The sequence below is a fragment of the Rhinopithecus roxellana genome, chromosome 17 (genome assembly GCF_007565055.1).
Source record: "Rhinopithecus roxellana isolate Shanxi Qingling chromosome 17, ASM756505v1, whole genome shotgun sequence".
NCBI classification, from domain to species: Eukaryota; Metazoa; Chordata; class Mammalia; order Primates; family Cercopithecidae; genus Rhinopithecus; species Rhinopithecus roxellana.
The window spans coordinates 61,886,502-61,948,573 of NC_044565.1; the positions used below are offsets into that span (position 1 = coordinate 61,886,502).

A 62,072-nucleotide genomic window follows, 5' to 3' on the forward strand; every position below is an offset into this window, starting at 1 on the left:
TTTATGTTTCATGCACTTTAATGTGTGTAGATATATTCTACAATAAAATCTTAAAAGAAAAAAGAGATGGTCTGCTGTGCTGTTTTGTGGTATCATTCACCCCACTTTCTGGCTCCCAGATTTCAACACTTAGCCTTGCATTGGTGTCCTTTAGGGAATAAAGGACCTCAGGAGTGTCTGGTGGAGGGCGACACAGTACAGCAAGCAAGAAGAGAATAAGCAGAAGCACAGCAATGAAGAGAGAAGGGACCTGAATAAAACTCACTGTCCTCTAGACCCCCTGAAGACATGGGAAGGGAAAACATCTTAGAATCTTCACCTCATGTGTGATACGGACCCAGGCCAATTCATGCAAATATTTCAGAAAAGTGTAATCCATAACATCGCGGAATTTAAAGCCACCCTAACAACTCAGATGTGGGTTATGCCCAGAGCAAGCCGGATGCTGGGTGTGGGCGCGTTTATAAGTGCCCAGGTGGCTTGAAGGGTTAAGAACTGCTACTCTTTGCTAGGATTGCTTTTCCCATCCCCTCTGCATGGTGAGTTTAGAATTCTAACAGTGGTAGGGCCTCTGGGGGGAGGGGAGGTAAACTGCAAACAACACAATTCACCCCAGCTAGTTTTCACAGAAAAGCAAGTTATTAAAAGCCATTTTGAAGCTCATGGAATCTGCAGGAGGCCAAAGAGTCAGACTTGGATGCCACAGAGCTAAGAATAATACCTAAGGTGCACAGCAGAGGCTACCCCCACCCCAGAAAGCCCTGCTCCAGTGTGACCCCAAGACTCTGTCACCATTGCCCTGAAGGGCCAGAGGCCTCCACCACCCCTCTCTATAGAGGACCCCCTACAAGTCTCACACAGGGACATTTGAACAGCAGAGCCTGGTCGTAATGACTGCCCCCTGAGGAGGCTGGGGAGTGAGTTCTGGCTTCTACCTTGACTGGGATAGACTCAAAATGCGGAAAATTCTCCAGTTTGGGAATTACGTGCAAAAGATGCAGGGAGGCCAGATATTCGCTATGGGAAGGATCAAGTGGAAGCAACTGGGTAGAGTTCATTCTCAAGCCTGAGGCAGCTGCCAGAAAAGCAGAACTGAAGGGTGCCAGGCTGCGCAAGGACCCCAGGGCCCGGCTGGGTTAGGGTGCAGTGGATGGGGCTGGGCCCCTGCTCACCCCTCATTAAATCATCAATTCCTCATCACCAGGAACCAGGACCAGGTGAGCCTTGGATCTGCATAGCCCGTTTCACCTGCTGTACTTTTCCTCACTACCTGAGTCCCTAGGGCCCAGAAAATTTCACCCAAGTCCTAACCAAGGGACCACAGGTGGAGGACAGTGACATCTGGAGCAGCTGATGGAGGCTCTGGGGAAGTTCAGAAGAAAGACCTTTTCTCTTTGTTTTCATTTTGTTTTGTTTTATTTTGAGACAGGGTCACTTGATCTTGGCTCACTGCAACCTCCACCTCCCAGGTTCAAGTGATTCTCACGCTTCAGCCCCCCAGGTAGGTGGGACTACAGGTGCAGGCCACCACGACTGGCTAAGTTTTGTATTTTTTGGTACAGACAGGGTTTCACCACGTTGGCCAGGTTGGTTTCGAACGCCTGACCTCAAGTGTTTCTTCCACCTCAGCCTCCCCAAGTGCTGGGATTACAGACGTGAGCCACTGTGCCTGGCCTGAGAAAGGCTTTTTCTATGCCACAGAGAAGTTGGGCTCCCAGTCATGGGAGCAGCTGCGGCCGGTTCCAGCAGAGGGCAGCTCTCAATGACAGCTGAAGGGCATTGCAGAGCCAGATGTACACACGGCTTTTAGGAGCCGGGCTCTGCCTACCCTGAAGTCTGCCTGAACCTGGGGCATCACCATCTCACCGGGCTGGGGCTTTGATGCATCAGGCCCAGAGAAAGAAGCTTGGTAGAGGGGAGGAAGAAGGAGATGTAACCTTCCAGGAAGCAGAAATGTTCAAGGACTCTCAAAGGAATCTCCAGAAAACAAGGAGAGGCAGGAATTGCCTTATGGTCGCTTCTAGCTCTAAGTCTCACCTGTGAAATGAAGCATCTTCTCGGTCCCAGTGCAGAGACAGGTCCTGGGCGGAAGCAGGAGAGGAGAGAATCAGCTCCTGTTCTCCTGTCTCCCTCAACTTCCCCAGGCCTCCCCAGCCCACCTGGGCCAGGACAGAGGTGCTGGCAGCCTCTTCCCATTAACTACACCCTGCAGGCTGAGGCGGGCAGGCTGGGGGCTGAGGAGACACTCCTTCCCTGCATTCCATGGACATGGTGCCTTGGGCCAGGCTGCAGAGGCCGCAGGGCCTGGCATGTGCCCCGTGAAACTGGCCCTGCAGCAAGGCGGGGGTTGTAGGGATGGATGAACTCATTCTTTCCTCGTCTCAGGCTGCTCTGATCGTAAAACTGTGGACGCTGAGCAAATGGCCCCAGGTGTGTGCTCTCCCAGTTTCGCTAGGATAATAGTCAGTAACAGCAAGAGGCTGACCTGGTTTCGATGGAGCAGCTCCTGCTCTGGGCACAACGTGGCTCTGCTGCCTCTGCTCTCCCATCCCCTCCCCACCCCCTTTTGGAGGGCCAGGCCTTCACCGCAACCTGAAGGAGCCTCAGCAAGAGTACAAAGGGGGTGCTCTCAGAGGTGCAACAGGAAAAGCTCCTTCTCCAGAGAGAGGCTCTGCGGAGAGGCCCAGGGTGCCTAGAGAGGAGACAGCACCCTGCACCCACCTCGAGGGCCTCCTGCTCACAGCCCCCTTGAGTCACTGTTTACTCCACAAAGATCTAGACTCAGATCAGGCAGGACCCTTCGAGTTTGTCTCATCGCTAAAACCGCTTCATTTTACAGATGGGGAAACTGAGACCCAAAATGAAGGGAGCAGTCGCTGAGTCAGCCAGTGACAGAGCTGGGACTTCACTCCCACTTCTGGATTCTCAGCTCCCATCCTCATCCCTCTGCCTTTTATACAGCAGCATGGAAGGAATCAAAAACAGGCAGAGAACGTCAGGGGCTACTCTGGGCCGCTTGAGTGAAGACTAGGGTTCATGGGTGCAGTGCCTCCGGCTGCGGCTCTCCAGGCCCCCCCCAGACCTGCTCCTGACACTCCCAGGGCTGCGCTGCCTGGGGGTCTTCCCTTCCTGACACTCCCAGGTCTGCGCTGCCTGGGCATCTTCCCTCCCTAGCCCTCCCCCAAGTGAGTGCCTCAGTTCCTCCAGCTGCCCCTCTCCCAGTGGGAGCTCGCACTAGACACGCGAGGGCAGTCGAGGAGAGCGCTTTCCTCGCTCAAGGATATGGGAGAGCTTTCCGCCCTCCTCCTTAGGCCCTGGAGGCAGCGAGTGTCTGTCAGGGTTACCTGGGTGCTCTGGGAAGGGCTCCACCTCCCTCGCAGGGCTTCACTGGACTGCCCAACTGGGCTGCTCTCGTTGCCTTTGACCTTCAGAACTCCCAAGATACTCCCACCTCCTGCAGGAAGAAGGCGGGGGAAGCGGGGGCTTTGGAGACCAATAAGCCAGGGCCTGACTCCTAACTGGCCACCTAATAACTTTGTGACATTGAGCAAGTGTCCTGGTCTTCCTGAAGGTGTGTTTTCAAGCTTCTTCCTTGAGTGGTTTTAGTGAGGGCTGGAAATGGGGACACGTAGTAGGCTCTTATGACACATGGCAGCTCTTTTTTTTATTATTATTATTATTATTTTTTTTTTTTTGAGACAGAGTCTCGCTCTGTCGCCCAGGCTGGAGTGCAGTGGCCGGATCTCAGCTCACTGCAAGCTCCACCTCCTGGGTTTACGCCATTCTCCTGCCTCAGCCTCCCGAGTAGCTGGGACTACAGGCGCCCGCCACCTCACCCGGCTAGTTTTTTGTATTTTTTAGTAGAAACGGGGTTTCACCATATTAGCCAGGATGGTCTCGATCTCCTGACCTCGTGATCTGCCCGCCTCGGCCTCCCAAAGTGCTGGGATTACAGGCTTGAGCCACCGTGCCCGGCTGGCAGCTCTTATCATTAAAGCTGGCCAGGATGTCCCTTCTGACCCCCAACCCTCCAGTTCCCATAGTGCTGGGCCTTGTAGGTATCACTGTTCTGTGTATGGGGTCAGGCTCTGGCCTCCCTCCCTCCCAACCCCTTCTGGGCAGGGTGAGAGTAAACAGGTCCCCTAGGTGTGGGACAGACACCTGCCGCCCTCCTCCTGTCTTATTATTCTCTCCAAAAACATGAATCACTGGTGGATGGACAAACTGTAGGGCATTCGTATGATGGAATGACCCCAGTAATAAAGAAGAATGAAATAGTAATACAATGAACGACATGGATGACCCACAAAGCACTGCGCTGAAGTTCAGCAGCCAAATGAAAACTGACTAACTCAAAAGGCTGCAGACCCCACCGCTCCATGCATCTGAACTCCAGGGAGGGCCGCACTGCAGCCAGAAAGCAGGTCAGGGCTTGCCTGAGGTGGGATGTGGGAGCAGGGATTGATTGCAATGGGGAATGAGGGAATTTTATGGGGGGATAAAAAAATCAATGTCTCATTTGATGGTAGGTAGGTGGCTATTTCCATTTGGCAGAGCTTATCAAACTGTATGCTTAAAATAAGCAAATTCTACAGTATGCAAACTACACCATAATGAAGCTGGCAGGGTAAAGACCTTCCAGTTTGGAAACTATGATCTGGGAAGTGACCCACATTGCCTGGCCATATACATGAGGGAAGAGTCATCTCCCTAGGAAACTCTAAAGAAATGCTCAGTCCTTCAAAGAAATAAGAAACTGAGTGACCAGAGAAAATGAGGGAGGATTTGAAGAAATACAGTACCAGGGCATCATAGAAGAGCTGGCTTTAAATAGACTACAGAGAGTGCACTCAAGTCTTGGTGCATTTGTATGCTGCCTGAATTACCTGGCCTTGGTCCCTTATCTGATATCCTCATTCGCCCTGGCTCTACCTGAAAAACCCTCACACTCATCTTTCATACATAATAAAAAGCTATCCTTTCATGAGATGATATTTTCTCTCTCCTGGCCCAGGACGGGGAAGGTGCCCTACCCCTCTTGAGTCACCAGGCTCTTATGCAGTAGAGTTTCTCTCTTCTGCTTGCTTCCAGAGCCTTCTGTAGGCTACCAAGACAAAGCTTTCTCGCATTCCTCTGGGCCTGGTCCTTCTGCTCTCTGCTGCTGCCCTCTCTGTCCCCCTCCCTCCTCTGCCTCCGGAATGACAGCATCTCCCAGTGGCTTTCATGTTGGAATGCTGGTTCCTTAACTTAAGGTCAGCTTCTGAGGGCAGAAGGCTTGTCCCATTTTCTCCCCTTCCCTCTGCCCTCTCCCTTGGAAGCCCAGTGTGGGATCCTCTCCCAGTGTTTTGAAATAAATGCACACATTTGCCAATGCAGCCATTCACTCTGTGGCTCACTCACACTGTTCAGGAGAGAGGCCCAGCTCAATCTAGCTTGAGCCCAAAGGGAATTTACTGGGCCACATTCCTGAGAAGTCTAGGACGTGTCAGCTAGGTTGAGACACAGCTGGATTCAGGATTGACAATCTCTTTTCCTGTCTCATTCTCTGCCTCTGTCTCAGTGTCTTCTTCCCTTCCTCTCCTCCCTTCCCCTTCTCCCTAATGTCTTTCTGTCTCTAAGTAAGTATCCCCTGAGTACACTTGCTCACTCCTCCTTAAGCCCAAAAACAAAAGAACAAGACATAATAAATCCCTCATGCAAATGGTCATCCCTGACCTGAGGAAGTCCAAGACATCAAAAGCACAGCCTATTATTTTATCTATTCTTTCTAGTTGTGTATGTAGCTGACTTTTCTGCTAGACTTGCCTTGTGTCCTCAAGGTGCCTGGCACAGGCCCAGGTACATGGCAGCCCCCAGCCCCACCCCAGGTAGGATGTGACACTTGGTTGGGGTGAGGTCAGAGTGGTGAAGGGAAGAATCAGGGTCGGGGATGGGTCAAGGCTGGGGAGGGGCTGAGGGGAGGATCCTTTTGAGCTGTTCATTCCCTCCTGGTATTTTTGCCCATGAGGCCTTGCAGAGTAGGAACAAACTCCACACACGCCTGTCTTCCTCCCAGAGCCCTCCACCCCCAATAAGCATCAGCCTGGGGGGCTGGGGCTGCGGGCTGAGGCCTGGGACAGAGTCCTGGTCAGCATCAGCCTAGCTGAGGCTAATTAAGACCCAGGAATCCCCTGCCCCTAACCCTGGGCTCAGATCAAAAGACCTTGGCCCTCAGATGAGGGTCTCCTGACCATAAATCTGAGGGAGCGCGGCCCTCCAGCTAATGAGCTGTCCTGGCTCAGACTAGAGCAGGGATGCCAGATCCTGTTTCATTCCAAGGAGCAGCCAGCCCAGAGTGAAGGGCTGAGAGAGGCCCTAGACCCCAGAGTGCCCGTCCCCCTGCAGCACCCAGCTTTGCAGGGACAGGCCCTGCTCTGCTCATAACCCCTGGGGCAATGTCCTGGAGGGTACATGAGAATGCACACTGTTCCTGGGCTCCTGCCCTGCTGGGCCCCAAAACGGCTCCCCGTGTCCACCGTTTAGCCCCACAGGAATTTTAACCGCTAACATCTGGGTTCAGGAGACTCCGGAAGAGCAAACGTCTTCACCTCCTTTGATTCCCTTTACACAGGGGGCTTTTTCAGTTTTAATTTGAGGTGACCTCTGACCTGAGTTCCCATTCCCATAGATTCCAGATATTTCCTGTGCCCTCAAATAACCTCCAAGCCCGCCCCTACCTGATCAGAGCCCCTGCGGAGCCCATGGCCTTCCCCCAACCACGGTCCAGGCTAGGCTGGGAGTCCCCCTGGACTCTGGCCCCCTCCCCATATCCCACTCTGTTCCCCCAAATATGGCTGCACACCCACCCACCCACCAGTATCTCTCCAGGGCTCTGGGCCCAGCTGAGCCTGCTCTCAGGACGCCAGGGATGGCAGGCACCCAGGTGCCAACCTCTCTGACTGCCATGTTTTTTAATGACAATGATAATAGAAACATCGGTGGAGCCTCTTCTCTGTGTCAGGTAACCCGGTAGCTCGAGAATAATTGCTCCTAATTTACAGATGAGGAAGCCGGCCCTGGAGAACAAGAGGGACTTCATGCACACACAGCTAGTCGTGGCCGAGCCAGACCATAACCGAGGTGTGTCAGCCCGGAGCCCGGTGCCCTCCAGGAAGAGGGGTCAGCAAAGGGTTGCTGGCATTGGTGCATCTCCCCTGTATCATGAATCTCAGTTTGGGCCGCCCATCTCAGAGTGGTGACCACCAGCACAAGACACCAAGGGTCTTGGCAAAAGGCAGAGAGGACAGAGAAGTGAGAAGCAGGCATGGGGGTGGGAAGGGCCAGTCAGACCTCAGCTCCACCCCTGTCTCTTTCCAAAGCAGCTTTTGGATTGAGGTGGATAGTTCCCTCAGTCCCCATGAGGAGTCCAGCACGGTGCTGAGCTGGGCTGTGCAGGGGGCTACAAGAGCAGGCAAGTCCCAGTCCCTGTCTTTGAGGGGCTGAGAGACAAGCACAGGTACAGGGACATGAGCAAGGCAGCCCCAGGACCAAAGTCAGGCCGAGGGGGTCAGGCTGGGTAGGCTGCTTGCAGGTAGGGAATTTGCTGCAGGGCTGGCTTACACAGAGGCCTAAGTCCCATGCCCACATGGTGCTAGGTCAGGGCCCTGGGAGCCATCCCTCTAGCGTGGCCACTCCCAACAAGGGCCTATGGCTCTCCAGAGCCCAGAGCCTGAACAGATCCAGGCCAGAGCCACGGGATGATGCACTGGCCCCTGCCCCGTGAGTCAGAGGCTGAATGGCACATTGGGCAACCTCTCGGGCTCCAAACCCCAGCTGCCTGCCAGCCTCAGCCTCCGAGTCGATGGTTTGACCACAGGACTCCCCACTAAAGCCTTTCCCTGGCTCTCCATCCTGCCCCTCATCATGCCCAGTGACTCACACTGCTTTTCTAGGCCCAGCTCACCACAGCTGACATCACCTTCGCCTCCACCCCTTTCCCAGCAAACCCTGATGAGCCCTCTCTTTCCTCTCACCCATCATCCTCCTCAGAATCAAGAATGCTAGAGCCGAAAGCTGTCTCAGGGATCATCTGGAGCAGCCTCACTTACAGCTGAGGAAACCGAGACCTGAGAGGTGCCCCACCGGAGTTTGTTCTAATTCCGAGGCTGTGATTCATTTAGAACTTTAATGCAAGGATTTAGGGCTCAGTTAGGATCTTAGGGCAAATCATCACTGCTCTGCCAGTAACTAAGCTCTTATAACCCTCACACCTGCCCAGCAGGGTCCTGGAAATCAATCTCGAGATTCCCTGGGGTCCAGGGCTGCCCCGTGGGTGCTGAGACACTGGAGATAACAGGAGGTCCAGGATGGCCCCCAGCCCCTCCCTCTACCCAAATCGGGGCATGGCTAATTCTTTCTCTAAGAAATCCATTGCTTTAAAGTCCAGAGTAGAAGGGAAGAAACAGGTGTCAATTCCTGCCAGGAAAATGAGATGGAGCTGCAACCTCAGAGAAGCCTGGAGGGGCACTGATAATGGGAACCCCCTGAGGCCCTGGGACTGACAAGAAAATCCAGGAGGAACAAGCGGTCATGGTTCTCATGGAAGCCTTGGGCTTCAGAAATAAGGCATCCCTGGAACACGGTTTCTAAAGCATCACCTGAGAACTTGGGAGAAATACAAAATGCAAATCCTCAGGCCCCACCTGAGACCTACCAAATCACATGCTTTGTGTTGGGATCCCTCAAGCCCTCCAGACGATTCTGATGCACGATCAAGTTTGAGCACTTCTGCCATAAAGGACAGCCAAAGCAGTAAACAGGTCTTGTAGCTGGTCGGCCCCGCTGGTCCTGGCCTGTGGTGGGCTGGCTGAGGCTGCACAGCCTGCTCTGCTTACCCATGTTATGGACCCCTTCTGGCCAGAACAGGGAGCATTTCTGCAGGCAGCTTATTCCAGAGGGGCTTAGAATGAGCCTGGTGGCCCGAGAATGTGCTCTGGGAACATGGAGAGCCTCAAAGTCACCCACCCCCTCCATTTGCATCTGCCCATACAAAAGGAATTCAGCCTCAGTTTCCCTGCTTTGCATTCCAACCCACCATTGGCCATAGAACTCTGCCCTGGCCTCAGCCTGCTTCCCTGGGCACTGTTACCATGCCATGCATGGTGCTGGCCTCCTCATCGAGGTCTCATCCTGCTCCTGTACCCCAGCTGCTGGCTGAGGTGATTTGCAGACTGACAACACATTTATTATTGTGCTGTGGCTGCCCTGGGCCCCCAGGTACATGCGTGTGGATTGTCTACTGAACAAGGGCAGATGGCCAAGGAAGCAAGTGCAGGAATGAAATCCAGCTCACTTTCCACTCACCACATCCCCTAGGGTGAGGTGGCACTAATTCACACGTACGTATGCATTAGAGGGGCTAGTGCTTGAATGTCACACTCCCTTTCCCGAAGCTCCTGTTTCTGAGGGGACCCTCCCCCTGCCTTCCCATTTCTACACCAGCCAGACCTCCCTATTGACTAATTATTTAGTCAATAATTGCTTGAGCTCCCATAGGCTCATATTAACAGGAAGTCACTCCTCTTTACCCCTTCTTACTCCTTATTCCTCACCCACTCCCCCTCACCCACTCCCTCTCTCTTCATGTCTACACCAACCGGACACCCACCCTTCCAAATGGGCCATGCCCTCCTCAATTTCTCTCTTAGGGGTCTCTTGGCTGACTCAGTTGTGCCCCCATTTCTCTCCTTATTCCTCATCCTCACAGGCTTTCCCGTCACACTGATGATGACATAATAACCAGCAGACAAAACATCTTTGTTGATAGAAGTTTGAGGTCATTTCATTACATCTTCTCCTAAGACATTCCATTCAGGGACATGCCTGCCAGGCTGCCGGAAATGCCTGCTTTTTATGGCCTGCTTGGTTTGGTCACTTGTAACTTCTGCACATGATAGGCCCCCCGGCTCCCTCTACCCTAGGGCAACCCCATAGAGACTTGAAAATCCTGTTCACAACTTGCCCCACCTGAATCTTGTCTTCCCAGCTCCTTGAATGAGTCCATGTGTGGCTTGGTCTCTCCCATCACTGCAGGTTAAACTGCCATGTAATTGATTTTTTTTCCAGACAATTGAACACACATCAGTAGGCACTTAACTTTTCTGTTTTAACCACTTGGATTAAGAAAAATCTTTCCCAAACATAATATACTTTTCTCTACCTCTTGGAATAAATGACAGCAGACATAATGTGCCTTTTCTTGGGGCCTCTACATAATAAGTTTTTTGAGCTACTGTAAAGTGTTTTTAATAACTCAAATCACTCCATAATCACTGTGGGGAGAAAACAGAAAATACAGATATACAGAAAGGAAAAAGGAGGGCATCCCTTGATATCTTACCAGCTGGAGGTGATGACTAATAACTTTTCGTTGTATAATTTTCTGGGCTTTTTCCTAAGCAAACACATTTCCCCAGTTTGGAGTGCAAATGTAATCCCTCTTATTTAGTCAATAATTGCTTGAGCTCTCATAGGCCCATATTAACAGGAAGTCACTCCTCTTTACCCCTTCTTACTCCTAATTCCTCACCCACTCCCCCAAGGAAATTGGGGGCAAACTCGGTCCTACAGGTAATTCTGATTGCAAATGGCAATCAGAGAGGAACTGGAGAACTAGGTGGTCCTGATTTCCATTGTTCCTTGCACAGCACCATGTATCTCTAAAGAAAATGGTCTTGGCCGGGCGCGGTGGCTCAAGCCTGTAATCCCAGCACTTTGGGAGGCCGAGACGGGCGGATCACAAGGTCAGGAGATGGAGACCAACCTGGCTAACGCGGTGAAACCCCGTCTCTACTAAAAAATACAAAAAACTAGCCGGGCGAGGTGGCGGCCGCCTATAGTCCCAGCTACTCGGAGGCTGAGGCAGGAGAATGGCATGAACCTGGGAGGCGGAGCTTGCAGTGAGCCGAGATCCGGCCACTGCACTCCAACCTGGGTGACAGAGCGAGACTCCGTCTCAAAAAAAAAAAAAGAAAGAAAATGATCTTGCAAAGTCTGATGAGATCCTGCCTCACTGGTCCTGACTCTTATGTGGTCTACAGAGGTGTGCCAACCTTGGACACACTTCCAAGCTCACACTTCCAAGGTTAGCCAGGCTCCCAAATAGCGCACAGTCCCGGCAGAGCTGAGCCCAGGAGGGCTTCTGTCCTCAGCCACACTCCATGCCCCAGGAATATGGAGGCCCTGGGGTTGAGCCTGGTCACCAGTTCTGACCCCTCTTTCTTCCTGGTGCCATTCCCTTGGGGGCTGTGGAGATTCTGTTGCTGGGCACTTCATCTCAAACCTCATCAGGAAAATTCCAACTTTAACATGGAAAAGGTCTTTGTCTTCATCCCTTTCTTCCCAGATGTTCCTTGGCTCCAAGCAAATTATCTCCCTGCTCTTCCATGCAGGGACCAGAGGGTCCTGCACTCCTCAGGTCATCCAGGAACCAGCTCCCCCTTGCCCCACTAGCCTAACGTGTGAATAGCCAAGAGGGACCACTCAAAGGACAGTTTCCTGAACAAAGAAGGCCTGTTCTTAACCAGCTGGATAAAGAAGGAGCTGATGGCAACTTTTATCAAAAAGAAAGAAAAGTTCTGAACCAGGAAACTTGCCATACACCCATTCACCAGATGACAACATTGAGATTACTCACTTCTTGGAAGAGCCCAGCCTCTAGCACTGAAGATTTATTACAAAGCATTTCCTTCTTGCAGCGGGCATTCCTCTCTTGCTAGGAGGAACTGAGACTCCCTGTCCCCAGTCCCCAGCCCTGAGGCCATGCAGGCTAGGGGTGGCAGAATTGAGCACTGCTTACTGGGTTCAGGCCAGAGATTGCCACATTTTGTCCTCTGCTGCCTGCTTTAGGGAGACCTCTCCCTGTCAACTCAGGGGCATGGCAGGAGCTGGGCTGGAACAGTCTCTGAAGTCAGTTCCCTCCTGGACCACCAACACCGGGAATGCAAGGGGTGGGTAGTTTGGTCTGTGCTTATGTGTTGATGTTGTGAGATCATTTGAGAGAAATAAATATATTTTCCCAGATGGAAAGAAAAGGAAAAGGAAGGGGCTGTTGAGTGTTGGAGGTGTTCATTCTCCTCTCCAGCTTCTCTCCTTTCCCGCCATCCCACCCCAGCTGTGGACCTGTGTTTGGCATTAGGGCGCTCCTCTGTGCTTTGCTGGATTCTGATAGGGAGCACAGCCTGGTGGGGGTGGGAGGACGGATGGTCTGCATCTTCCCTTCACCTGCTCCAGTCCTGAGGCCAGTGCTTTCTTTCTGCACTAGGGGGTCAGGGGATATTGAAGGTGCCAGTCCAAATGCCAGTCAACACAGTGGGCAGGCCTGGCCAACACTATCTGCGAGTGCCAGGCTCTGGGAAGAGGAGCACCCATGCTCGGAGACGGCCTACTCTCACTGGGCTCACAGCCAAACACACCCAGTTTTCAGGCCTCGGGCTGGGTGGGACAAGTGTATATCTCACCTGACAAGCTCTGTGAGCCTGACAAATGGAGGGAAAAAGCCACAACCGCAGCACCTCCCAGTGATCCGGAAGCTGGAGGAGGAGCAAGAGGACACAGGGTCTCTCCAAGAGGCAGAAGTGCGGAGGAGTGGCCTGGACATTATAGAGCTGGGACAGCCAAGTCCACGGGCAAGGGCACCAGAGGACATGGAAGAGTCCTTCCCTTGGGCCTCTCCAGAGAGGCTGCCTGGAGTTTTCACAGTTCACAAATGAGCAGAGGAAACTGTCCATGCAAACAGCCCTCAGGGGATCTCCCAGAGAGGTGTCCGGGGTGCTAGGGGAAGCCCAAACACCCCACTTCAATTTTCACGCAGGAGGAGAAGAAGACAATGACTTGTCTTGAAACAGTCACTGCCCAGCAAGCACACGATTTTTATTTAAATTGAAAGTTTATTTGGAGTGCGCTTGGGGGAGTACTTCTCATGCACACACTTTTTCTGTCTCCTCATTTCCCCAGCCCAACCCTCCCCACATTCCTCTGCCTTCCTGCCTCACATTTTATTGGGTGTCAGTGGTCTGCTCCAGACCTTCAGTAGCTCCCATCTGTGATGAGGTGAAGTCCAAATCCCATAGCCTGCATTCAAGTTCTTCCATGGTTAGGGTGGACATACACCCCACTTTGTCTGGGACGATCTAGTTTATACCTGCTATCTTGGCATAATGATTCATAGCACCCTGCTTCATGCAAAAATGTATCCCAGTTTGGAGAATAAATGATGTGGTCTGCCTGCGTACAGTCCACTCCCAACCTCACGCTCCAGGCTAATGGCCAACTGTCTCTCTTGAATCTTCTGAGTCAGTGGTTTTGAACTCTGGTTGCTCATTAGAATCACCTGGGGAGCTTTTAATAAATATCACTACTTAGACTCACCCCCAAAACAGGTCAAATAAAGCAGAATATCTAGGGGCAGGACCCAGCCTTTGGTATTTTTTAAGCACCCAGGTGACTCTGATGTGCAGCCAGGATGGAGAACAACTGACTTCAGTAAAACAGGTGTCCTGGAACTCTGTCCCTGAGCCCATCTCACACATTTCTGCCCCTGGTTTTTGGTAACTTGCTCCCATTGTCTATCTGCCATTTAACTTCTTCTTTTCCTGTGTGTGTGGTCTTTCATTCATTCTTTAAGTCCTACCCAAGCTGCTAAGCCTAGCTCCAATGCTGCCTCCTCCTACATCTTGCCTGACCTCTGAGCCAGAAGGGGTCTTCCTGTCTACCTACTACTGCCCCCTTCCTCCCCCACTATTATATGTCATCTACGATCCATGCCATATTTTGCCTCCTTCATAGTCTATGAGCTCAATGGCATGGGTCATGTCTGATTAATCTCTGGAGACCCCAGGGCCCAGACCCAACTTACAGTAAAGCCTCCCACACCTGAGTGAGTGACTATCACTGCTGGTCCTGAACTTGGGCAGTGCCATCCACCCCACCCTGGGCACCAGCACATGCTGCCTCTACAAGTTAAGTTTCTTTTCCTGCGTGTGGGCTTTCATTCATTCATTCACTCACTCATTCTGCTTTGTGCCAGGTGCCGTGTTCTACATTCCCTTTTCTTAATTTCCTGTACTATTGGAGAACTGTCCTTTCTGACTCATGTCCATCCCCTGGGCAGCCCTGCAGACTGTCTTGCGTATAAATGGTACTCAGTATTGATTGATAATCAACTGATGAATGGATAAACAAAAGTGGTATGTCCTTACAATGAAATATTATTCAGCCATGAAAAGGAGATGAAGTACTGATACATGCTACAATATGAATAACCGTAAAAACATTATTCTAAGTGAAAGAAGCCAGGAACAAAAGACCGTAAATTGTATGCTATTATTTATATGCAAAGTACAGAATAGGCAAATCCACAGAGACAAAAAGTAGATTAGTGGTTGCAAAGGGCTAGACGAAGGGGGAAATTAAGACTAACTGGTTTGGTTTTTTTTTTTTTTTTTTGAGACAGAGTCTTGCTCTGTCGCCCCGGCTGGAGTGCAGTGGTGTGATCTTGGATCACTGCAACCTCCACATCCCAGGTTCAAGCAATTCTGCCTCAGTCCCCTGAGGAGCTGGGAGTACAGGTGTGTGCCACCATGCCTGGCTAATTTTTTTGTATTTTTAGTAGAGACAGGGTTTCACCATGTTGGTCAGGCTGGTCTCGAACTCTTGACCTCAAGTGATCCACCCGCCTCAGCCTCCCAAAGTGTTGGGATTACAGGCATGAGCCACAGCTCCCGACCAGGACTAACTGTTAATAGACACAGGTTTTATTTTGGGGAGGATAGAAATGTTCTGGAATTGGATAGTAATGGTGGTTGCACAACCTTGTGACTATACTAAAAACCACTGATTGTGCACTTAAGTGGTGAATTTGACGGCATTTGAATTATATTGTAATTAAAAAGAAATACATTGATTGATGGATTTTTCTTTCTACACTGTGTTCTCAAACCTTAAAGTTTTATTCTTATTCGTAGGAATCAACTGATATTACTGCTAAAAACATTGGTTTCTGAGCTTCACCTTGGAATTTCAGATACAGCAGATTGGGGCAGAGCCCAGGAATCTGCATTTGATTGTTGTATTCTAAGTGCCATTTCCCTGTTCCCCAAAGGCTTGGGTCAGAGAATTTCTGAGCCAACCTCAGAACCTCAGAAGACAAATAAAATTCTTTAACCTATTATTTCAGAAAAAAAGCTGAAGATTTCAAACACAACCAAAACTTTGTTTTTAGTCTGCTTCTTATTAAAAACAGACTGGGACCCAAAGAAACCCCATCAGGGTAAGTAATGAAGTAATCATGATCATAATAAAAGAACAGAATGGAAAAACTGCCTGGCCTGGAGCAAACCACAGAAAAAATTGTCTTCTGCCTCCAGTGCTCAACTGAGCCATTCAGATGAAAATATCCCACTAGCCACATCGAGAGCTTAATTTGGGGCAGGGGAACTAGACATTAGTAAACCGCCACTCACTGCCCCCTATACAAATACATACTTACAGACACCCACTCCTACACACTCAAAATTCGAAGCTTTGGTATGTGCTCCATGATTAGGGCTTTCTTTGGGGTTACAAGGAAGCAGAGTTGTAAATCGGTATTAGAATGTGATCAAAAGGAATGTCTGTATGCAATTATTTTGTTTTGAGACCAGTGTTCAGAGGCACCGACTTTAAAGTGCTGGCGTGGTCACGTGATGGCCTCTCACCCACATAGACGCATATGATTTTGGTCCCCACAAAAGAAGGAAGACGAAGGCCTGGGTTTTCTCATTGTTGCTTCTTTGTTTCAGGATGGAGTCTCACCCCAACAGCTCAAAGGACACTCTCCCCCATCTCCCCTGGCTGTGCATTCCCTAACTGTCATAAGAGGAAGTCTTGCTAATATAACCTCTTGCCCCGGAAAGTAGCAGTTACTGTAATTTGAGAACAGAGATCCCTTGCTTAACAGAAATTCACTTAACAAAACTTCAAATTAAAGAAGAGGTCAGTGAAAGGAAATAGCATTTGTGAGGCATGTCTACTGAGTTCTGGGTAGTGTGCTGGGCAATTTCACATAGATTTTTGCATTTCATTCAATGAGTCATCACAACCACTCCAAAGTGGAGGTATTATTATCCCCCGTATTACACCAAAGAATCTGAGGCTCAGAGTGGTTATGTAACTTGCACATGGTCACAGGGTTAGGAAGTAGCAAACCAAGTAAAAGATCTCCTCAAAGGAACATCATAGAAAAAAAAATGTTGAGAAATTCGGGTGTCCTATGAGTCCATCTTGTGGTGGCTGGCTTGCCCAGGCTGCTGCCATCTGTTACACATGCGCATGGGAAAGCAAAACTCAGTCCATCAGATAATGCCTGAGAGCAATCAGTGCTTTGTCAAGCCCAGCAAGCCACCATTCACCAATGGGCATAAAACCAAAGCATTATGTTTGGGAAGAGAACTGTTAATACAGACGCAGTCTAGTGATTGCATTATTGACACCGTAAGTCACAAGGCTCTGGTCTGGGTCCCTGTTTACCCAGCTTCATTTGTAGTTGCCTTTCCCTTCCTCTCTGGGCTCCAGCCAAATAGCACCTGGCTGTCCCTCGGGGCCACCATGTTCCTTCCTGTCTCAGACCCTTGGCTACTGTTCTCCCTCTAATTGTCCTTCCCACAGTGTCCCTTCCCAGTACCACTCAGTAACTTTCATTAGAAAGAGGCTTTATGGGGACAGGGACTTTGTCTGACTGGTTCAACAAAGTATCCCCATAGCTGGAACACAGTTAACACTCAGTAAACATCTGTCAAGAGGATGAATGAATGAATGAATATTTCAGACTTTAGTTCATACCCTGCTTCCTCAGTTCAGCCTTCTGTGGGCCACGTCTTCCTTGTGAAATGCTCCTACTACTTACCTACTTATCTCTTTATTTTAAATGTACATACATGTATGTATGTGTGATTATTTGTCTGATGCCTGGCCCAAGACTATAAGCTCCACGAGGGCAAGGACTACTCCTGTTTGCTTACCTCGATGCTCTCAAGAATGGCCTTATTATGGTGTGCAATAAGTGTGGCTTGAATGAATAAATGGCCAAGCAAGTCTTAGAGAGGTCAATTTCTTCTGAGCTATTTTCATAATAAAGTACTTAGAGGAACTGAGAAAAAAAATGGGTCAGGAATCCACAGATGAGGAAGGCATTTAAAGTCAGTAGGTAGTTTAGCCACATTCCTGGTGCTTTAGGGCCACTGGAGCTTATAGTGGGGATAAAGAGGGGACAGTGGTGTTGTGCCTGGGTTCCTACCACTGTGCTGCAGTCTCTCTTCCATTCTTTTTGTCACATGAATGGGACTTACTTAAATATGGCATCTCATGATTCATCTTCTGTTTAAGAGTGCAGCATTGTTAATATGCAAATCTTACTGAGATTTGCGTGAAATGTGCAAATATTTCATCCAATATTTACCCTTTTTGTGTGTATAACACGTTAAGATCTTCTATATCCTTAAGGAAGATTTTTTTTTGAAGTCATGTCTGGATGGTCAATTGTTTTTTCTCCCAAAGAACACATTCCTGATTTTAAAATGAAAATCAGTGGGGAAATGAGATTCACTTAAAAGTCCACTGCCTTGTAGCCATTTCTGATGGAATACACATGCTCGGTAAGTGAGGGACACTCCTTGAGGTTAATTTGATTTACTGCTGATACATTTCCTAAAGCATACGGTGACAGGCAGAAGATGTGGGCAATGAAAGTCTGGAGGGATGTGTAAAATCTTCTCGGGAGCCAAAGGCTGTTTCGTTTTTGTGGCTTGGTTTGCAGGGACTGCCTGGCAGATCCCAATGCTCCTCAACTGCATGGGCAAACTTAAAACCTGGACATGTGGGGGCCAGAGACAGGGCTGAGACAAGCTGCCAACTGACAAATGAATTCCCCACAGACCACCCTGCCACTTCCTATTTGCTGGCAAAAGTTTTGTCATCTGTATCCACACATGGACTGTCTTGGGCCTGGGCAGGCTGATGGGCATAGGAGGTAGCCTGAGTCCTCTGAGGCCCCAAATATTCCAGAATTCCTGAAAATGGGTAGATCCCACAGGAGCCCAAAGCATGCAGAATGCAGGGTGCCCGGGCTGGTGGCTGACGCCTGCTGAGAACCGAGACAGCCAGTCGTCCAACTCCCACATGCTCCTAGAGCCAGATGTCATTTTCACCTCTATTTTGGTGCTAGCTGGGGGAGGGGATGTCTTTGAAACAAGGTAATTTTTTTTTTTTTTTTTTTTTTTTGTCATCTGCCCCAGTAAGCTGGGTGGGTCCTGATGCATAGCAGGGAGAAATTCTAACAATAAATCCCCTCACTCTGTGTGTGTGTGTTGGATGGGGGGTTGAGGGGGCGGGTCAGGGGTAAAATATACATTACATAAAATATATCATTTTAATTATTTTTAAGTGTACAATTCAGTGTCATTAAGTACATTTACAAGTTGTGGAACCATCATCCTATCCATTTCCAGAACATTTTCATCGTATCAAACTGAAACCCTATGCCCATTAAACAATAACTTCTCCCAGGCCCTGGTAACCTTATTCTACTTTCTGTCTCTATGAATTTGACTATTCCAGGAACCTCATATAAGTGATATCATATCTTTGTCCTCTTATGTTCAGCTTATTTCATTCAGCATCTTATTTAAAAGGTCATCCACATTGTAGCTTGTGTTTTAAGAAAGAATTTTATGTTATTCTATATAAGAAAGAATTTTATTTCTTTCTAAGGCTGAATAGTATTCTATTGTATATATTCATACATATATATGTGTGTATATATATATATACACATCACATTTTGTTTATCTGTTCATCTGTGATGAACATTTGGGTTGTTCTACATTTTAGCTATTATGAATAATGCTGCAATGAACATTGATGTACAGGCACCTGTTTGAATCACAGCTTTCACTTCTTTTGGGTGTGTAACTAGGAGTTGAATTGCTGGGTCATATGGCAATCCTATGTGTCAATTCTTGAGGAATTCCCAAGTTATTTTCCACAGTGGCAGCACCATTTTAAATTCCCACCAACAATGCATGAGGGTTCTAATTTCTAAACAAGCTTACCAACACTAGTTACTTCCCTTTATCTTAAAATAATAGCCATTCTAATGAAGTGAAGTGATAGCTCATTGTGGTTTTGATTTGCATTTCCTTAATGACTTACAATGCTGAGCATCTTTTCACGTGCTTATTGCCATCTGTAACGTCTAGTCAAGCCCTTTGACCATTTTTGAATTGAGGTGTTTGTTTTTGTTTTTGAGACAATCTCATTCTGTTGCCCAGGCTGGAGTGCAGTGGCACAATTTTGGCTCACTGCAACTTCTGCCTCCTGGGTTCAAGCGTTTCTCGTGCCTCTGCATCCCGGGTAGCTGAGATTGCAGGTGTGTGTCACCACGCCCGGCAAATTTTTGTATTTTTAGTAGAGACGAGGCTTCACCATGTTGGCCAGGCTGATCTCGAATTCCTGGCCTCAAGCAATCCACCTGCCTCGGCCTTCCAAAGTGCTGGGATTCCAGGTGTGAGCCACTATGCCCAGCAAGGTGTTTTGTTGTTGTTGTTGTTGTTGTTGAGTTGTAGGAGTCCTTTGTATGTTCTGAATATTAATTTCTATCAGATACATGATTTGCAAATGTCTTCTTTCATTCTGTGGGTTGTTTTTTCACGCTCCTGATAGCGTCCTTTGATACAATTTCCTTGCTCTTGTGTAGAATACTTCCCAGTTTACAAAATACTTACAAGTATTTGCTTTATTTTTAATGTCACAAGCAATACATGAATATAGACCCCTCACTAAATTAAAAATTTTTTTCAAGCCATACAGTTAAGCTAAAGTCAACTTTAAGCTCCATTCCCAAATCCCAGCATAATCCCATGAGATAAAGCCTTATCGGTTTGGTATTTATTCATCCAGATCTTTCCCCATACATCTGCATGAATTTCCTTCATTCAACAAATACTTATTGAATGTCTACTATAAGCCAGGCATTGCCATAGGCCCTGGGGACACAGAGGTAGCAACACAGACAAGGTCCTTACCCTGATGGAATTTACATTCTAGCTGGGGAGGGGAGGATGCATGCAATAGTAAATAAGAAAATCTAGATTGTGAAAAGCGTTGCTAAGGAAATAAACAGGATGATACGATACAATGATCTGTGGGGGAGGGGAGAGCAGGCCATGCTGGGGAGGAGACATTTGAACTGAGATCTAAAGCCATCCATCCAGCTGAAGACCTGGAGGAAGAGCATTCAGACAGAGGTAACAGCGGGGCAGGAACAAACTTGTCCTGTATGAGGGCAGAAAGAATCCTGGAAGGCGTGACCAGCAGTGGTCACAAAAGGAGAATGAGAGTGAGATCGGAGTGCTGGAGACTAGGGAGGGTGATATGGTTTGGATCTGTATTCCGCCCAAATTTCATGTTCAATTGTAATTCCCAGTGTTGGACTGGGGCCTGGTGGAAAGTGATTGGATCATGGGGACAGATTCCCCCCTTGGTACTATGTCACAATAATGAACAGATAGTGAATGAGTTCTCATGAGATCTGATTGTTTAAAAGTGTGTGGCACCTTCCCCTCTCTCTTCCTTCTGCTCTGGCCATGAGAAGTGCTGGCTCTCCCTTCACCTTTTGCCATGATTGTAAATTTCCTGCGGCCTCCCCAGAAGCAGAAGCCACTATAATTCCAGTACAGCCCGTGGATCTGTGAGACAATTAGACCTCTTTGTAAATTACACAGTCTCAGGCATTTCTTCATGGCAATGCAAGAATGAATGAATACAGAAGGCATTTGGATTTTATTTTAAGAGCAATTAGAAGACGTTAGAGCCAGATGCAGTGGTTCATGCTTATAATCCCAACACTTTTGGGAGGCCAAGGTGGGAGGATTGCTAGAGGCTGGGAGTTTGTGATCAGGCTGGGCAACAAAGCCAGACCCTATCTCTACAAAAAGAGAATTTTTAAAAATTTGCCAGGCATGGTGGTGCACACCTGTAACTCCAGCTACTCAGAAGGCTGAGACAGGAGGATCACTTCAGCCCAGAAGTTTGAGGCTGCAGTGAGCTATGATTGCACCACTGCACTCCAGCCTGGAACACAGAGTGAGAAGCCTGGGAGGTTGAGGCTGCAGTGAGCCATGATCACACCGCTGCACTCCAGCCTGAGCAACAGAAAGAGAACCCATCTTTGAAAAAAAAAAAAAAAAAAAAAAGATTATAGGATTTTTAGCAAGAGAGTGAATGTGAATGACTTGTATTTTTAGAATATTCCTAGGATTTCCACGTACAGACGAGTTTGGAGAATGTTGAAGATATTCAAAGTAGGGTGGGGACGGCTCGAATTAGGGCAGCAAGAGTGAAGGGAGAAGTGAATGGCTTCAAATTGAACTTTGGAGTCTTGTGATGGTTGTGATGAAAGCGTAAAGGAAATAAAGAGACCAATAATGATTCTTGGGTTTTTGACTGGCGCAGTTGAGTGGGGTGGTACTGTTGCCCAATTCAGAAAAGACATGGGCGGAGTAGGAAAGGGCAGCCCTGTAACAGAGGGTTCTGTTTTGGATCTGTTACGTTTATGATGTCTGGGTGAGATGTCAGAGAGTTGAGATATATGAGTTTGGAGTCTCAGAGAGAGGTGGGATGTGATATAGAACAGTGGGAGTCCTCATGATATTTCATGATCATCCAGGAAGGAAATACGGCTACAGAAGCACATTCGATATAGCCCGGGACACACCAACATTTAGACATTGAGAAAAGCAGGAGGAGACAGCAGAGGACCTTAAGAAGGGATGGCCAGAGAGGTGGGGGGAAGAGGCTGAAGAGAGTGAAAAATCATAACATCCAAGAAGAAAATTCTTTTTTTCCTTTTTTTTTTGAAACTTAAAAATCCCTCTAACATTGTTTATTATACAAGTGAATCCTGATCCTTGTGATGAGCTTATTGCTAGGATTTCTTTCTTTCTTTCTTTCTTTCTTTCTTTCTTTCTTTCTTTCTTTCTTTCTTTCTTTCTTTCTTTCTTTCTTTCTTTCTTTCTTTCTTTCTTTCTTCTCTCTTCCTCTCTTCCTCTCTTCCTCTCTTCCTCTCTTCCTCTCTTCCTCTCTTCCTCTCTTCCTCTCTTCCTCTCTCTCTCTCTCTCTCTCTCTCTCTCTCTCTCTCTCCCCCTTTCCTCTCCTCTCCTCTCCTTTCCTTCCTTTCTTGAAATGGAGTCTCATTGTCTCACCCAGGCTGGAGTGCCAATAGCACGATCTTGGCTCACTGCAACCTCCGACTCCCAGGTTCAAGTGATTCTTCAGCCTCAGCCTCCTGAGTAGCTGGGATTACAGGAACCCACCATCATGCTCAGCTAATTTTTGTACTATTGTAGAGATAGAGTTTCACCATGTTGGCCAGGCTGGTCTCGAACTCCTGACCTCAGGTGATCCGCCCACCTCAGCCTCCCAAAGTGCTGGTATTACAGGCGTGAGCCACTGCACCTGGCCTGTTGGTAGGATTTCGAGTAGCAAGCACAGGCACCAGAGCTTCCAAACTTTTTGGACTCATAGCGAAGCAGGCCAGCTACCAGCAAGGTCTGGTCATTCTGGATGAGGAAGTCTTTGATCTCCTTCTTGGAAGCCTCATACATATATTTGTGGTAATAGGCCACCAGGGCTTTGGAGATGGACTGATGGACAGCACAAATCTGGGCCACATGACTACCACCCTTCACATGGACACAGATGTTCACACCAGCAAATCGCCCTTTGCCCAGAGCAGAAGTGGTTCCAGCAGCTTGTATTGCAACATGCGCAGCTCGATCATCTCCAGAGGCCACCCATTCACCTTGATGAGGCCATTGCTGTGTTTGCTGTGAGTCACAGCTGTAGCCCTTTTCTTGCATCCAAAGACCTGCGCATATTGCAGCAGGCCCTTGGACAGCATGGCTACAGGCATATATTAGAGATCCTCACTGCACGGCGCTGCAACCAGAAAAAGGAAGAAAATTATTTCAAAAAGGAAATGCATTTGTGTCTGTTTGCAATCTCTCTTCCATGATGCTTTTTAAAATGAGGCAGCAGACACCTGTGTCAGTTGCTGCTGAGAATTGAATCAAGTGAGGCAAGAGAAATGTACATTTGCATTTTGTAGCACAGAGACCATCTTGACAAGAGCAGTTTCAGTAGAGTGGTGGAGACAGAAGGGAGCTGGAATGGTGTGAGTGGCTTAACATGATAATAATAGCTGAATTTATATAAAACTTACCATGTGAGAGACACTGATCTAAGTGCTTTACATATATTAATCTGTGCAATAGCTGTTTGAGGTAGGTACAATTATTATCCTATTTTACAGATAAGGTATAGAACTTTAAGTAATTTGCCCAAGATCACACACATTAGGAAATGATAAAACTGGAATTTGAACCCAGACAAAACTGGTTGATCTGGCTCCAGGGAATAGAGACAACCCTTTTGAGAAGTCTTGTTATAAATAAAGAGTGTATTACTTAAGATAAGGACAGATGTTATAACAAATAAACCACCAAAATCTAGGCAGTTTAACTAAATAGAAGTTTATTTCTTCCTCTTTTAAATTCCTATCAGTGATAGGAGTGGGAGAAGTGAGGATAGAGCTCTGCTCCATACAGTCATTCAGGGATCCAAGTACTTACCTTATGGCCTAGACATCTTCAACACATGGCACCCTTAGTTTCCCTAGGTGTCAACATCAACCTGGCAGAAGAGGAAAGAGAATGTGGAGGATCGTGTAGAATTTTATGGGCCATGCCTGGAAGTTGCATACACCACTTCCGCCCACATTCTGTTATCCAGACCTCAGTCTCATGTTCTCATGAGTATGCTAAAGGAGCCGGGAAGTGTGGTCCCTGGCTGGGCAGCCACTGCCAGCAGCAGCGCTACACTGTGCAAAGAGGCCATGGATTTTTGGTGGACAGTTGTCTGTCTGCCCCAGCGAGCAAAGACATGGTAAGAAAGGTATGTGTGAAAGGAGATTTGTTTTTGAATATGGGAAATACTGGAGCATGTTTGTGTACTGACAAGAATGACGGAGTAGGGAGGGGGAATCTAATGATGCAGGAGACAGAGGATAATTGCAGGAGCAAAGTCTTTAGCAAGGTGATAGCAGATGAAGGGATTGTCCTTTGAAAGGAGCTGGAGGGAGGTTGGGAGGTTGGCAGGGTGAGGGAAAATTGATGTTGGCACATATTCGAGAAGGATTGGAGATTTCATCGTGGGAGGCACAGTTGTCCCTGGCTGAGGGCTTCTGGATTTTTTTTAGTTGAAGTGTTAAGAAACGTCATCAGCTGGATGTGACGTGGGGAGAGGATATGGGAGATGGGAAGTGCGAGAATGTACAAAATAATCATTTTAGACAGAGAAAAGAAACTTAGTAGAGAAACATTTTAGAATTACCAGATTGTGTTGCGTGACCATTTGAGGTTTGTGGTTATGCATATAAAATGAAAATTACCTCCAGAAATTGTGTGTGTGTGTGTGTGTGTGTGCTTATATTAATGGTGTCTATCATTCTCTGTGTATTATTTAGCAACTTGGCTTTGTCTCTTTCCTATGTGCTGTACGTTCAGCATTCCGCAGAATGGATGCACCAGAGTTTATTCCCCAGTGATGACAGCTAGGTCACTTCCAGTTCTTTACTACGACAAGGAAAGCTGCAGCAAGGATTCTTTGCCTGCTGCCTCATGCACACATGACTGTTTCTCCGGAGATACACTAAGTAGATTTGCTGGATCATAAGGGAAGTACACTTGAAGTTTTAGTAGCTTCTATCAAATTGCCCTCCAAAGTGACTTCACCAATTGATACTCCCATCAGCAGAATATGAGACTACTGCCCACATCTTCACCCACCCTACATTCAATCAAACTTACTATTTTGCTTGTCTGGTAGAATAAAAAATGGTCTTCCATTATTTTAATTTACATTTCCTTTATTATCAGGGATACTGCAGCTTCCCATAGATTTTTGGCCATTTGAATCTCTCCTCTCGTGATTTTTCCCTTCGTATTCTTTTCCTGTTTTCTTGAGCATTGCTTACTTTTTCATATTGACTTATAGCAGATTTTTACATATTTTGAATATTATTTGTATATTGTAATTATTACAATTTTTTTAGTTGGTTGCTAATTTTCAATTTTGTTGATGGTGTCTTTTTTTTCTTAAGAGACAGGGTCTCACTCTGTCACCCAGGCTGGAGTGCAGTGGTGCGATCATAGCTTACTATAGCCTCAAACTCTTGGGCTCAAGTGATCCTCCTGCCTCAGCCTCTCAAGTAGCTGGAACCACATGTGTGCACCACCACACCTGGCTATTTTTTTTTGTAGAGACAGGGTCTCACTCTATTGACCAGGCTGGTCTCCAACTGCTGGACTCAAGCAATCCTCCCCGCTTGGCTTCCTAAAGTGCTGGGATTACAGATGTGAGCCACTGCACTGGGTCATGTTGGTGGTATCCTTTTATATAGTTAAATTTATTGATATCTTCCTTAATGCTTTTATATTAACTGCCTTATTGCACAAGCTTTCCCCATCACTAATTCATAAAAACAATATCCTATATTTTCTTCTAATTCTTTTGTAGTTTTTTAAAATAAACTTTTAATTTTGAGATAATTGTAGATTCACATGGAGTTGTAAGAAGTAATATAGAGAGATCCATGTTCCCTTTACTCAGTTTCCCCCAATGGTAGCATCTTGGAATATCACAACTAGGACACTGACATTGGACTTGACATTGATACAGTCAAGATACAGAATGATTTTCCCACCACAAAGAGCCCTTGTGTTGCCCTTTTAGAGCCACACCCACTTCCCTTTTCCCACTCCCCCACCCACTGCCACCCCCTCTTTAATTCTGGCAATCACTAGTCTGTTCTCCATTTCTATGATTTTGTCATTTCAAGAATGTTGTATAAAAGGAATCAACTGTATGGGACCTTTTGAGATTGACATTTTTTTCAGCCAACATAATGCCCTGAAGATTTATTCAAGTGGTTTTGTGTATCAATAGCTTGTTCCCTTTTATTGCTGAGAAGTAATCCGCGGTGTGGTTGCACTCCATTTGCTTAACCATTCATTGAAGGATATCTGGGTTGTTTCCAGTTTGCAGGTATTTTTGTACAAGTTTTTGTGTAAGTTTTCATTTCTCTGGGATAAATATTGAAAAGTACAATTAAGGCTTGTGATAGTTGCACACTTAGTTTTTTAAGAAACTTCCAAACGATTTTCCAGTGGCTATGCCATTTTACATTCCCATCTGCAAAATATAAGTGATCCATTTCTTCGTATCCTGGTCAGCATTTGATGTTGTCACTATTTTTTATTTTAGCCATTTTGATAGATGTGTGGTAAAATCTCATGTGATAGTCTTGGCACTTTCCTAATGGCGAAGGATGTTGACCATCTTTTCATGTGCTTATAACCAGAAGTACACCATTTTTGACTAAATGTCTGTTCATGTCTTTTGCCCATTTTTGAATTTGATTATTTGTTTTTTATTGTTCAGTTTTGAGAGAAATTTATGTATTCGAGGTGCTAGTCCTTTGTGTTTTGCAAATATCTTCTCCCAATCTTTGGATTGTCTTTTCATTCTCTGTACAAGGTCTTTCACAAAGCAAAAGTTTTCAGTTTTGATGAAGCCCAATTTATTTATGTTCCTTTTATGGATAAAACTTTTGGTGTCAAGGCTGAGAACTCCGTCTAGCCCAAAACCACAAAAATATTTCTCACATGTATTTTCTTCCTAAAAGTTTTGTAGTTTTAGGTTTCACATTTATGTTTGTGATTCATTTTGAGTTAATTTTTGTATACAGCCCGGAGTCTAGGTCAAGGTTCACTTTTTTACCTATGGATGTTCAATGGTTCCAGGACCATTTGTTTACAAGGCTATCCTTCATCCATTGGATTGCATTTGCGTCTTTTTCGAAATTCAGTTGGGCATATCTGTGTAGGTCTATTTCTGGGTTTTCCATCCTCTATCATTGATTTATGCTTCCATCCCTCCACAATACCACACAGTCCTAATTATCATAGCTATATAACATCTTGGAATTGAGTAGGCTAATTCCCACTTAGTTCTTCTTTTTCAAAAATATATGTATATTATTTACTTCATATGCTTTGTCTATCACAGAACCACAAAAACAATCTCCTACATTTTATCCTAATTCTTTTGCAGTTTAAAAAAACATATTTAGTTCTTTAAGTAACCTGGAGTTTATTATTATGACTGGCATGAAGTAGAAATTAAACTTGATTTTCATTTTTTGCAGTTGTTTCTCCTAAAATTTTTAATTGAATGTTTTGTCACTCGTCTGAAATACCAACTGTATTGTACACTTAGTTTCTACATATTCGAGAGTCTCTTCGTGCACTCACTATCCTATTCCTTTGGTCTATTTGTCTGTTTATTCCTTTATTATTTTTAATTCTATAACTTCATAATATGTTTTGTTAAAGTAAATTAAAATGGAGACCAGATCGGAAGAATCCCTACATAGACAAAGGCAGTTAGGATAAGTGACCTTAACCTTGCTTGATTTGTAAACATGAGTGAAACTTAACCTGGGCCATTTCTTGTAAATGCTTTTTTTTTTTTTTTTTTGAGACAGGATCTTACTCTGTTGCCCAGGCTGGAGTATAGTAGTGCCATCTTGGCTCACTGCAGCCTCGATCTCATGGGTTCAAGCAATCATCCTGCCTCAGCCTCCTGAAGTGCTGGGATTACAGGTGTGAACCACTATGCCTGGCCCCAAATGCCTCTGTTAAAGAAAAATAGAATTTAAGCTCAGCCAATCAGAAGCAGCCAACAAACTTATATAACTAGAAGCAGTTTCCAACAGGGTAAGCCAAAGAAGGCAAGTGTATAACTACAACCAATCAATTTTTTTTTTTTTTTTTTTTTTTGCTTTACTTCCCTTTTCATCCTATAAAAGCCTCCCTCTTATATTACCTCAGTGAAAACTTCCCAACCACTTCTGGTTTGGAACCCAATTCATAAATCCCTGTCTGCTCAAATAAACGTATCGACATTTTGTTGTGCCTCAATTTATCTTTTTAATAGTTTTTTTTTTTTTTTTTTTTAACAGAATCTTGCTCTGTCACCCAGGCTGGAGTGCATGGCGGCATCTTGGGTCACTGCAACCTGGGTTTAAGTGATCCTCGCACCTCAGCTTCCCCGAGTAACTGGGATTACAGGTGCGTACCTCCATGCCTGGTTAATTTTCTGTATTTCTTGTAGAGACAGGGTTTTGCTGTGTTGGCCAGGATGGTCTCACACTCCTGGCCTCAAGTGATCTGCCCACCTTGGCCTCCCAAAGTGCTGGGATTACAGGTGGGGGCCACCGTGCCTGGCCACAGTCTTAATAGTTTTGATATCTGGCAGGATACGTTCCCCTTTACTGTTCTTCCTTTCCAAAGGTCTTTACTTATGCATTTTTCTTCCATGTGAATATAATCATCACCTTGTCTATTTTAATGAAGAATTCCAGTGAGATGGTTGTTGGGATTGCACCAAATTTATAGATAATTTTATAAGAGATATTTTTATAATATTGAAATTTCCCAGTGTAGTAGAATATATATCTCCCTTTATTTAGGTCTTCTTTCATGTTCATCATTACGTTTTGTTCTCTTCGTAAGTTTCTTCCATTTCTTTTCAGGACTGGTACTAAATATTTTGTGAATTTTAATTGTGCTGTACAGACAAGTTGTTAACATATAATATCAAGTGGTCACTATCATATAGGAACACAGCCTTTCACCTAGCTGTTCCCATGAGATACTCAGGAACCCTCTGTGGTAAGCAATGTTTGAACCATCTTATGGAAGAAGAGACTGAAGCTCAGAGAAGGAAGTCTGGGGCCAAATGCAGGTCCCCCGGCTCTAAGTGCCAGGCACAGAAAGCTTCCACTCCAGGGAAGGCTCTGGAGTGTGAAGACAGTGGAGCTGCAGGGTCTCCCTTTGGCTTACAGAGTGTGGACCCAGCAGACAGTTCATGGCCTCCCAGCGAGACTCCAAGAAGACCTAACTACGGCCCCATTTTTCCTGCTGCTTCACCTTTGTTTTTCACAGGTGAGGTCTGCCTTTCTCTTCAGGGGGACAAGTGCCTGACTCTGTGACCAAGGCAGAGCCCAACTTGGTAAATGGATTCTATGGTCATTAAAAGATTAGAGGATCATTAAACCCTGGGTTTGGTGATGGGGGTCAGGTGGCTGAGCACTCCCTGAGGACAAGATGAGAGATTCGTATGGAGGAGACAGGTTAGAACCAGATTCCTGGCTTGGGCAGCAAAGGGGTTGAGGAATGAAGGAGACCAGGGCGAGTGATGACACCCTGTACAGGGAGGCAGGCCAGAGAGCGGAAACTGAGGGGTCTGGCCAGTGGTTTGGGAGGCACATGAGGTGCGGTGCGGAGTGGGATGGTCTGGGAGTCTGAGGAGCAAGAGAGCTGTAATCACATCTGTGGGTTAGAAGTGAGCTGGGGGAGCTGAGTCATGTGTGTGATCCTTGGCTTCTGTTTATTTCCTTGCTTATCTCACTCAGGATTCATCATGGTGTCAGTAAGAGACCTAGTCTGTGTCAGGAGGCCAAGCGAGGCAGGATGGGTACCCTGGGGCCGGCATCTTGCAGAGGTGTCAGTGGGAAGCAGAATGAGAGAGTTCCTCAGAAAGGAGACTCGAGGCTGGAATCCCACCTACTCTTCCTTGCCTGAAATACTGATTTCAGTTGCACCATGCAAATTCAGGGTTTGCTACTAATGAAGTTGATTTAGCTTCTTAGCTTTGTGATCACAGTTATTTTCCCATCTGTAAAATATGGATAATAATTCTACCCAGTTCCCTAAATTGTAGAATGCTCATCACTGGAGATTCGGGGTGGTAGAATAGATTATTTTATGCAATATGTGGCCATACCTTTAAACAAGTTAAATAACACAGTGAGAAATGCATTTTTTTTTTCTTTTCCCCCAAATTTGCCTGATGACATAAGGAGAAAGTCTCCTCCTCAGAATGCCTCAGCCTCAAAAAGCGTATCCAAAAGGCAATGCAATGATAACATCGTACTGAATTTTGCAGATATTCATGACAAGTGATAATGAATATAAAACTTCCTTTAAAGGTTAAGTGGGTTTGAGCTGTACACGGTGACTCACGCCTGTAATCCCAGCACTTTGGGAGGCCAAGGCAGGCAGATCACTTGAGGTCAGGAGTTGGAGACCAGCCTGGCCAACGTGGTGAAACCTTGTCTATACTAAAAATACAAAAATTAGCTGGGCGTGGTGGTACGCGTGCCACGAGAATTGCTTGAACCCAGGAGGCAGAGCCTGCAGTGAGCCGACATTGCACCACTGCACTCCAGCCTGGGTGACAGAGTGAGACTCCGTCTTAAAAAAAAAAAAAGGTGAGTGGATTTAAGCTTTTCTAAAGGTAATTGATTTAAAAGAAAATTGATTTAAAGAAAAGAAATAAGAAATTGTACAGGTGGTGTGCAAAAGACAAGGCAGAAATCTTAAATGTGGTAAGCAAAGGATCCAAGTTTGGGGTGCGGGGTAGTGGTGTGGGGAGGTGTAAATGGAAATAACACATTCAAAGACTCAGCCCAGTACCTGGAACATAGAAAGGGCTCTCTCAATGATGCATGACAATAACTGTCGTTTCCCTTCAAGTGAAGTTTGCCAGATTCAGCAAATAAAATCAGTGCACTCCCAGTTTAATTTGAATTTCAGATAAACAATAGGATTTTTTAAGTATAAGTATGTCCCATGCAATATTGGGAATATACTCATCCTTTAAAAAGTATTTATTATTTGATTAAAATTTAAATGGAACCGAGTGACCTGTGTTTTATCAGGCAGCCCTACTTCCCATGCCTTCCCTGGAATGCGGGTGAATTGGACATGGCTCAGAGACCCTGGGATGTCACTCGGGCTGCCTGTCCCCCACCAGAGACTTGGGCAGAAGATGATCAGGGGATGTGGAAGTTCCTGAGGAGGCCACAGCATGCCGAGAGCAGCCTCCAGCCAGGACACTAGACACCCCTGCCCTCCCCACAACCCTGGCTTGGCCATTTGACTCTCCGGTTTCCTGTGTCCTGTCTTCCACCTGGCTGTGATGAGGAGGGCACTAGCGTGGCCTGGGAGGGAAGTGTATTACAGACATAGAGAGGAGCTAGGAACACTCAGGATTCCGCTACGTGATGTTCAAGGCTTTCCACAGGGACCTGAGCCCAGAGACACTCAGTGGAAGAGGTTTTACGAGTATCAAGCTGAACTCGGCCCTCCTCTCCACCTCCCTCTCCCGTCTGCATTGAGCCAGGCAAGGAAACCTCTTCCATCCATAGAAGGGCGGGAGCTTGGCCTGCAAAGGGGACTCAGGCTTTGTCACTTTTCCTTTCATTACCCTCCCTGGCCATGCTGAGCAGAGGTCCTCTGCCAGGCCACAGCGGCAGATGTCCTGGTCCTTCTCAAGGATCCATCCCCACATACTCACACACACCACACCCACAGCACACACACCACACTCACCACACACTCGCACCACACACACCACACTCACAGCATACACAACACACTCACCACCCACACACCACACTCACCAAACACACACCACACACACCACACACCACACCCAACCACATACACACCACACACTACACACACTACACACCATACACACACCACACACTACACATACACACCACACACACTCACAACATACACAACACACCACCCACACACCACACTCACCAAACATACACCACACACACTACACACACGCCACACACACCACACTCACCACACACATCACACACCACACTCACAACACACACCACACTCATACACACCACACTCACCACACACCACAATCACAACACACACACCACACACACCACACTCACCACACACCACAATCACAACACACACACCACACACACCACACTCACCACACACATCACACACCACACTCACAACACATACACCACACACACATACCCCACACTCACCACACACCACAATCACAACACACACACCACATGCCACACATATACACCACACACACCATACACACACACCACACTCACCACACACACACCCGCATACGCACTGCACACACCACACTCACAACACACACCACACTCACCACACACAACCACATATACACCACACACACCACACTCACAGCACACACACTACAGACACAGCACACTCACCACACACTCGCACCACACACACCACACTCACAACATACACAGCACACTCACCACCCACACACCACACTCACCAAACACACACCACATACACACCACACACACACCGTACTCACACCACATTCACCACACACAACCACATACACACCGCACACACCACACACACCACACACCACACATACCACAATCACAACATGCACAACACGCTCACCACCCACACACCACACTCACCACACACCACACACAACCACATATACACCACACATACCATATGCACACACCACACTCACAACGCACTCACGCCACACACATACCACACACCACACTCACCAAACACATCACCCTCACCACACACTCCCACCACATACACACTACATTCACAACACACACTCATACCATACTCACAACACTGACATCATGCACACACCACGCTCACCACACACTTGCACCGTATACACACCAGACTCACAACACACAACACACTTCCCAAACAACACACACACTATACTCACAACACACACTGACACCATACACATATCACACTCACAACACACACTATGCTCACAACACATAAAACAACACACACTCACACCACAGACATGCCACACAACATACCCTCATGGCACACTCACTACACACAGCTCACACCATACCACACTCACAACACACAACACACACTCGTTCTATACTCAATATACACTGACACCACACACACACCATACTCACCACACACTCACATCACATACACACCACACATAACACACTCACATCACAGACTCATACCACACAATACACACTTAAAACACACAACACCCACTCACACGACACACCACATACATATACCACAGTCACCACACTCACACCACACACAAACTCAAACACACATCACACCGCACATTCATACCACACTCACACAAAACACACAGCACACTCATACGACACCCACACCACACACACCACACTCAATACACGCACCACATTCATATCATACTCACAACACACAACACACTCATATCTCCCTTACAACATGGATTCACAACACACACAACACACCACATACAGCACAGACACCACACACACCCACACTCACCACACACAACACACTCAAGACACACACATTGTACACATACACAGCACACACATACATGTATCCACGTTCACACATCACACAAGCATACACACACACCACACCACAGACATGCACACATATAGTACACCCCACATACCCACACCATATACACACGCCACATGCATATACAACACACACACCACACATATGCACCACACATATATACACACTCACAACACACACACACACCTTGTCAGCTTCAGCAAAGCATGACTGACCCCTTCCACTTACTAACTCAGCTCTTTTCAGGGGATGGGGATCTTCAACCCAAGACTTCAGAGGACTTCAAGCAATGCTCCCTGTCTCTGAGCCGAGAGGCCAAGCAGGAGCACGTGGTCATAACAGCACCGGCCTGTGTGCTCAGCTCCCCTCCCCCGCCCCATGCCGCTGTGTCTCTGTGCTCTATGGTAGAACCCACTTCAACTCTCCCCATCTCCTGGGGCTGACCCTGCCTGCCAGGGACATCGTGAGGGAGCAGGGTTTAAATGAGACGCACTCTCATTTAAATTAGACAGCAGGAGCCTGTCACAATCTAGGGAGAAAGGCCTCAGAAATCTGTGGATGCTCATGTCTGGAAAAGGGCGGCTGTGGTTCATACCAAACCAAGAAGAAAGAGATTCACGAGCCCCGCCTGCCCCATGGCATTGATCAGCCCCGTTACTCACATCCATAGAGTAGGGTGACACAGCCACTGTCTAATGCTTACTCATGCACTGCCTTCTAGCCTGGGTGTCTGGTGTGTGTGTGTGTGTGTGTGTGTGTGTGTGTGTGTGTCCTTCCTGGATAGACTGAAATCCCTCTACAGCAGAGAGACCTCTCCTTCCTCAGTGGCCTCACAGAGATACAATAGGTGCATAATAATTACTACCTGCCCTGCTCAGAGCTTCTGAGCATTCCAACCTGTGTGTGTGTGTGTGTACAAGGTAGTCTAGCTCCCATATTTGCTCTTAATGGTGTTATAATTTTTTTTTTTTTTTTTTTTTTTTGAGAGGGAGTCTTGCTTTGTCACCCAGGCTGGATTGCAGTGGTGTGACCATAACTCATTACAGCCCCATACTCCTGGGCTCAAGCCATGCTCCACCTCAGCCTCGCAAGCAGCTGGTACTACAGGGGTGCGCCACCACACCTGGCCTGTGTTACTACCACTGCACACCTTCCTCTCAGTCTTTCAGGCACAGACAGAGAGCCCTGAAGAAACCACAGACAGTCCTTTATTCCAGGGTCATGTCTCCCAGTCCATTGGAAGCCTCAGTAGAAGGAGGTCCCCTGTGCCTCCTTCACTCCATTCCTCTTACCCCCTTGTCCCCAGATGTCCTCACAAGGACCCATTCTTGAGGTTACAGGGGAGCAAGCCTCCCACTCAGGCCTCCCTCTGTATCCAGGCGTGGCCACTCAGGCCTTCTGCTCCTCTTCTTCAGGCCCTGCTTTGGCTCTTATGCCCTATCCATCCTCTCTGACTCTGCCCAGAGAATGAGGGGGTCTGACCAGATTTCACAGACAGAAGCTATCCCAGGAACGTGTCCATCACATCGGCCAGTCGGCCCCTGTCAGCATGAGGCCAGCGTGGAATGAGGCTGAGTCTCTGTCTCTTCACTTGGAGTCCAATGCCCATCCGTGGCCATCGCTGTGTGCCAAGGATATAGGGGTTGGCCAGGCCCAGAAAAGGGGATGTGGGCAGTGTGGGAAGAAAGAAAAAAGCCCTCCAAATACTTGAAGATGGACACAGTGGGCTCCATGAGCCAGCCACAGCTCACCTTGCTGTCTTTACCTTTCCCAACTTGGTGGGTAGGGTGGGGGGGCCCTGAGCACTGCACAGGAGGGAGGGTGCTGCAGGGCCACCACATCTGTGAGCGGCATTTGGCTGAGGGGTAAACCCTCCCCAGCCAAGAATGCCTCCCCTGGAACCTCCCCTCCCTGAAAGCTTAGTGGCAATTCCAGCAACACGGGGATCAGGCAGTGCTGACTGGGGCGAACAAACAGTCTCCTCCATGGGAGTCGTTTCCCCTAATCCCCGCTCAAACAAAGGCCTGAGATAGGGGTCTGCCGGTCCACACACTTGTGGAACACCACCCTCCTTGCTCTCATGCTTTCTCTCAGACTAAAAGGCCCCAGAGACAAGCCCCATTGAGGCAGCCCAGCCCGCACCTCTGCTGCAGGACGCTGGACCATACCCGCCGCCCCATGATGTGGTCCTGTCTCCAGTGCACGGGGCTTCAGGTCCCTCCCTGCATGGCATGGACAGTTCTGAGGGATGGCTGTGACACGCAGCACGGGGTCACCCTGCTGCCCGTCGGGGAGCTCTGACATCAGGAGTCAAGACATCTTTTTGAGATGAGTGGGGGGCATGGGAAGGGCGTTTGGACGTTAGAGTCGTGGTCTCCAAAGTGGGGACTGACCCAGCTGCTGGGCCTCCCTCCAGCAGCTCAGCCCTGGGTGGACAGGCTGCTCTTATGATGATGTTAACTTTTTATAGATATTCCTCCTGCAGCAAGTTAAATTGCATCTGCTCGGGCAGACATCCAGGCCAAGGGCAGGCGGATGGAGCGGCCGGGCCCCGAGGCTCTGGCGGGCAGGCTTTCCTGCCGTAAAGCTCCGTGTCTGATAGGAAATCCAGGCTGGGGTGTGGGCGCAGGGCAGCCTGGGTTGCTTCCTGAGGGTCTAAGAGCCTCGGATGACTCATCATTTTCTTCTGCAGCCTCTTCATGTGGCTCTTAGTGCTGGGCCTGGGCAAACTTCCTTGTGTGAGAAGTCATGAGCGGGTAGAACATGGAGTCAGAGCTGTATGACCAGCCAGGGAGGGCGGCCTCAGCCAGTCAGCTGTGGTGGGGCAGGGGATCGGGGGCCTGGCCCGGGTGGTGGGCAGGGATCTGGCCCTGAGGAGCAGGGCCCCAGGAGTGGGACCCTCATCCCACAGGACCAGCAGCACTGGGCAAGTTATTGCCACAGGGATTTGGCCATGGAGTATGGGGTACAAACCAAAACAGGGATACCCCCAAATTCAGCCTGAGGTGACAGCACTGCCCTCTAGGCCTCCACTCCCCACAGGGAGAAGGGCTCCCACTCTGCTCCCTCTGAGGCCTGCAGAACCACTTTTGATGGGCCACTTCACCTTCCAGCCACCCCGCCCTTGGTCCTGGGCATTGGCGACTCGGTAAGATGCACCGAGTTCAACTTTCAACACATATTTATTGGACACCTAACTCCCTGTAGGCTGTGTGTTAAGTTCTGGGGCTTCAAAATCTGCCGAATACAGTCCCTTCCCTGGAGGAGTGCCTGGGCTGTGAGGGAGCGAGAGCAGTAAATAGTCGGGGTGATTGCGCGATGATAACACAATGCACAGAGTGAGGCTGCGGACTGAAGAGAGGCCAGTCTCCAGGGCCTGCTGGGATCACTGCTATCCCAACCCAGCCTTGGCCCACTGCTCCCAGTTCCTCCTCATGCTCCCCACCTCTCCCTGGGATGCCTGTCATGGCCAACAGTCAACAGGAAAATGAACACCTCCCTTTCTGGTCTTCCCCCAAAGGGACTGGTTCTGGTCTGGGGACACATGCCCTCTCCAGGAAACCTGTGGACCCACTGGGCTGGCGCAAATAACCCTCTTCTCCAGAAAGCTCCTAGTAACTTAGATGGCTTAGTAACTAAGCAGAAGTCCCATCAGGTCCCAGTTACCCCATCACCTGGCCAATTTGCAGGTCCCATACATTCAGTGCTGCTGAGTACCTGACATGTGAAAGTATTATACCAAGTGATGCTTACGACTTCCCTTGAAGGTAGGCAAGGTGCCCAGATATTACCTAACCCTGCACAACAAACCACCCACATGTTTTTGTTTTGTTTAAAACAAAACAGCAGTATTTGTTTTGCTCATGAATATGCAAAGTGGGCAGGGCTGGGCGGAGCAGTTGTTTCTGCTCCACTTGGCTTCAGCTGGGGCAGCTTGGAGGCTGGAGGCTATAATCATCTGAAGCTGCTCATTCACTCACATGCCTGTGCCTGGGGTGGGAAGACCCGATGCAGGGGGCAGGCACAGCTGAGGTGCCTTACACAGCTCTGTCTATCTCCTTGCAGCCACGCCTCCCTCCAGCATGGCGGTGTCAGGGTAGCTGGAACCTCTTACGTGGGCTCAGGGCTTGTGGGGTGTGCGTCCTGAGCAACAGCAAGCCAGGCCGAAGCCGCATCCCCTTTTCTAACCTAGACTCTGGAGTCACGCAGCACCATTTCCGCCTCTATTAATTAGAAATGTCTCCTCAAACCTGGCCCATATTCAAGGAAGGACAATTAGATTCCATTTTTTCATGGAAAGAGTGTCAAAGGATATGTGAACACAATTGTGAACCTGTTTTTAAATCACCACTCAAGACAAGGTTGTTGCCTTATTTTAGAGAGCAAAAAATAAAGTGGCTTGTCCAGTTCATGCAGCAATTTAGAACTGATGAGAATTCTAAGCCACATCTCCCAGCTCCAAGGCCAAAGCCTCCTTCTAGTCACCATTTTGTGCAATGATAAAGGGATCAGAGTCCCTCGGAGCATCTGATGAAATCCATAGACAATTTTCCCGGAAAAAAATTCACATGCATTAAATCTTGGGTCTATATGTGTGTGGGGGAGCAGAACAGTATAACCAAAAATATAAGGCTGCACTAACCAATTGTGAGCTCAGTCTGCCCCTGGCTCAGCCACCGCACTTAGGGCAGCCAGTGCGTGGTGCAGCTCAGCCTCGGGTTGGGAGAAGGACTTGCTGTGGGCAGTACCCTGGGGCTTGCTGTGGAAGTCCCATGCTGTGCTGTGTCAGCCAGCACCTCCCCCCAAGCACACCACGTGCAGGAAAACAAGTGTTTCCTTCCTGCTCCTGACATGGGTGGACTCCAGGGTCCTGGATGGAGAGACCCAGAATCCAGACTTCCCTACAGCAGCCCCCAGCCTTCTCACAGCCCCAGGGCCAGCTGGGCAGGGTCCCAGGGCAGCCACACAACAGAACAAGAGGCCCTGTGGGGCCTGTTAGTCTCTCTGCATTTGACACAGTGAGGGATGGCGGGGTGGTCCCCACCCTGTTTTTCTTCTGCTCACACCTGAAGGAGGAACAGGTACATTGGAACTGCAGGAGGAAGAGGGTTTGGAAAAGTCCCTGGAGTGACTGTCATAAATAACTCCCACCTTATCCTTGCCCTCGAGAACCACACATATAGTAGATGACATAGAGGTGTTTAACAATTACATATAATTTAATTGTTATATTAAACAATTGTGTTTATCAGTTGGCTCAGAAAATCCCTTGAAAATAGGACAAGCTATTCTCATGGGTGTGTACAAGTTGTCTCTAGCACACCGCTGATTTAAACCCAGGACCTCTGACACCAAATGCAACCCCCATTGAACACAGCCAAAGGTACTGGAGCTCCACAGGCAGTCAGTAGTGGGGCTGAGATCTAAAGCTAGTCTGACCCCAAAGCCAAGTTCTTTTTTTTTTTTTTTTGAGACGGAATCTCGCTCTGTCACCCGGGCTGGAGTGCAGTGGCCGGATCTCAGCTCACTGCAAGCTCTGGCTCCTGGGTTCACGCCATTCTCCTACCTCAGCCTCCCGAGTAGCTGGGACTACAGGTGCCCGCCACCTCGCCCGGCTAGTTTTTTGTGTTTTTTAGTAGAGACGGGGTTTCACCGTGTTAGTCAGAATGGTCTCGATCTCCTGACCTCTTGATCCACCCGTCTTGGCCTCCCAGAGTGCTGGGATTACAGGCTTGAGCCACCACGCCCGGCCCAAAGCCAAGTTCTTAACCATTATCATTTGGATAATGATCTCCATTGGAGGGCCTGATGGGAGAAGAGGAGAAGCAAGGAAGTTGACCCAGAACGCCTGTGGGCTTTACTTCCCTGATCCTAGGCTACCGGAGCATATTGAGGGGGGATGGTACAGGGGGTGTCATTAAACCTCAGGCATAGTCAAGCATTGCTCCCTCGCTGCAGAGGGGCAGACCTGACCAGGGTCACACACAAAGCATGGGGCTATGCTCACACTAGAACCTGGGTCTCCTCAGTCATCCCCAGGCCAAGGCATACCCTCAGCCCTGGTGACCTGTGCCCAGTGGAGACCAACAAACCAAAACCATTACTGCAGACAGGTGTGAGCTGGGAGGAAGTCCCACAAGACAGAAAGGCTGACGCCTGCTATAGCCCAGCCTAGGCCAGACCCTCTTGGGGGTGCTGTAGTTTTAGAGAGGAGGGCACCAATGAATCAAACAAGAGCCCTGCTCACAAGCCACACTGTCTGACACAGTTGCTGCTAGCCGCATTTGACAATTTATATTTAAATTCATTAAAATTAAGTGCAATGTAAAATTCAGTTCCTTAGTCACAATAGCCACATTTCAAGCGCTCAACAGCCGCCTTTGGTTAAAGGCTATTGTGTCAGATAGTGCAGATAAAGAACATTTTCATCAATGCAGAAAAATCTGCCGGACAGTACTGGCCCTAGAGGAAAGTCAGATAAAATGAAAAACAACAATTTTGCCCGCCGGAATGGAGCCAGTTGCCGAGGAGTGGTTCTTGGAGGAGGAAGGTCTTGAGGTTCCAACTCACAGGAGCCCTGCCCACCCCCAGGTCTGGGCCCTCCCTCTTCTCCCCTCCAAGCCCAGCCCCAGGCCTGAGCACGCTCTGGTTTCTTTCCGGCTGCTTGTGTGTGGCTGTCCTCCACCACCCTGGGTGGAGAATGGGGCGTGTGGGGACCTGCAGAGAGTTGCCCAGGAGCCAGCAGACGTGGGAGCAGCTGAACCTCCTCAGGCTGCCAGGGCCGCAGCCCACTTGCCCGCATCCCTAAGGCTCAGAAAAGGAAGGCTCTGGGGAGCTGCTGGGGGTTGGAAAGTCACAGTGATGGTGCAGGCAGGGGCGGGCGCTGTGTGTTTGTCTCTCGGCATCTTTGATGCGCCTCAGAACCTTTCATGTTGGAGGCTGTCCTCTGCCAAGGGCCCCATGTGCTGTTTGCTTTTTTCCTTTTATTCCTTTTATAATTCATTTCATTAAATTGGTTCTGTACAGGGCAAAAGAAGAGCCCAGCAGACAAGAAATGCTACTCAGGTTATAGGGGAAGAGAAGTGGGGGTGGGAGCTCCCTTCTTGCTGGGCGGGTGCAACTGAAAGCAAAGCACTGGCTCATACACCCACACTTCAAGGCTTCAGCTGCTCACACACTAACACCTCTTAGAATCTTTATAGAACCCATGCCTACTTCTTGTGGATGAACGTGAAATCCTTATGCAATCTTAATGGAATCCATACAGAAGCTTCATAGAATCCTCTTAGATGCCATATAAAAATCCTCATAGAATTCACCAGATTGCTCATAGAAGTCTAAATCCCCACTGCCGTACACACAACACACACACATAACATACACTGCACTCCAGTGGAAATAGCAAATCACCTTGAACCCCATCTCCTTTCCTCAGAGAATGGCCACTTGACAGATCTATTTTGTAGATGGAGGGACTGGCGACATTGCCCAGGGTGAGATTGCAATGCAACCTTTTGTGGCCTGACCTGGCCAGGCCTCTGTTAAGGCCCCTTAGTCTGCAAACCAGGTCCCTCGGGAAGAGGCGAATGATTTGCAAAAGGATCCCAGGGCTTCTGGGAAGAGAGGAGAAGCCAACCCCTGTGTGAAAATTCATCATGGTGGCCCCGGGTGCTCAACCCGCTGGGACGGAAGCCCCGTGATGCAGCAGGAATTGGTGTTAATGTGTCCCAGCACCTACTCCTGAGCCCGGCACACGTGGCAGATCCTCGATGAGTAAATGAGGGAAGGTGCACTAGCAAGAAAGGACCCCCAGGGCCCTAACAAGCACGCACCAGAGGACAGGGCACACAGCAGGCCACCACAAGTCTGCGGCAGCTACTGGGCATTGCTGTGGGCTGGGTGGGGACCCAGACAAATGAGACCTCTCCGCGAGTGGATGGATGGCGGCCTGGCTAATGTGGGGAGAAAAGGGGTTCTGACAGCACGAGGGTGAGGTCCGTCTGGCAGGCATCCTGGTGGCTGATGACCAGGAACTGCACGGCCAGTCTGCAGTTGGCTCTGGGCATGCAGGCTGAGACAGCTCCAAGGATTATATCCTTGCAGGGCCTGGAAAAGTTTTCCAGTTATTTGTTAGCTTCATGTCAAGCAGAATGGCTTTCTTTCATTCTTCAGAGTTGTACTCGGCCAGAAGTCCTCAAATTCAACCTTCAGGAGCTTTGTAGGAACTTAGAGACAGGAGTCACCCAGCAAACCTGACTGTGGAGTTCGGATTGTAAAGAGGAAAGAAATTCTGCCTCTTCCAGGCACAGAAGGCAGTTGATCCTTAGCGGGAGCCCTGGGCTCTGAGAAGCCCCTGGGGAAGCAGTGGAGCTGACACTCATCTAACAGGCTGAGCTCTGTGTGTCTGCCATCTGTCTGTGCGGGGATGATGGCACCTGCACTCCCAGCAGTTCTGTCTGCACACCATGGTGGAGCCCCAGCTCTGTGCCCTGCCCTGGGCATGGCTGAGAATGGACAGGTGCCCTCTGCATTTGGGAGTTAGTAGTTTTAGCCAATTAGGAGCAAAGTATGCCCCAGATACATGTTTTAAAAAAGAAAGGTAAGAAGGAAGAGACCCCCTTCCCCTGCAAAAAAAAAAAAAAAATCAGGCCAGGTTGAGCCACTTCTAGCCCAGAACTCTTTTCACAGCAAACCCTAATATCCTACTTCTGCCAACATTCAAATTCAGGTAACTTAGAGGGACAGTTAAAATCCAAATGAACAAAAAATCCATGTCCAGGTTGCCCACCAGTGCCTCCAGCATGCACAGTGCCATGCCCCATGCAGCAATATCTGCGAGCAGCAGGGAGTGGTGGCAGTCACCAGATTCCTTGGGTGATGCAGTCACCAGCTGGAACCACACCAGCAGCAGGAGAATATCAGAGGAGACGGCAGGAGCAAGTGGGGGGCACACCACAGATGGCCTTGAGACTTGGGCTGAGTCAAGAATTTGTATTTAGCTGCTGGGAGCCTTTAGAGGCTTTGAGCAGGGGAATGACTTTTCAGACACGTGCATTAGAAAGGGTTATATTTAGGGAAAACAAATGCTCCATATGCCTGGCTCAGTCCTGGTTTGCCTGGACAGTTCCAACTTGTGCCTGATTTTCCCAGTAAACTGATTGCCCATTACACACTCTCAAGAGTATCCTGGTTTTACCTACTGGATATTTTATGATATTAAAGAATTATTTTTAATTTTTAAAGTATAATAATATTATAGTTACATTAAAAAAGAAAGAAAGAATTATGGGCCAGGCATGATGGTTTATGCCTGTAATCCCAGCACATTGGGAGGCCAAGGCGGGTGGATCACATGAGGCCAGGAGTATAAGACCAGCCTGGCCAACATGGCAAAACCCTGTCTCTACTAAAAAAATACAAAATTTAGCCAGGCAAGGTGGCACATGCCTGTAATCCCAGCTACTCGGGAGGCTGAGGCACAAGAATTGCTTGAATCCAGGAGGCAGAGGTTGCAGTGAGCCTAAATCATGCTACTGCACTGCAGCCTGGGGGACAGAGCAAGACTGTCTCAAAAAACAAACAAACAAAAAACAGTTCATGATAGTGCATGCCTGTAGTCCCAGCTACTCTGGAGGCTGAGGCAGGAGGATCACTTGAGCCCAGGAATTCTGGGCTGTAGTGCATTATGCCAATTGAGTGTACACACTAAGTTTGGCATCAATATGGTGACCTCTTGAGAGCAGGGGACCACCAGGTTGCCTAGGGAGGGGGAACCAGCCCAGGCTGGAAACGGAGCAAGTCAGAACTCCCGTGCTGATCAGTAGTGGGATTGCACCTGCTCTGGGTACCTTGCCCGGGCTGGATCGACTACTCTTACTGTGTTGCCCAGGCTGGAGTGCAGTGGGATTCAGGCTTCACTCTGTTGAGTGGAGCCACTGCACTCCAGCCCGGGCAACATAGTGAGACTTCATCTAAAACAAAAGGGTTATCTTTTAAAGATGGATAGATTGATAGATAGATAGTTCAATTGATCTAGTGCTCACCCTGGCAGCACATACACTAAAATTGGAATGATACAGAGATTAGCACGGCACGGCACAAAGGATCACATGCAAATTTGTGAAGCATTCCATATTCTATGATAAATGTTTGAGAGATGAATATGTCAATTACCCTGATTTGATCAGTACACATTATATGCCTCTAACATCACTATATACCCCATAAATATGTACAATTATTATGTGCCAACTAAAAAATCTAAAAAATAAAGATATACACTTAGATATTTAGAGATGAATATTGTCTAGAACTTGCTTCAAACCAGGATACATGGGGCGGTGGTATGTTGATGATACTAGTCTCTCTATTTTTGTATTTAGTTAACATTTTCTGATATGTAAGTTTAAGAAGAAAGTATGTAAGTTTAAGAAGAAAGTGTCCCAGAGTGGACAATAAATATGGTCACTTTAGTTCCATGGTTCTCAACCTGGAGAGATTTTGCCTCCAGGGAACAGTTGGCAAGGTACGGTGGCCTTTTGGTCATCACAACTTGGAGGCGGAGGAGGGTATGCTACTATTATCTATTGGATAAAGGCCAAGTATTGGTTTTTATTGCTAAAGGCTGCAATGCTCAGATTGCCGCCAACCCCAACAAAGGATTCTCTGGCTCAAAATGTCAATAGTGCCAAGGGTTACACCCCAGGTTAGTGTAATGTCTGTTACTTACTTTAAAGCTCCACTGTAGGAACAGAAGAGATAGTGTCTCTGTGTGTGAGCTGATTGTAATGTATGCTCTAGGGGTGATGAGTTAACACTTAAAGTAACTCACGCCCTAGAAGTGGCTAGCAAGAGCTTCAAATTTACTTATTTAAATCTTTTCCCCCAAATTAATTAACTAGCATAAACAATATCCAGGTAATTTGTTGTTGGTGAGGTAAGTGATGTTCGAGAACTATATTCAGCTGGAAAGATGGTTTAGGTACCTATGTCTTTGCTTGAGCAAGACAGAAGAATCCACCAAACCTGGGTGCCTGACAACCAGGGACTGGTGCTCTGGGTCTATTCCCATTTTATTCTGAGTCACCTCTTGGCCTTGACAACTCTGTCTGCTGGTCAAACCAGAAGCTCGGTTGGTCTCGCTGACAGAACATCGCCACGTCTTTGAGCTACTGGACTTCCCATGTGAGTGCTCTTCAGCATGCCTAGTGATAGAGAAAGGGGATGGCCTAAGTTTAGTGGAGGCAGACAAATGACTATTTTTGTGACTATTTGCTAATAAAAGTATGTCATTGTGGCAGAATATGGTCTGAAATTTGCTTTCATTGTAACATATCTCCTTGTGGCAAGGGTATGGGCCTGAAGACCCTTTTCCATCTTACCTTTGGGGATTAGGAGACACTAATTTTTATCCTAAGAACCTGATCATCATTGAACAGCCAAGTTGGCTGAGATGAGGAAGATGATAATAGTAGTGTTTGTGTAGAGAACAAACTGAAGACAAGATTAGAACCTTCGCTTCCTCCATGATCTGTGTATCTTTCTCATGTCTTCCAGGAACACCACATACCTCGCTAACACCACCACCATGTATCACTGAACAGCTGGACTGGCTGAGATAGAGAAGATAATACTGGAGGTCTGTGTGGAGGATAGACTGGAGAGGAGATTACAACTTTTTCACCTCCTTTAGGATCTTTCTAATATCTCCCATACACCCATCTGGCACCAACACCATGTATCACACACACTTTTTCTGCCCTACCAGGGTCTCACCTATGTCCCCCAACACCTATATCTGTGGCTTCAGCCATGGCCAGGAAGTGTCTCCTTGTGCCCAAGGCCTCTCAGGTGTGTCAGTAAGTAGGTAGGAGAGTCTCATGGCTCAGTCTGGCCTCAGGGGCTGGAATGTGTCATGGTGGCCATGACTGGTTTCAGCTGCCTTTACTCCACAGCCGGGCATGTCTTCCATCTCCAGCAGGAGCCAGGCAGCAGCAGGCTGCCTCTGTGTCCTAGAAAGCCAGGTCCTCCCTGGTCATAGCTGCTGCCATGCATGTAGGGACAGGAGGACTGTCCTTGGAAGGTGAGAATGGCTGGGAGGGCCACACAGGAGCCCTCATTTTCAGCCACCAACAGCTCAGGGGAAGTGACTTTCTCAGAGGATATTCTGAGAGCCTGTTTGGATGAGGAGAGGCTGAGAAGGCAGGGGGCACTGGGCATTAGACTGAGGGCAGGTGTGAGTGGGCGCCCCCAGAAGGAAGGGTGGTGTGCCCGTGAGGCAGGGGGAGGTTCCTGGGGCTGTCATGAGATGGCCATTGCCAATTTCACTGTTCTGAGGAGGAACATTGCTGCCCTAGCCAGCCGTCAGTGCACATTCATGCACACACAGATACAGAGAAACACACACACACGCATGCACACGCACACACATATACACACACATACACATACACAGGTCCCTGAGCTGCACTCCTTGGCCTCAAGGTCCTTTCTTTCCCAGGGTCTCAGATTGTGTATCTGACATGGATTTTTCCTAGCTGCCTATCCCATGGTGTACAGGCTCCCATGGGGCCCACAAATGCCCCCACAGACCCCGGGGCAAGCTGCCGGATGCCCGGAACTCTCCCTCAAGGTGCAGCTCTGAAGCAAACCACAGAGCCCGCGCCGAGGGCTGAGACTCTTCCCAGGAGACGAGTGCTCCTCTGTCAGGGCCCTTAACAGGAGTCTGGCACCTGTTTCTATGGCTGTCTCTACTCAGTCCCAGCTAGTAACAGCATCGTGAAGGAGCCTCGGGGAGGAGAAGGGGATTCTAGGCCTCTGATCTCTGCAGCTCACCCCTAACTAAACCATGCCAAATATACACACACTGAAAACAATCACACAAATCAAACCCAGTGTGCCGCTGCAGGGCCCTTTTCCCACCAGCTTCCTCCTTGACCCTGCCTGTCTGGGGGTCCTGGAGCCACCTGGGTCTCAGCCATGGTGGTGCTGGGCTTCTGCCGGGCAGTGCATAGCTCACGCTATCTCCTCATCCATCAAGGGTTTTCTGGGCCAGGGACTGGGCTGGGCATTGTTGATCTCTGTCTTTCTCATAGCAAACTCAGTCCAGAGCCTCCTCACCACCCCTCTACCCACCGCGCTCAGAGAATGTCAATGAGCATGGGCAGAATTTAATTGCCTGGCAAGTTCAGATTTGCATCTTTGATCTGCAAACCTGGCAGGGCTGGGTGATAGGGAGAACATGGCATTTGGGTGCAGATGGACGTGGGCTTGAAACCCAGCTTCGTCATTTCTATCTTGTGACCTTCAGCAGCTGCTTCACACATAACATCCCTCCCCACCCCTCTCCTGAGCCCAAGTGTTCTCATCTGGGAAGTGGGGAAAGTCGTACCTAATTCACAGGAGAACATGTGAGGGTACAAACAGCCCAGCCCATCATCTGCTGGCCACTCATCTTCCTTTTGGGAATGAGCTGGGAGCCGTGATGAGTGTTTCAGTCTCGGTTCGGGCACTGGGATTTCTTTGTCATGGGCCTAGTAAGCACTTTATATATATCCTAATCCTCCCAACAGTCCTATGAGGAGGGCACTATCGTCATCATCAATACCTTTGTACAGCCGAGGAAACTGAGGCACAGAGAGATTATGAAATTCTGCCAAGTTCACACAGCCTGTAAGTGGCAGGGCTATGGTTTGACCCAAAGCATTTGGACTCTGGGGCCTGCCCTCATAGCTATGTTACTAAACTGCTGGGAGTTTACCCCAAGACAAGAAACCTACAAAGGGGTGTTCTTTGAGTCTATCAAAAATATTTACTGAGTTCCTCCTAAGGAATTAGGAGAGGTGGTCTCAGCCCCACTGCAGGCTGCTCTCTGTGGGGTCCAGGGGAGAAGCTCCGGCCCTGGGCCTGCTGGCAGAGCTTTGCTGAGACCTGGCAGAGGCGGCCCTGCCCTGTCACGTCTCCCTCCACAGCCCACTTGCCTGCCAGGGTGTTTGAACAATGATTAACCAGCAGCGGGCAGGTCAGTGCAGGCCAGGCCGGGCACGGCGGGTGAGCTCACCCCTTGCACAATGGTGGCCGCACCCGCCGCCCGCACCCACCACCCAGCTCAGAGGCCGGCCCAGTAGGGCAGGGCCAGGCGGGCTCCCAGAAGAAGGGACATGAAGCTGGAGGGAAATAAGGGACAGCTTGGCCAGATGTGTAGATGTGACTACAATCACATTTGATGCCATCCCCCCGCTCCAGCCCATGCATACTCCAGCCCCTTTTGCCAGCCATCCATTGCTGGGATGAGACCAGCCTCGAGGGGAATGTTCCTCAAACAGTGTCACCTAAGCCTGTCCCACGCTGCTCCAGCCACAGAGCATCAGACTCCAGACGGGACTGGAGGATGCAGGAGGACCCGCCCACTCCAGGCCCATGGCAGACAGGGAGACACACCTCAGGCCCCTCCTCCCCTTTCTCTATGAACCCTCTGAGCCTTGTGGAGCTGGGTCTCTGGCCCTGGCTGCTCGGGGAAGCACAGGCATGTGCCCACACCCACACCAGCCCCCGGGCCCCTCCCTGGGAGCGTCCGGGGTCTCAAGCGCCAGAGCCTGCATGGTGGTGGTGGTGGAGAACGCACAGCTCATTTGGAGCCAAATCTGCCTCCAGATTTGCCGACATTGCCCTACCTGTCCACCCCAGCCTCGCCCGAGGCTTCAGCCTTTTATTTGCTTGTTGAGTGGAGCACTAAAGTCCTTTATCCTAAATAAACTGTGCGTCCATTTCTGGTCCAGCTTCACTGCCTCAAAAGCTAGGAAGACTGAAGAAGGTTGGGATGTGCATCTGGGGTTCGGGGGCAGCACTGTGTGTGGGGGTGGGGAGGGGGAAAGATAATATTATGTGAAGGTGGGAGGGGTGGAGGTGCCTTTACCCCACCCCCACCCCACTCCTCAGCGTTCTGAAAAGTCTGAACCCTGCTAGTCTGATGAGGCTCCCAGTTGATCTGAGGGCTCAGTCAGCCTTGCTGGGTGCCCCTCTAAAAGAACCCAGGAGTCTGGGTGCCCAGGCCTGGGCCTGCCAGAGCTCCCTGGCCCCTCCTCACAGCCAAGAAACACTGTGATCCTCAGATTCTCTGAAGGCCCCTCAACAATCAAAAAAGGGTGGGCTTCTGCTTATTGAGAAGTTGTGTCCTTTTTTGTCCTAGATTCACCTGCCCAGCCTCAAGGACCCCAAGTTCTGGGTCATGTGCTTGGGACATCCTCACAGCCCAGTCCATGAAGAGCTGGGTGTTCTGGCTCCCATGGTGCCCTCGTTCTCTCAGGATGCCTGAGGCCCTGGCCCTGAGGCCTGTCACGCCTTTCTTGCAGCATCGTTGTTTGTTTCCCGAACGCCTCTCTGGGCTAAGAGTAGAAAGGACGCACTCGCTGCCTCGGGGGCCTGCACCCTGGTGGGGGAGCCAGGCATGGATGCAGGCTGCATGGGCACCAGCTACCATGATGGCTCCCTAGCAGCACCGTCTGTATACCACACCTTGTTCTTAGCAGATCACATGTGTTTGTTTATTTATTTATTTTGAGACAGAGTCTTGCTCTTGTTGCCCAGGCTGGAGTGCAATGGCCCAATCTCAGCTCACTGCAACCTCCATCTCCCGGGTTCAAGCGATTCTCATGCCTCGGCCTCCTGAGTAGCTGGGATTACAGGTGCACGCCACCACGCCAGACTACTTTTTTGTATTTTTGTAGCGACAGGGTTTCGCCATGTTGGCCAGGCTGGTCTCAAACTCCTGATCTCAGGTGATCTGTCTGCTGGTATTACAGGCGTGAGCCACTGTGCCCGGCCAACATGTGTTTAATTATTTATTACATGAGCTTCACAAGCCTGTGAAGCACATAGATCATTCCATGACCACCATTTTAAGGATGAGGGAAAGGCTAAAGCATAGAGACAGTAAGCAACTTGCGCAGGGAGGTACAGCTAGTAGGTGGCACAGCCTGGTTCAGACCCAGGCAGCCGGTCTGGCACCCATGCTCTCAGTCTCTACAAGATGCTACCTTTGGAGCAACATGTGCCAGGAAGGCAGGGCCAGAGGCCGCTTTCAGAGGGTGTAGACCAGATGGCGGCAGCACTTGGCCCTGAGGTGTGATGGGATTTTGTGAAACAGAAGCAGCACAGGGCAACCCAGACAGAGGAAGCAGCAGCAGTATCTGCAAGGCTCAGAGGTGTTAATGGCAATCACCCGAGGAAGGAGGTGGGGGCAGGGAACTCCGGTACTTTCCCCCATATTCTTGCCTTGTTTGAATCTTCCATAATGTGCATATATTTGTTAGTTACAGGTGAAATTTAAACACACACAAAAATACAGTGAAGACTGAGTTGTGTGTCATAAAGTCATACAACTCAGCAGGAGTTGGCAAACCTTTCCTGTAAAGGGTCAGAGAGTAACCATTTGGAAATATTTTCAACTACTCAACTCTGCCACGGCAGCACAAAAGCGGCCATAGACAGGAGACACACAAACGGGTGGGGCTGTGTTCTAATAAAACTTTATTTATGGACATTGAAATGCCACATTTTCACGTGTCACAAAATAGTCTTCTTTTGAAGTTTTCAATTGTTGAAAATGTAAAAAGCATTTTTCCCTCACAGGCCATACAAAAGCAGGCATGGAGGCAGTACTGTGGCCTCTGGGCCATCGTTTATACACCCTGCCTCAAAAGGCTCAGATAGGCGAGAGAGCAGGGAGGCTCCTGAGAACCAGTCACTCAGGTTGGCTGCAGCCCAGGAGCCCCAGGAGCCCCAGGAGCGAGGAGCAGCAGGGCTGGGCCAAGAGTGGAGAGGGCTGAGGACAAACCCATAGGGCCTCGAAGGCCCCAGGAAGAGATGTTGTCACAGCTGACTCAGCCCCACGCTCAGACTCTAGTGTTACCAGGTCCTGGATGTGAGACACATGCGTCTGCTTCTCCGAGCTTCAGTTGCTTCAGCTGTAAAATGGGACACTGCCATCGACCTTGAAGGTCGTGATGCACACAGAGAGAGAGGGTTAGATCTTGTGAAAGGGGCCGAGGCTGGTGCCTAGCCTGCACCAGAGACCCAAGGGGTGACGATGGTGTTTGCTGTTCATTCACACAATTGTTTTGGTTATTCTCAGGATGTTAAGCAGGCTTATGTCCAGGTACGTGTTTTAGAAACATCTCCCTGGTACTATGTGGCGAATAGGTCTGCATCTGTATGAACACCCTTCCTTCACCTTCCAGAACATTCTCTCTGCTGCCCTGTACTAGGAGAACCAACCTGAGCAGACAGCATCCACGGGCTCCCTCACCCTCCCGTGGACAGACAACTCAGCTACTGGAGAGCCCCAGCAGGAGATGCGGGGAGGGAGGAGAGCAGGGTTCTCCCTGACTCCCTCCTGCAGGCTGTGTGCAAGCTGGCTGCATCTTTTCAGAAAAGGCACAGCACTCTCCCAGCTCACCTCAGAGATTCAATGGGTCTTCCTGCCCCTTGCCCACATCTTTGTACACTCTTCTCGAATTATCCAAATTTGAATTCGACCTGCCTGATTGATAGAGGGCATGAGACTGGGGAAAGTTACTAGCTAGGAGACTATTACTATCATCTTGATGAAGGAAAATGAAGCAGTAAACCAGGACAGTGGTGACAAGGGTGAAGGAAGAGCTGGAACCAAGACATATGTAGACATTCAACAGGTGGAACCAGGAGCATTTCAGAGAGGGAAGAATCTCCAGGAGCAGTTGCACGTCTGGCTCAGGCAACGGAGGGGATGGAGATGCTGAGAGAGGATACCCAGGGGGAGAGGCTGGTGTTTGGGATGGAAATGATAACTTTGAGGCAGTGCCTGCAAACATCCAGGTGGATAAATGCACATGTATACCCAGCCTTCCTGAATCCCTGATTTTCTACCATGTTTAGCCAGGACCCATCCAGTTCTCCCAGACAAGCCATGTCAGGAATGGCCTGGGAGCCATGGAGAGGGGTCAGTGAATAAATGGCTGCTGGCCTCGTCCTTCCCCTTCGGATGCAGGAGGAAGGCTCTCAGATGCATGAACTCAACCTAGAATTCCTGGGTCTCCTGCTGTGCCCACAGGAGAGGTCTGGGAGGACTCCATCCCCAGAGGTGCCAGTAGTTAAACAAAGCCAGAGCTGCCAGCCAAAAAACACCTCTGCCCATCAGCCAGGAAAGCTGAACAGGCTGCAGTGCTTCCATCTGGGAGGCACTGGGCTTAGATCTTCCTTTAGCCATCCATTCCTTGGAGCTTTCAGGGGGCAGGAGGTCAGATCTAGGCTTTCCTTGGAGGTGGGCCCTGGTGCTGAAGCGGGACCACAGGTGGCAGAGGGTGGTGGCTTAACTCCTTGGGCCTCACTGGTGGTTCCTAATTGGACTGCCTTCTGATTACATTGTTCTTTCAGAAACAAGCACTTGATGGCATATTTCTCAATTGAGTCACTGTTCAGTTTGCCTCCTCCCAGGAAAGCAAGCACTCTCAGGCTTCACCTCCTCATCCTGACCACAGTCATGCATTAGCCTCTCTTCAGATGGCCTCTCAGCCATTCCTTCCCTTTCTCACCCACAGAATACCCTGTGGTCAGTCCCCAGAGGGCAAGGGCCAGGTGCGGCCTTAGAGGCTTATCTTATACTCACGCGTCTGAGGGGGTGGTAGTTTGCACAATGCGTCAGTCCATCTACCCATGGTGACTTACCATGACTCTCTCTCCTGAGAGGCCGATTTGCCTTTGAGCCCCCGACTCCCACCACCTCTATCCCCAGTCCACGGGCCTGGTATTCATTAGTGTCTGTCGAGGCCTGATCCGGCCACATTGCTTCACAGGCAGCCCAGCGGGCAGACAGCTAATGCTGTGGGCAGCCCAGGTCTGAGCAGCTGGTTGGTCACATGAGATGTCATGCAGGTAACAGGGGCGGCTGAGTGGACGTTAACCTTGGCGGGCTGAGACAGTGTCAGGGCCCATGGAACAGTGCCCTGACCTGCCCCACCTTGCCAGGTCATGCTGAGACCTTGAAAAGCTCAAGAAGGCTTTTTTCCCAGGGAGCTTCTGGGCCCCGGCACAGGCCCGGGGCCCCTCCTTAGTGTCCCCGCAATCGCTCTTGTTCCCTGTGCACAGAGCATCTAGTGTAGGAGTGGCTGAGCGTGGCGATCTGGACTTGAGCACATGGAAGCCGCCGAGGACTAGGGCCTCCCAGAGGATCATCAGGGGTTCAACCGTGGAACTCACACCATGCTGGGCATGAAGAAATTAAAATATAATTCAAGGGTTTCAGTTGTGTGAATCAGGATGAAAGGTGGAATTTAATGTCGCTACACAAGAAATTAGGGTAACTGTGCTTCTTCCAAAGCATTTTCTTCTCAGATTCCACGCAGGAAACAGGTCTCCCCATCACAGAATTCCCCATAAAAACTGGGAGGGTCAATGATCCCCACAGACTGCACTCTCAGAGCTCAGATGAGAGCTAGGGGCCCGCATCTTGTATTGGAACGGCCAGGCTATCACAGCATTAGAGGGCTGCACAGTCTCCATAGACACCAGCAGGTAGAGACTTTCTTAAAGCAAGGCATAGATGGCCCAGCTCAGAGAAGATGGTGTTGAACAAGAGTGCTCAGGGCAAGAATTGGCCAACCTGGTTTTGCAAAGGCCCCTGGTATGGACGGGGTGGGAGTAGAGAGTGGGCTGAGCCCACTGCCCATCCTTCAATGTAAGTAAGGTCAATGATAGCCATGGTCCCTACTAGAGAAGGGCCTTGCTCAGTCATTCTCAGGGAATCTTCCAAGGCCCCCAGTAAACCCTGAGTAGGGGCCCAGGGCAGATTTACACACGAGAGGTTCAGGGCCCGAGGGCTCAGCACTGGGTTCCCAAGGCCTTTTTTAAGATCCAATTTCCCTAGTGCTTTGAGGAGGGTGGGGGGCATCAGAAGGCCCTCTTGCTGGGAAGATCTACTTCCCATTGGCTCCTCCTTTGATGTCGTGAGCCACAGGCCACAAGCAGGTTCTGCGGCAGCAACTCAGAAGAGCCCTCTGGAGTAAGAGAGTCTGGATCCTGGTGCTCACGGTGGGCACAGCCTGCAAGCAGCTCTGCTCGGAGAAGTCCCGCTTCCTAGGACTCATTCCAACTGTGCACGTGACACTTTCGGGAGTAGGTCAAGAGCCCCAGGGGCCATTTGAACAGGAAGTTCACAGGTCACATCAAATGTTCCATGTTGCAAACCCTCCATGTAACCCCTTTTCAGGAAGTCATCAGTCTCACTGGCAGGGCGGGGGAGGGCCTGGCTGTGCAACTGTCATGAGTCCCGTCTGCAGTGTCCCTCTGTTCAGTGCATTTGGCTAAACCTCCAGCTGTATGCACTGGGCCCCCAGGGCTGCCTCCCCCCACATTCCCCACAGCAGCCCAGCATGGGGAGAAGACATCCTCAAATCACCAGGGGCTCCAGGGAAAAGCCGAGAGGGGGCACCTGGCTGGTATGAGAGCCAGGAATGCCCGTGTGTTCAGGATGGTGGAGGCAATGAGGAAAGAGTGGCCCGTTCTTCCTCTGTCCCCTGCCTGTCCGTGTTATCCCCACCCTAGCATGTTCAGAGGTAGCTCGCTGCACCTGGAGACCCCATCAGGCAGATAAACTTCTTTGTCCCACAGACAGAATCCCTCGACCTAGTCCTGCCTTCTTCCCCCAGCTGTTGTCCTCACCTCACTTCCAGCTGTGCCTGGAGAGAATCTGAGGGTCAGAATGGAAGGCGGGGAAGGAGAGGCCAAGCTGTCCCATTGACAGCCTTCAGGACTGTCTCTGCGCCAGGTTTCCTGACTCCTGGAAGCTTCTGGAGTCCTAGACAGGTCCTCCTGGCACTTTAGGAAGCAGCTCCGGGCCTGCCTCTTTCTGCGAGCCCTTCCTGTGGGTGCTGACGGTCTTGGAATCAAAGCGCAGCTGCTGAGGAAGTAACTGGGAAAAGCAAAGGCCAGAACTGCAGGATTGAGGAGGAGGAAGAGGAGGAGGAGGAGGAGGAAGAGACGGTGAGGAGAAGCCCACAGTTCATCTCCGGGGCTCCTCCAGGTGGCTGGCTGAGCAGGTGAGTGACCTGAGGACTTCCTTTCCCAGGAGGCTGCCCCACAGACTTGGAGCCGTGGGGTGGGGTGGCAGGTGAGAGGGTAGGCTCTCTCCTGGACAGCACAAAGGAAGCAGTCCAGGGGGCCCAAGACAGCTGTCTCACTGTGCTGTCTGAGCACCCCCAGCCGGGCATGTGAGCAGAGCTGACTAACTCTTGCAGGAAGTGGCTTCAAGCTGGGAGGGAATGGTGGGAAGGCCACCTGGGAAATAGGGCTCAGAGGGTGCTCCCCAGCCTGGCCCCTGACTCATGAGAGCCCACTGTGCCCTTTGAGGGTGGCCTGCTCTAGCCATCTCTGTGGGTGCTGCAGGGGAACAGGGAAACAGGGGGACCCAGCATCTGCCCGCAGCCTCCCTTCTCCCACAGAGGCAGGCTCCAGGCCTCAGCTCCCACCCTCCCACCAACTCACTTCCCTGCCTGACCTGGTTTTCCTATTTTTTCTGTTCTCCAGACTTTTCCCATGGGAAAATCCCACCCACCCTTCCAGGCCAGCCAGAAAGCCTCTCCCTGACCCCTGACCAAGCGTTCCCTGCTGGCTCACAGGTAGCCAAGTCCCCGAGGTCTGATACGTGTCTTCCCGGCAGGATGCTGGGATCTCCAAGGGCGAGGTCCCTGGAGGGAGCTGGGGCTGTACAATGTTGGCACTCAGCGGGGTCTCCAGGCAGGACTGTTTCCTCAGGACAGCCCGTGGTTCCTCCGCCCTGGCTCCCACTCTCCATCCCCCCTGGCTTCAGGGAGCTGACCAGGCCAGAGGCCCCTGAATTCCTGCCCGAGGGCTCACTCTTGCCCTAGGTTTCACAGACCACCTTTGTGTAGGTCGCTGTTGCTGAGCTCTTTCTAGCCCAGCACAAACCTGGGGCCCGGTCTTAGTGACTGACCCACCAGAGAGCTCCCAGTAACTCCCAGTAACTTGTCTGCCAGGCTGCTGCTCCTGTCCCTTTGAGGAACTAACGACTGTTCTGTGAGTCAGTAACTAGGGGCAGAGGGAGGGGTGACAGACTCATTGCAGATATCAGGTGATCAGTGCAGATATCATGTGATTGCTGTAGCCATGGAGCCAGAGGCGCCCCTGTTTCTGCTTCCCCAAGAGAACATTGTCCTCCCATGGGGAAGGCCCCCACTCACTATACATTTGTGACATCTAACCTAGATGGGCTCGAGAAAGCCACTCTGCACAGCAGAAAGAGCCCTGGCTGGGAGCAAGGGAGTCTGGGCTCCCCATGACTGGCAAGTGACTCCCCTTCTCTGAACCTCAACTTCAAGGGGGTGGCCCTCAGAAACCCGAAGAATGCTCACAGCTTTGTGACCTCTTGAAGTCCAAGTACGTGAAGCAACTGCGAGCTCAGCCACATCCAAAGGATCCCATGAGGGATGAGTCCTCATTAGCCTCTGTCTTCTCTGGCTCCTAGAGGAACTTGTGTTGCTGTGACGAAGCTTTGAAGTCAAGCAGCCCTGGGTTCAAGGACCAGCTCTGCCTCTTACCAGTACATTTTGCACCTTTCTGAACTTGATTTCCAGATGAGGAGATCTGAGGCCCCAGGAGGGAAGGAAAGCACCCAAGATACCAGGTGGGACCCTGGGCCTGCTGGTCTGCAGCTCTGCACTGCTTCTGCAGAGGCTTGCCCTAGAGGGCCAGTGATCAGAAGAAGGGCCAGGGTGCTGGGAAGGCTGTTCCGCTTTCAAGGGCTGGAATGAAGGTGGTTGTGTCTCACAGCCTGGCTGGCAAGGCCGGTTCCTCTACCCTGAAGCATCTGTAGATACACCACAGACACAGTGAGGGGAGCAGACAGGCTGGGACCACCTGGCTCTGGAGGGAAGCCCTGGGAAGGCTGGCTGGGCTGCCTCCTGGGTTGCCTCCTGGGGCTGCAGCGGGTCCTGTGCCTTTCCTCTGCAGATACCCGGCCTCACTCCCCACATGGTGCCCAGAAGGCCTGTGGGGGCTTCCCCTCCTGAGAGCAGCTGTCAGCAGGGGCCACGCCTCCCATAGTCCTTGAAGTGTGAACATTTCTGCTTTCACAGCACACCCACCCCAGGCCCCAGTCCCTCACGTCCCTTTAAGAAATGTCTATTACCTGAAGGATGGGGAATGGAGTGGCCTGTGGGTGGAGGAAGGGCAGATAGGGTGTAGAAGCAACAGTTGTGTTTGTACAAATGGAGCCCTCCCCGCCTGTCACTGGAGGATGAGCTCGAGGGTACAGGTGCGTCTGTGCAGATAGGTCATTGCACCTGTGCTTTGTCTGCTTGAAGCTGTGTCCTCTTTTCTAATTTCAGTAAAGGCCATGCCCACTCACCAAGCCAGGTGCCTGCCCAGAGGGGATCTTCCCCAAGGGAGTGCTGTTTCTAACATGCACAGAGGTGCTCCCTGTGCCCCTGCCTGCCCGTTGACTGTGCCTGGGCAGAATTTAGGTGGGGAGGAGGGCTTGGAAGCTGCACAACAGGTGGGAAATGAGTTCACAAACGAGAATCTCCCCAGGACAGAACATTCTTTTTCTAAATCCCAGCCCAATTGTTTGATGACCGCTAGCACTTCCAGCCAGGAGCCTGAGTCTGATGCCAGCCAGCACAGTGCCCAGGAGCCCCGTGACTGCCTCCAGGCCAGCCCTGAGCCATCTTGAGAAGCCAGAGAGCAATGCTGCCTGGCTAAGGCAGGTCCTGCCTCTTCAGTGCCTCCTTCCAGGGAAGGGTGGGGCAGAGGTCCTGGAGCCCAGCCCCCTCCCACAGCCACCCCAACTCTCAGGTCCTGGAGCCCAGCCCCCTCCCACAGCCACCCCAACTCTCCAGGCATCAAAGACCCACAGGTCATTTCTGACCCAGAGGCCAGCCTGGACCAGGCCAAGCCCCGGTGGGCTGTGGATCCGCCAAGTCTCTTTTTTGGGATCTCACATGCTCCATCTGCAATATGTCTTGGGTAGGAAGGATGAAGGCTGAGTTCCACCACTCCAGCGGGTGGACCTCAGGCTCCACCCTTCCTGTATTCTCACTAATCAACACCCCCCTCACTACAATCCTGTGTGTGTACTTGCACATACACACACACACACACACACGGGGGGGGGGGGGTAGAGAGAGAGAGAGAGAGGATTCTGCGGGGAAGACATGGGAGACCCAGGACCTAGCCCAGTCGTGACTCTGATGCACGGTGATCTGGCCTGGAAGCGTCCATAGAGTAAACATCAGTACATGAGGCAGGCGCCGTGGCTCAGAGATCCCTCTGGCCCCTGTGCAGTGCTTCCATGGCTTCCTTAGCCCCTCTTTCTTCCGCTCCGCCTTCTCCCAGGGCCAGGCACAGGGAGCTGTGTGAAATAAGAGTTCATGAATGAACAAATGAATGGATGGAGCAGGGTCCCTCTCCACCCTCACTTCCGATCCCCTAATCCCCTTCCCATCCCCATCTCTAGGCCTGGCTCGGGGGGCAGAGCCCCAGGTGTTTTTCATTAAGGGTTTTACTGGGATTCTCAGGCTGTAGCTGAGGAAGGCTGAAAGAGTCACCTAATCCTCTGCCCCACCCCCAGGCTGAGCCCGACACAGTGGGAGTCAGGTTACACAGCGGGAGGCAGGGGCCTATCCTCTCCCACTACCCAGACCCTTCTTGGGCAGCCTCTGGCCGTCTCCAGGAGGTCACCCAGGGCCCAGCTCCAGTCTCCAAGCCCATTCCCCTCCACCTGTTCTTTATACTGCAACAGTCAGGACACCCTTCTAAGGAACAAAGCTAATTATCCCATGCCCTTACTTTAGAATCCACCCAGGTTGTCCCCCCCCCCCTTTTTTTTAACAACTGGCTCTGATTTGTGGCACTTACCAATGTCCATGGTATAAATATTTCCATCATGGCCAATATCAAACTACCTTGTGAGGTCACTGAACTCATGAGCACAGTCAGCTCTCAAAAGCCAGTAGAGCCAGCTCCCTCACCATCAGCCACACCCCTGTGCCCTTGACCTAGAAAACCATCCCTCCTTTACTAGCTCCAGTTGTCCCTCCAGCCTCACTTCTCACTGCTTTTCCACCCCCAATACAGATACTGCACACTGGGGCGATCCTGTGGGTCCTTGGGTGCACCTAGCACTTTCCAAGAATACCTCTCTCCTCCTCTTTTGCCGGGCCAGCCCCTTTGACAAGACCCCATTCAGATGCCTCCTCTTCCAGGCAGTCTTCTCTAACTCCTCAAGCTGGATGGGGTGTCCTTCATCTGTTTCTACAGCACTGCCCTTGGACATCTGTATTGTTTAATAAAGCATGTGTATCCTTGCCACAAAACCATAGGTTCTTCAAAGGCCAGGGCAGGGCTCCTGATATCTCTGGGTCCCCAGGCCCTGACCCGGAGGAGGCCTCAGTGACTGTGTTGAAGGAGTGAGACACACTGTAGGGACGTGCTCAGGGCACAGGGCTCCAAGGGAAGAGCCACTTTGGGGGGGCTGGAGCTATTCCCTTGGGCTTCCCCAGCAGAGGCCAGCGCCACCTATGTAGCCAGCTTCCTGGGAGACAGAGGGGCACTGCCCATGCTCCTCCCACTATGGGAGAAGGGAGTTGCTCCCCAATCTGGATCTGACATATTCCAAGTGACATCCCACCACCTGCCCACTGGTTCATAGGGACACGGAGCTGCCTCTGGGGCTGGGCAGAAATGAGCTGCCATCTGCCCCCTAGTTGTTTGTGTACTCATGACCATGGCTCCCTGCAGGGCACATCATTATTAACTGTGGTGCCAGCACCCAGGCGTGTCAGGGAGGCCACCCTTTCCCATGCCTGGGAACCGCTCTGGGGCTTGCTGGGGCAGCTCCAGCCTGGAAGAGCCTCTCCCATGCCTGTCCAGGTGTCCTCTGGGACAGAACAGATGAACAGGAAGCAGCTGCGGCACAGGAGCAGCACAGACCTGGGTCTGCGCGTCCGCTTGGCCACTAAGGAGCTGCATGAGGAATCAGTTTGGATCTCAGTTTCCTCATTTGCTAAAAGAAGGTGGTGATTCCTGCCTGTCAGGGATTTTGTGACCATCAGAGTCATAGCCACTATTCATGCAATGCTTGCAAAGTGCCCACACCAAAATGCTAAAGAGTTTACTCCCATTACTGTATTTAATGCCCATAGGAGATGAGTTCATTTCACAGATGAGAGAGCTGAGGTTCTAAGGAGTTTATGGTCACACAGCCCGTAAAGTGGGGTCTAACCCCAAAGCCCCTGCTCCTGCCACTATATTATTACTCTGTGTCCCTGATATCGGAAGGTAGGCATGGATAGAGCCTGGCACATTCTAAGCACGTTGGAAATGGTAGTCCTTATTCATAATTAACCAGAATCTTGGTGCCTGACATTTAGTGGCAGGCTGTGTTTTCTTAAATCTCTTTCTAAGTCTCATCTGCGTCTGAAGGTGGGCACCGGCCCTCCTGCTTTCCCTATAAGGAAACGGAGGGGTAAGGAGATGCAACAACTTCACGCAGTCCCTCAGCCAGGGTGGGCAGAGCCTGCTGAGTGCCAGCTCTGGGCTCCCGGCCTGGTCTCTGGCTCCTGGGAGAAACTTCCTTTGTCTGGGGTGCAGGCAAGGAGGGAGTTGAACAGACAGGGCTGGGAAGAAGGGCTGCCTGTCAGGTTCGGACGCAGAGTGTCTGAGTAGCAAGACCAGCCTCCTCAAGCAGTCTCCACTTCAGTCTCCACCACCAGGGTCCACAAAATCAAGTCCAGCAGGTCCCGAAGATCCAGGCCTGCCACCTTGAGCAAACCCTGATCCTCTCCAGACCTGTTTCCTCGCCTGCAAAACAAGAGTGGTAATAACGCCCGCACCACCACACAGCTCCAGAGTTTGTATGAGAATACGATGACGGAAGGATGGTGATGACCCCGAGCACTGTGGGTGTGAGCGCTCTCTGGGGAGGGGCCGGCCCTGGCTGGTCAGCCTGTGTGGCACTGTACCGGAGAGGCACATCTCAGGGACAGCTAAGCTCGCCCTGGGGAGCAGGGACTGTGCCCCATTTCATGCACAAAGCATGCTTAAGTTCCCTCTGCGAGAAGCCCTGCTGTGTGTCTGGATTCTTAGGCCTGAAAGGCCTTACCTTTCACACCAAGCGACCAGTCTTTTCTAATGGGTTCAAGTGGTAGCACATCTGATAGGGCAAAACAGCCTCATTTAAAAAGGGAAAAATAAATAAAAATGTTTTATAGCTTTGAGAATAAGGCCAGACAGTCAGCCCAAGGTCCCTGGAGCAAGACATAGAGAAAAGGAGTTGGTAAAAGCCTTTCTTTTTCTGTGGACTCTGGGCAGCCATAAGCTGGAACTCAGCCCAGCCCTCGTGTCATGGGATCTTTTCCACCCTCAGGAGTAGCCGGGCTGGACCCAGAGGGGAGGCCAGGCTGCTCCTGCATTGGGCACCCAGGGGCCCAGTGTGGACCCTCATCCCTGGTCGTCAGGCTGCAGGGAGCACCTCTCAGGAGGATGGGGCTGGGGTCTGCATCCTTGAGGCCCCCCAGCCTGGTTCTCACTAGACCTGGTCACCCTGGCCTGGCAGAATCCTGGGAAGTACGAGAAGTCATCTCACCTGGGGCCACATTTGATGGGTGAGGGGAAGACGAGGATCAGAAGGAGGCAGCCCTGGTTAAGGGATGTCATCCTGGGGCTCCACACTGTCTCAGTCTGTGGCCCTGTCACTGGTCCAACAACAACATCTATCAGGTGCTGAGAGGCTGCAGTAGCCCATGTGCAGCCACGTCATACTTCTCCCAGGCTTGCAACAGACACCCTGTGCACTAGGCACGAGGCTGGAAAATGGCAGGACCAGGATTTTGAGCCCAGGCATCATGGCTACAAAGTCTTTCTCTGAACCACCATGCCTTCCTGCCTCCTCCGTGAGTTCTGCAGGGGTGACCATGTCTCCTGCTCCCCAACAGCCACCTTCACTTTAAGGGCTAACACGGGAGTTAAAAACCCCACAGAGGGAAGCCGTTCGCCCTTAGAGTAGGTATCCCAGCCGATTGCCTGGGCTCTGTCCTAGAAAGGGCTCTGCAGATTTGGGATTGAAGATGCTGCCCTGGGCTGGGCTTGGTGGCTTTCACCTATAATCCCTATTTGGGAGGCTATTTGGGAGGCTAAGTCAGGACAATTGCTTGAGGCCAGGAGTTTGAGGCCAGCCTGGGCAGCATAGACCCCGTCTCTAATTTAAAAAAGAAAGATGCTGCCCTGGAAAGGTCTTTCTGAGGTCCAGATTGCCCACAGGGGGCTCTGAGGCAGCCCAGGGGAACCCCAGCAGGCTTCCCCTGAGGCTCTGAGGGCAGCCAGCCCATCTGCTGCCTCCTGGGTCTGCAGGTCTTAGGACTTTTCAACCTTAAATCTAGTCCAAACTTAGACTGTCCACGTGACAGCGCAGGCTTTGCCGAGGTCAAGGAGCAAGTGGGGGACTGAAATCCTGCTGTCCAGGTGCAAGGCTCACGGGCCTGGAGGACAGAGTGACTTTCTCTTACTGGTCAGACGCACCATCTGCTAACTGAGCTGCACCCCATCCGAATGCGGATGCACAGAGTCACCATGTGGACTGGGGCTAGGCCTGCCCAAAGAAAGGCCAGACAGTCAGCCCAA

General features: G+C 49.9%; 1 non-coding gene and 1 pseudogene across 1 annotated transcript; one reads left to right on the forward strand and one right to left on the reverse strand.

Annotated features, from left to right (window-relative positions):
- Positions 1-3,194: 3,194 nt before the first annotated feature.
- LOC104654310 lies at positions 3,195-31,940 on the reverse strand (annotated as a pseudogene).
- An 11,499-nt stretch (positions 31,941-43,439) lies between these two features.
- Positions 43,440-43,543, forward strand: LOC115894410. Its single transcript, XR_004054533.1, has one exon. It is a non-coding gene; the product is annotated as a U6 spliceosomal RNA (small nuclear RNA).
- The last annotated feature ends 18,529 nt before the right edge of the window (positions 43,544-62,072 follow it).